The sequence below is a fragment of the Lytechinus variegatus genome, chromosome 19, assembly GCF_018143015.1.
Source record: "Lytechinus variegatus isolate NC3 chromosome 19, Lvar_3.0, whole genome shotgun sequence".
In the NCBI taxonomy this organism is placed as follows: Eukaryota; Metazoa; Echinodermata; class Echinoidea; order Temnopleuroida; family Toxopneustidae; genus Lytechinus; species Lytechinus variegatus.
This window is the reverse complement of record NC_054758.1, coordinates 16,167,992-16,240,080: the sequence shown is the minus strand read 5'-3', so window position 1 is coordinate 16,240,080 and position 72,089 is coordinate 16,167,992. Positions and strand designations below refer to the sequence as shown.

Genomic DNA, 72,089 nt, shown 5'->3' with positions numbered 1-72,089 from the left:
ATCGGAAAAATTTGGCTCACGTTTCTCGCTCGCATCAAGTATTGTTTATTGAGGAACTCATTCTATTCCTGGTTACAAAAAAGAAGTATGAAATGTCCAGTTTTCAGGTTGGAATATCACAAATTTTAAGCTTGCGGTTCGCGCTCTCATTATTTAGTTCGTAAGATATATATTCTATTCATTAGTCACTAAATGCAGTCCTTAAAAGATTACTTTCTGAAGCCTGTTGCATAAAACTTTTTACCTGAGAAAACTCTGGTAAAAAATGAAAACTAAGGTTAGTCTGATTTCCGCCACTGACTTTAGCACAGGGCAAAAACTCCTGTAAAAACAACCTGAGTTTTCTCAGGTAAAAAGTTTCATGCAACGGGCCCCAGGTCAGTATATAAACAAATTACAGCTCGCCCTCGCATTAATTCTTTAGAAAGATACACATCTTTCTCACGATTACAAAAAATGCTCCGAATGCTCACTTCACGTCTTGTTACATGAAATGTCTACTAGTTTGAGCTTGCGATTCGCTTTCAACATCTCACAAGGATTATTATTAGTATTATTTTTATTACCAGCAGAAGCTGTTATTAAAAATGACATCCCCTCCAATACAAATCCTATTATCTAGAGGTTGCTCGCACGCTTCCAACACACTTGATCCCCTGCATCTTTAATTAAACCATTTGCTTATAGGCAGCAATTGCTCAGATAAAATCGAAATTAGCCTGTGCTTGATCAGGGCGCCTATATTAATGAAATACATGCTTTGACCCCAACACACGCATGTATCATCGATCGTTATTACTATCATTGCATAATATCGTGTAATCTTGTAATGACAACATCGTTTTTGTTACCAAAATGAATTATTTTCATTTTCGGAAATACGAACCTTATTTAATTTTCGGATTAACGAACCTTATTTCGTTTTCGGATTAACGAACCTTATTTCGTTTTCGGATTAACGAACCTTCGGAATTACGAACCTTATTTCGTTTTCGGATTAACGAACCTTCGGAATTACGAACCTTATTTTGTTTTCGGATTAACGAACCTTCGGAATTACGAACCTTATTTCGTTTTCGGATTAACGAACCTTCGGAATTACGAACCTTATTTCATTTTCGGATTGACGAACCTTCGGAATTACGAACCTTCGGAAATACGAACCTTCGGAATAACCGAACCTTCGAAATTACGAAGCTTCGGAAATACGAACCTTCGGAATAACCGAACCTTCGAAATTACGAAGCTTCGGAAATACGAACCTTCGGAATAACCGAACCTTCGGAATAACGAAGCTTCGAAATTACGAATGTATGCGCACTATACACTGTATATATTAAGAGCTAAATTAGCACTTCATTTTTTAGAGTGTATCTCTTAGCTTTGATCAACTATAAACAAAAATAATAAGGGGGGGTTAAGATATGGCTTATGCGGAAATATTTTATAAAGTTGCAATTTTCATTTTTTTTTTTAATTTGGGGTAGATTTTTACGTAAATCCAGAACAAGATATTTAAACTTTTCGTTTCCGTTTGCTTCATTTCTCCCTCTTTACCTTTTTTAGGGGGGGGGGGGTGGGCGTGTCCATCCCCCTATCTGTACGCGAGCTTCTCCGATCAATTTCACAATCTCTTTGTTTTTGTCACTCCTTCATATTCATAACCATTCTAGTATCTTTTATCACCGTTTTCTCTCTTTTTCGCGAATTAGGATATCCCTCGCTTTGCTCGGGAAGCAGCAGCCAGGGCCTCGGCAAGAGGCTAAATTACGGGTGCTGATTGATGTGACAACTTTCCTTGATTCTTATTGAGAGAATACTCTAACTGTCGGATAAAATATGTTGTACAACGCCTACTTAGCTTGTTGTACGCGATCAAATGGGAGGCTGAATGTCACACATTCGTACCGTTGCACACAAGACGTACCATCCAAAATGTACCGTCCAAAATGTACCATTGCACGGCTTAAGAGGAGACGTCACAATGCGACTTCATTAAATAAGGTGACAATGCGCGTACAGCCCGCTAGCTAAATGCGCAATGTTGTCCAAGAGCATGTGCGCTTGTGGGATTTTGCTTTTCGCTTTCAATATTTTTGCTCCCTTTTCATAGATTACTGGACCTCATGCGAAATCTCGAACCATCGCACTCATGCCTATTCGCTATTTGTATAATGATGATGCTGATGCTGCTGAATATTAACAATAATAATAACAATATTAATAACAATGATAATGATGATGATGATGATAATAATAATAATAACTCACTTCCCTTTTGTGTCTGCCTACACCTTTTCTTTCATCCCCTTCATTAACCTGTTTGGTCATCTCTTCTCACTAATGCCCCTTTTGTCTGTTGCTGTTGAATGTCTGTGGTCTGTATCATGGTTGTTCCATTTTATATGTTTGTCATTTTGCCTCCGAAGAAGATTCTGCTAGAATCGAAAGCTGAGGCCCCTTTTGACTCTCTCTTTTTTAGATAAGCAGTTTTCAGCAGCTTCTTTTTGCCAATAATAATAAGAAGAAGAAGAAAGAAGAAGAAGAGGAGGAGGAGGAAGAAGAATGATAATAACAATAATAATAGTAACAATAATAGTTATACAAACACAGAGTTATTATTTTTATTGCAGTAATAAAAATGATAACTCGGTGTTTGTATAACTAATATCATTGCCAGTAGACGTCTCTAAGCCCTGAGGAAAAATATTAGACAAAGAAAGAAGATTGGATTTAAGCTGTTCTGTAGACGGGCTCCATGCAAAAAAAAACACACTTAACATATAAGTTTTTAGGCGACTTTTGAACGGAGAGCATGGGGGTGACTATACAGTGCGTCCCAGAAAAAACGAAACCGAGATTTAGCGATCATTTATCATTACTTAATCATAAATAATATAGCCAAATGACCTACCAATTTAAAGCTTAGAATCTCCTCTTTCATCTGATATTACTTAGATTATTTCTCATTCACGCATGAGTGAGCAAATGCAATTTGAAGAAAGGATATCAAAAACTCATTTGGCGGGGGGTATCTGCGTTTCAAAAAGAAACCCACATTTTTGAAAAGTTCAATATCTCTTCTTTAATTTGATACCTAAATTACAGAAAATGGTCAAGAAATAACAAAGTTCTGGTCATTTGAAATAATGCTTGAATTTTAATAATTTCATAAAATGAAGAGGTTCTCCAGGATGGCTTTCAAACTCTCTCGACACTCTGTTTTGTTGACGATCAGCCATGCATTAAATCTTTTGTTCACCATCGAAAGCTTCTGTTGGAAACCGGTGAAAACATGTTTATCTCATGAAATTATGGAAATGCAAGCCTTATTTCAAATGAACAGAACTTTTTTATTTCTTGACCATTGTTTGTAATTTTGGTACCAAATTAAAGAGCAGATATTGAACTTTTCAGAAATGTGGTTTTCTTTTTGAAACCCAGATAAAGCCCCCCAAATGAGTTTTCGGTATCCTTTCTTCAAATTGATTTTGCTCACTCATGCGTGAATAAGAAATAACCTAAGTAATATCAGATGAAAGAGGAGATTCTAAGCTTTAAATTGGTAGGTCATTTGTCTATTCTATTTATGATTAAGTTATGATAAATGATCGCTAAATCTCGGTTTCGTTTATTCTGGGACGCACTGTACAATGGAAGATGAGACAAGTTCTTTTATGAAGCACTCCCCAAAGCGGTTCAAATTAATTTGTGGTAATGACTGACCTAATATTCAACTTATAACGAAAAAAGCAAGAAGCAAGTTTATTTTAGTAGACCGAGTAATCAGACTAACGCAGGGGCGGGTCCAGAATTTTCCTAAAGGAGGGGGGGCAAATTTTTTGGAGGAAAATTTTGACAAGCCCCATAAAAGGTTTTTGTGGTTTTTAACCACACATTAAGGATATTTCGTACCCGAAAAGGGTTTCAATTTAAAAAGGAGGGGGCACACCTCGGTTTTTCTTCCCAAAGGGAGGGGGGCACATGCCCCTTGTGCCCCCCCTGGATCCGCGCCGGAACTAACGTAACACTGCCACGTTCGTTAAACATTCATTTGTTTGGACGTCAGTTAATTTTTGACAGTAATTAGTGCGATTCACAGTAGTAACAAGCCTTTTGGTGATAGTTTTGTTTAGAGTTCAATCTCGACAGACATTTTTAAGATATAGCCCCCTCTATCGAGGAACTAAGACATTCATTTTATTTTATTCTCTCTCTCTGATCTGTTAACATGACGTCCCGCATGACGCACTTTTAGATCGAGATAAATGATAATCTAACTCAATAGACATAATTATTGCGTAAACTTTAAAAAGAAAAACGGGAACGGTCACAACCAATCAGTCGATGTTTTTTAAAGTTTATCAACATTATCAAATTTTGCTGAATAGATCGTTGTGAATATATCACCTTCTGTAGGCTTACACCACTGTTTTCATTGTTACATTATTGGTTAATTAATTACACCGGTTACGGATTCAATCACTGGCGGATCCAGGGGGGGGGGGGTACTTCCGACTCGTGCCCCCTCCTTTGAGAATCATAATCAAAATTTTAATCTAAACTTATGCCATTTGTACCCAAGTGTGCCCCCCTTGAAAGCGGGGACTTTTTTTTCTTTTTTGGGGGGCTGCCATTTTTTGCAGACGAAATTACTTTATATCTTAGGTAAAACCTTCTCTTTTTTTCGGAAAATGTGCCCCCCCCCCCTATCCTTGAGAAATCTTGGATTCAATTATTAGGTTCCTTGAAACTAGTCTGCGTCACTGTTAGTTTTCTTTTGCTCTCTTTTTCATCTATTTTGTTTGTACATTATTATCATGTGTATAGTGCAAGGTTTAGCTTTGTAATTTATTGTGTATATTGACAGTTTTTTATCTGTATAGATAGGGCTCCTTGCCAGAACAATATTCGATATTGAAAGGGCTACCCTGTATAAAGAAGACCAAATGAAATAAACAGCGCTGAGGGTCTTGCTTGATCAGTATAATTCTATTCATGTATTCATAAATAGCACATTTTTTTCATAGCAAATAAGGGACTGATTCCAACCATCAGTAGACTTTCCGGTTAATAGATTTTTTTTAAATCTAGCTGAAAATTTGCACTGGTATCTTTTTGTTTTATTGTGTACAGCAGCAATCATTACATAATTAGTGTTCGACATGAAAAGGGAGGAGAATATTAATGTGATGCAGAATTGGCGGTGGGGGAGGGGAGGGGGCGGGGCACGATACCAACAAAATGTGATAATTTTTTGGGGGGAGGGGGTCTCCCCAGCACCACATCTTGAAAATTCAATATTAAGCTTGATCGAGAGAGGCGTTGGAATGACGGGAAAAAAGGCCTGTATACATTTCTGTTTTCTTTTCAGCGGGCTCCCTGGACATGCTGGATGTACTTTTATTAATTATTACTTACTTTTGATTTTGAATAAAAGCATCATGCTGAGTGCATGGCTCGGTGAATTTTGGCACAAAAGACCTGTACTGAGCGCACTGAAACGTAATTAGCACTATCAAAGGCACTAACAAACAACCGGTAATGTGGCAGCGAGGCATATGTTACAACAATGGCATGTAAGCATTGCGTTGTTACAATGCAATGCTTATGCATGCACAGTGAAATAAATGTTTTGACTTCACAGTCCGAAAGATGTGACTATGCCCCTGGGCTAACTGTTGACAACGTTTCTGTGCAGGCGCGCGGTACTCGCTGATGACCCAATACCATTCAAAAACTGTTCATTCTGCGTCCTATTATTGGGTGCGATATCATTTATGTCGATCATGGATGCATAGGCCTACTCATCATCAGACCACATAGGGTTTGATACCGAGGTGGACGATTAACCGATGGACGACGTAGTTCAGTGCCTCAACATGCCAACGACTCCCGATGTAGGCCTACTTATACATAAATTTATATTACCAAGGAGATTATATCTCTACAGCAAATTCCAGACCATTGTTGTCAGTGACCTGTATACGCGGCACCGCACAATACGCCACGGATAAGCAATTAAATCTCACGGCCTGCAAACATTTTTGTCAAGGATGACAGCTTGCCGCACGTTTGTCTATTTGGCGACACTCACATGCCTCCCTTCATGATAAACGATGACATCGTCACCATCCTACCACAGAGATCCGCCGATGTCGTCATCAACGAGGCACTCGCCATCGCTACGACAACGGGTGAGGCGGCGATGGGGACTGGTGGTGGTCGTAGCGACGTTCGCCCTCTATTTCATGCTGTATGGGATCCTGTTCAGCTACAATGTTCTCTTCGTCGCCTTTCAACAGGAATTCAATAGCAGTGCAACCATGACAGGTGGGCCTATATGCAGTTATTTCTATCAACAAATTTATATTGCGCTGAATATATTCATCTATATATAAAATCATCTATTCTTTTCTATTTAGCCAAGCTCGAATGAAGAAACGAGCGCGAAAATGCTATCCTTCAATCTTTTTAAGTGATATCTTTTCAAATAAGATAATATATAAACGTGTGAGTTAAAATCTTGATACCTCATAATTAAATCCCAAATTTAAGGAAAAGAATATGTAATGAACACATAATTATCGTAATATAATAAAAATTATATGCTCATTATTATATTTAGCCCCGTTTGGAATCAAGCTCTATTATATTGCCTTAAAGAGTATATAGGCCTATGCGTGGGCCTATGTTCTGCAAAATAATTTGATACCATATTTATGTGGTATGTGATAACGCTTGGATGTTCAAGAGGTATTCTTTGCAGAGAAAAACAGTTGGAAAGATGGGGCTAGAATAGATCCGAGGGCTGGCATCGTTTTTCACCTTAAAAAAATGTCAGCCCTCGGATCTGGCCCTTCTAACGGGGTGCACATGATTTTTTTTTCCAATTTTACGTCTGGTAATTTAAAAAATATCTTTCAAAGATAAAGGTGTGTATTATGATTTACCTTCTACGTATTTGCCAACTATTTTGATACGAGACCAATAATATGTGCCTAGATAGGTTTTGTCAGGAAAGAAATTTAATGCAATTTTAGAATGTTTCAGTTAAAGTTTAAACATGTGTTAAACATTTTTACTTGGTCCAGGTTATGGTAGGCCTATAGACAATTGTATATGTACATATGTTTTGAATGTTTCAAAAGCAAGCGTTAGAAACGTTTGATACCCCCCCCCCCCTTATAGAGTACAAGATCTGGTGGATGCCATATTTTGTTCAAGTGTTAGAAATATTTCGTACTAGCTAAGCATCTTCATACAGGTGTCATAAATAGTTAATACAGTTATCTAGCATTGATGAGTATAGATGTACAGATACACAGGAAGTATCTTTTTATTAATAAGAATGCATGTGTTGCTTTATGCACTCCATCGGCGGATCCAGGGGGGTGCGCAGGGTGCGCGCGCCCCCCCCCTAATATTTGAGCGGCGCCGAAGGCGCCGCTCAAAATAAAAAAAAAAGTAAAAGAAAGAAAAGGCGCCGCTTGAAAAATTAAAAATAAAGGAAAGAAAGGGAAAAGGCGCTGCTTAAAAAAAAATATACACTGATATAACATTAGCAACAGTAAAGGAAAGACTATCCCCAGCAAAGCGTAATCATATCATCTTCCTTATTTTTTCTTTTAACTACCCTTTTCCCAACAACTTCGCCGGTAGCAGTGCGCTGCCTGCATATAACTGGCGCCAATCAAGAATAATCAGCGCCACCTTAATCTAAATCGGCGCCGGACAAGAATAATCAGCGCTATTTAGTTATAAATCGGCGCCAGTCAAGAAAAATCGGCACTGCCAGAGTCTTAACCGGCGCCGATCAAGGATAATTAGCGCCACCTAAATCTAAATCGACGCTGGACAAGAACAATCGGCGTCATCTGGTTATAAATCGGCGCCAGTCAAGAATAATCGGCGCCTCCTGGTTCTAGATCGGCGCCAGTCGATTATGGATTGCCGCTGCCTGAATCTTACGTAACGTCGGTAAAAATAATCAGTACTACTTGTTTAAATCGGCGCCGGTCAAGACAAATCGGCGCTGCCTTTGTCTTAACCGGCGCCACCTAAATTTAAATCGGCGCCGGTCAAGAATGATCAGCGTCCCCTGATTTCAATAAATAAGCGCCGGTAGAATAATGAAGAAGGGCCTATTGCTAACCAAATCTAGATCGGCGCCGCGGTCAAGAATGATCGTTTTGCCCTCCCCCAATAATTCCGCATGTGCAAAAACAATAAGATGGTAATGTTACACAGAAATCAGCAAACGAGACTGAGCTACACAACTCGTTCTTTATTAAAAATCGTGCTCAAATTATCCGCTTTTCAGATTGGAACATAAAAATTTTCAGCTCGCGCTTCGCGCTCGCATCATTTCTGTAGCAAAACCCCATACTTTTCATGATTAAATAGGTGAATAGAATGTCCCGTTTTTAGTTCTGAACCTCAAAAGAACTCCCGCTTCGATTTGCAATAATCTTTTGTTGGATATAATCTTGTTCTTTATTAAAACGTACATTAAACTGTAATGTTTTCAGATCGAAATATCAAAATTTTAAGCTCGCGCTTCGCGCTCGCATTTTTTTAGATACCCATCTTAATCATTGGTACCAAGAATGCTTAGAATATCAAGCTTTCTGGTCAGAATATAAGTAAATTTCAGCTCGCCCTCGGCACTCGCATTATCTGTGTAGTGAGATATGTATCCTCCTCATGAGTTACTACAAACAGTCCTAAACAGGCACCTTTTTCCTGTTTTCAGGTCAGTATACTTTAAAAATTTCAGCTCGCGCTTCGCGCTCGCATTAATTTGTCGGTGAAATATGTGTCTCTATCTCATGAGTCATATATATCTATATGATATTAGTCATATATATATATATATATATATATATATATATATATATATGCATGTGTGTGTGTGCGTGTTTTGACAGGGTCAGGCATTACCCCTTTTTCTTTTTCAACATTTTCTTTTATGGCGCCGGTGAAGTGCAAAAATATGTGCGCCGCTCGGCAGTGCGCCCCCCCTTTCGCCAAAAGCTGGATCCGCCTATGCACTCATCTGTTATTGAAATTCTTTGAATTACTTTATAGACATTTTACAGTTAGTCCTAGTAACGGTAGGGTATATTAGGAGGTTAATTTCGGTAATTCAGGGAGAACCACCTAAGCTAGAATAGACTACAGATGTTCGTATAGGCAGTCTAAGTTAAAACTGAAGGACTACGTCGGTGACGAGATAACGACCCCAGCTGCCGCCGGTTCTCCACCGACATGACTGGTCAAAATTCATGTCATTATTGGGTGCTCGATCTCGTCCACTAATTCGTTGAAGCCACATCTCTCTTATCTGGGGGCTACTCATCGAGGGGTAACACAGTCTGCGGAGGCCGAGTGGAAGAGACATCGCAAGCTGTGGAGGCCAGGAACTGGACTGACCACCAGGGCCGAGTGGGGCATGTCAGACCAGATAGGATGATTACAAGATTTGATTAAATCTTTTAATAAGTGTATTTACCAGTTTACGTATTCCTCATTTGGTGTCAAGCAGCAGTAGATAAATAATTAAAAAAAGTCACTTCCCACGTGACAGTTTTAAAGATTGAAAAATAAATGATAATGGAGTAAATGTAAATAATATATATATTTCTAAAAAGTTTTAGCAAATTGTGTATCCGGGATATAGGCCTACTCATAGTTTCAATGAGGTTTTTTTGTATGATAGATCGTTTTCTCAATTCACCCTTGCCATTTCACTAAATTGATAAGTTTATAATTATAAAAACGTAGTAACCTATAATGAAAATGCATACCTACCAATTTTTTCATCTGACATTACTTTGGTAAAAGTGCTATTAGACGATTTGTCGTTTTTGCCCATATTAAACGGATTTTACTATTATCCAAGAGTAATTTCTACTTGTTGCATTTAATAATTTGTCACAATAATATTTACGTTTAGATGTTCGGATGACAAAAGTTTTATCCAAATCCATAAAGTTTTGGCCTTTCTTTTAGCTTTATCTCTTTCTGTCATATTTCTCTCTAATCGTATTGCAGTGTAGCAATGTCGATTTCATATGTGTTGTATATAATGTTCTTTGGATTGTTTTACGTATATGATGTAAAGTGCATGGCCCTGGTTGACAACAGTGTCTAAACCACTGAACAGGCTACCCTGGGTAAAGAAGACAAATAAAATAAAATAAAATGAACCTGTGAACTATATACATTACAACCCTCAACCGTGGATTATAATCATGATAATTGTGACCCACTTTCTCCCTACCTTTCTCTGTTTGCTCTGAGCCATGATAAAGGAGACATAAATTGTCTACCCTTACAAAATCGGGACTAGACTAAAAAATATAAAAGAATTAAACAATTCACACTTTGGGTAAACAGACTCATATATTTTGCCAGAAGTTCAGTTGAAAAAATAAGCAATGTATCCATTGTAAAAGGGAAATTTGTAGGCTTAATATTCCAATTGTAATTTGCTTAATGATGTTGTCATTTCAGAAATGGGAAAATCATAAAAAAGTTAAAATTGTTTTGGGTTAATGTGTGGGAGGTGCTCCGGAAGCTATTGGCACATGACTGGAGTCAAGAACAATATAGATATATTCAAGACAATCGATATCACCACCCCCCCCCCCCCCGCTGAAAGAAAGATTGAGGGGTTGCAATTGAGTAAAGACCTTGTATTTTGTACACTGCAAAAACTCCGGTGTTTATTTAACACCAGCACGGAATCTTTATATATTTCCACACCCGAGAAGTATTGAAACAACACCAGTTTGGAATCAAACCGATGCTGTTTTAATACTAATTGGTGTTGTATAAACATCTATCTGGTGTTAGACCAAAACGAAACTGGTGTTGTTTAACACTTCTCTGGTGTGGACATATATAGATTCCGGTTGGTGTTAAATCAACACCAGAGTTTTTGCAATGTACACGGGTGGTGAAAGGGAGTTTCGGTAGTTGGAGGGAGGGGGAGGGGGGGGGGACCTCTATGTGACGTTATTTTCTCAGTTGAATAAGCAGGAAATATATGTTTACAGTAGAAACGCTGTTAAAGATTTGTTTCGGCACAAAAAATATTAAGGGGCCGGAAGTGTGAGACTATAGGCATGGAGATAACACATTGCTGTTTGACCTATGCATTACCATGATTACGATAGTATAAAGTTCAGAACCCTGTGCAGATTTATAAATTCTTTTGTTGCATGCGTCTGACGGCTACTCCCCGCACCAAAAATGTCTGGCATTATTTTTTGAATGACCCTGATAATAATCAAGACAATATCCCGACGATTTCACGAGGTTTCTTTTTCAGCTAGGCTTGCCCCCGGGCTAGCCTAATTTTGGGGATCCTCTTCAAGGCCCTCCTGACCACACCCACCACTGACGACCAGTCAGACGCGAGTTTCTTTACTAGGGGACATCCGCATAGTGCTATGAGGATGAAAATTGGTAAACTTTTCAGCTAGGCAGATGCAGCTGGTTCCCAGACTATAGTAGTTCAAGTGAAGTACTAGTAGGAGGAGGAGTAAGTAGTATAGGAGGAAGAGGGAATTAGTAGGAGTAGAGGTATGAGTAGTAGTATATTAGTAGTAGTAGTAGTAGTAGTAGTAGAAGTAGTAGTAGAAGTAGTAGTAGTAGTAGTAGTAGTAGTAGTAGTAGTAGTAGTAGTAGTAGTAGAAGTAGTAGTAGTAGTAGTAGTAGTAGTAGTTATATTAGTAGTATAGTAATAATGATAATAATAATAGTAATAATGATAATAATGATTATAATATTAGGCATTTATATAGCGCCATCTATATAGAAATATTCTATCCCGAGGCTCATTGTTATTATTATTATTACCCCGGTTTTAGCAGGAGCTGTCTCGCAGCGCTCATGCATTCCGGGAATTAATCCTGCCGGGTACCCATTCACCTCACCTGGGTCGAGTGCAGCACAATGTGGATAAATTTCTTGCTGAAGGAAATTACGCCATGGCTGGGATTCGAACCCACGACCCTCTGTTTCAAAGTCAGAAGACTTATCCACTGGGCCACAATGTTCCACTAGTAGTAGAAGAAGTAGTAGTAGTAGTAGTAGAAGAAGAAGTAGTAGTAGTGGTAGTAGTGGTAGTAGTAGTAGCAGCAGCAGCAGTAGTAGTAGTAGTAGTAGTAGCAGTAGTAGTAGTGGTAGAAGTCTTACAAGGGCGCCGAAAGCGGGGGGGGGGGGGCAGGGGGGACACTTGCCCCCCCAAACAAATTTTTTTGGGGGGCAAAACGAGATTTTGCCCCCCCCCCAATGTGCCCCCTGAAAGTAGAAAAATGATAAATTATTTAAGGACAAAAGTAAACGATGAAGGCACTTTTCTGCCTAAAAATTGTCATTTCCATTGTCAAAAATGAAAAAATTTTGCCCCTGACGGGGCAATTACATTATCACAGTAAGCCTCGCGTCTTTTCTACGAACAGTTCCTCTGTGAAACATACCTTTGATAAGCCCCTTTTCCATCTTATTACAGTGTGATAACGTTTAACCTTTTAATGAATACATTTCAGACTAAAACCGAATGGCAAGCTAATTTTTTTAAATATCTAAACCTACAAATTATGAAAAAGATGGATATCTTCTTAGATAAATTATTTGATTTTATATATTTCGATCTAAAAAGTGAAAAAAAATCAAGCACGTTTTGAAATAAAGAGATGGCTGTGTATTTATGCAAAGCGCGAGCGATTTTTTTATTTTTATACTATGACCCGAAAGTTTTCTTTTTTTCCCCCAATTATTCCCCTCCCTTCCATCATTCAACTTTCTTCCCGGTCCTATCTTTCTTCTTATTTTTCGCCTCACCTTCCGCCGCTTCGCCCCCTTGATGGCAGGAATTTTGTGTAAAAATGGAATATAAGTCTCGTTAATAGAGTGTCTAAAAACAAACTTTGGGGGATTAAACATAGTTAAAGTTCACTGTGAAGGATTAATCATAACTCATGAAAACTATTTTTTATACTGAGTACGCGAACAATTAAAATATTCTTATATTCCAAGTAAATTTGGAATAAAGGGAAAGTGAATTGGCTTAACAAAGGTATGATTTTACTGGGTATGGAACATTCTCGTCTAACCGTCTATGCACTAAATTTACTTATAAGTATCCAGAGGCGATTTTCTTTTTTCGTCATTTTTATTAGTTATGAAATTGACAATGGCCATCGATGTCATAAATGTCATCACTCTTTGGTTGGCATATAGGGCTAGATGCGAGTTCGAGAATAGTTGGGCCGGTATGCCTTTTCTTTTCCTAACCAAGTTCTTAACAAAAACTATCTGTTTATATATATATATTTCGAAATTCGAGGATACATGTGTATAATTTCGATTTTAAATTATGTATTTTTTCCATAATAAAAGAGCACAAATAGTAGGTTGACATTTGATATTATGTACCCCCTTTCCAAAATGGTAGGGGGGACGCGTCCCCCTGGGATTTCCGCCCATGGTGATGGGGGAGCTTTTGCATTTTCTAGAATAACATTGAAAAATTTCGTGCACACTTTTGGTGAATTTTGCCCTCTCGATCGGCGGCCCCCGGCTGCGTACGGTCATGTTTGTCATCTTAAAGTCTTTAAAAGGCCTATATTACATTGGTTTGAAACAATTGAGTTTGCAATAAGGCTCGTAATTTGCTGGAACTGCGACCCTGATCATGAAGAAACACCAGTCTGGGTCAGAAGGGAGGAAACAGAAGGAGCAAAAGAACTCCAAATTTATTTTTGAATGCTCTTAGAAACGCAACTTTTACACTCAATTTTTACACAAAGTTCTTACCGTGGGGGGGGGGGGGGTCCCACACCCTCTCCTGCTCGATCGCTTCCGTATCTCACGCTTTCAAAAATATTGTGCGCCATTATTAAGAGACATCTAACAGATGGACAACCAGTCACAATGGTATAATGTTTAAGCATTTATTCAACATACTCACGCAACGCAAGCTGCCGGCCGGAAGGGGCGAATACCCCGATTAACAATAACAGCAAACTGTAAAACCTAGGCCACAAATGGGCGGCATACAACATAACGCCATGGCGCAACCACTTTTTCTACCTTCCTTCCCTTTTCATATAACAAGAAGACCCTAAGCAACAAAAACTAATTCAATACATGTTTATAAAAAGGGTTGCAAAACAATCCAATCTGCTACGTTATTATCCTAAACCATGTAAGTACACTGGTGTATGGAAGTTGTAACTAACAGTAAATAATATGTTAGTCAACAACAAATATGCTCAATAAATGTTTTTCAAAAAGGGAAGGCACCTTTGTAACAACTGTACCTCACAGTAACCCATAATACATGTATATGATCTAGGCTAATTAAAGTGAGTTATCACTAAAATCAAATACATCGAAAATATATCACGAAAAAATAGACATAAAATCTTAAACTAAAACACCTATCTCAAACTACAAAATCATCTATCTAAGATACCTGTGTATACATATCAAACTCACAGTCTGTCTTATCTGTTTCCACCAAAAAAAAAAACATTGTACAAGCAAACGCGAGGGTGTAAGGACAAACTGCATAAGCATCACGTACATAATACAGCATTCTACAGTGTAGTGATCGCACTAAATATACACCTGTGCGACAAGTGGGCATTACATGTTTTGCATAAGCACTATGACTAATAGTCATCCTAAGCAAAATAATGTAAAGAGCAATACAATCAAACCATCAGAATAAATCAATATGCACAAAATATGCTACATACCAAAACCTAGCTATATACGCAAAATTCAATGTAGGGCTTTAGCTGTATGTGCAATAATGCAAACAATAAGTGACGGAAAGTAACATACAATGAACAAACATTTATATAAATGAAAGTAAAATCAACAAAACACAATATAATAATACACATACTGCATAAAGAACTAAAATCATCAGTTCTAATTTTTCAACAACAAAAAAAAATACACCCCATTCATATGTAAAAATAAAATTTGATACATGGACATTGCATATAATGAGATCAAAACAAATGAGTAAGTTTGGCACTATCCATCTCCTACCCCGTACAGCCTGCATCACAAAATACATGCATACAAAGCAGCAAAAAGAAGGATTTTTATAACACCCATCCTCTGTTCTGTACAAGCCTGCAACATATAAAACAAAATACTTTTAGCAACCTGATAATAAAACAGCACATGGGTGAAGACACAATTGAGTTTGATTCATTTATACATATAACACACAAAAAGTAAATAAAAAGTATGACAAAAAGGCAAATCAACACATCCGGTATAGGGCACTAAAGCCGCAAATGTAATAAAAAAAACTAACGCTCCAAAGAGATATTACAAAATACATTAAATAACATCTCATCCTGCAAAAAGTAATATAAATAAAACAAAATGAATTACATAAAGTATTTAGTAAGGCATTCTGCTGCATGGAGGATTGTACGTGCACTCATCTAGAACAAAATGCACAAAGATGCACATAAACACAAAGCATACAAAAATAACAAGCATGATTCCCGATATCACTCTCCTTGCCTTGTGTTCGAAATGACAGATTTAGGGACGCAATCACCATATACATGAAAGTCAGACCATACACAACACTCACCAAACCAGCAGTAAATCAACGCACAACCTGAAGGGAAAAAAATAAATGGCAAACGTACAATTGACCTTCCCTAGCCTCATAAGCATATGTGCACAAACTTTAATAATGAAAATGTATAAACTTAGTACATAATAACATCAACTAACAAAGGCAAAATAAGGTAATGCAATCGATGTCCATTTGATGTCAACATCTGCAATAAAAATGTCAAGCCAGTAATGCAGTTCTTTATAAGTTCACACTATCGTCGTCAAGGAAAGCAGTTAGGGCCAAACGTGAAGGTAGGACTCACAAGCTCAGAGGCATAAAGTTAATGTCCGGTGGGCGGCCCGAATGGAGTCCCAAGAACAAGCTAGTGAAGTTGTCCTGACGAAGCGTTGAGATAGGCGGCTTTTCAGAGATGGGTGACGCCAAGAAATGTAAATGACGACAAGATGTACCAGACTTGACAGAAAAGAAGTAAAAAACGTCCCTAATGGAGAAAGCATCAAATCCACTGGGAGCACCTGGCGGGGGGCCAGGAGGATCACTTGGGGAGATAGTACACACTCTGTTTCGTCTACCGGGAGCACCTGGCAGGGGGCCAGGAGGATCCTCAACCTGCACTGTATGTGGGACGTCATCAGGGCCACTCAGTAGGAAGTAAAATGAGGCCCCAACATCAGCTCTGAAATTCTCTTTGTCCACAACTAATCTGGTAGCTGGATAATTCTCATCAAGACACCGGCCAACATCAGACGAAGGAAGATGGGCAAGTGGGTCAGACAGCCGGAGAGGGATGGACAAAGCTCTACTGGCAGAATCTGGAGGGCGACCAGGAGGGTCCTCAACCTTGATGGTGTAGGGATGAGAGGAGGGCCCACCAATTTGGAGGGGAGTGGCAAAGCTACCGACGTGGAGTTTAGGCGAGTTGTCTGCGAGCTGGTAAGTAGTGTCTATGGTAGGCTGGCAACTGTCTGGTGAATGCTCGTTAGCAAGATGAGCAGGACTATTGCAATCGGCATTGACATCAATAAGAATGGTGCCGGATACATGTGGGTTAGAAGTAGAGGCTAGTCCCAGCTGCCTGGGCTGACATGTAGCATCAGGGTCAAGATGTCGGATGGGCTGGTCCACGGACAAGCTGTCTGCACCAAGGGATTGAGTTGGTGCAGATCTTTCGCTGTCAAACGAGCAAGATGAGATATTTGCGCGGACGCTGAGCGGCACCGGAGGCGATCTGTCTAACTTAGCGGAGACGAGTGGAACACAGTTCTGACTGTCTGTGCATGCGGTACGCTCGGGACCATAGGTATACGAGGGTCCATCACCGAGTACGATACAGTGTCTTGCAGGACGGATAGTGATATCGTGACGTACAATGAACGGAATGCCAGCGTGTATTGTTACATCTGAGGAGTCTACAACAAAGCCTTCAAAGAAAAAGACCTGGTCTTCTCTCGTAAAAGTGAGTGATGTGTTCCCAACAATGTTACCAGGAAAGGACAGATTTTGTGTAACGGAACAAGATGTGTCTATAACACCTCCAAGCTTTCTGACAAGTGAGGAACAGATTAGATTCATTGAAGAACCACTAACAAGGTATATTCGGACACACTTTGAGCCATGAAAAACATCAACATGTGGAGATGTAGCCTTACTAGGTAACTCAGAGACTCTGGCCACTGGAGACTGTGGCGAAAGATCACAAACCCTGTTGTGGACATCATCTGACCCTGATGAGCCACTCGCATTACTGCAGAAATCTTCTCCTTGAATCTGTGGTGACCTGCTCAACTCATGTAGGTCCTCGAAGCAACCAAAAGTACCAGGCAGGGGTTCCAAAGAAACCCTAGCAGTTAAGTTTACACTTGAATCTAAAGGACTATCAAGATCGTAACAATCTTCAATAGTGTCATCATCCGATAAGGCACTGTCAGAGACAAACTCAGAATACATGAGATCATGATCAAGACTATCATGACAAGTACTCAAGCTACGTGATTGGTCTGAACAATAGCGTTTCGACATTACCCGGCGAGCACATGTGATAATGTTCTGTTCATGCTCCGGCAGAAACGGACAATTGCTAATATGATGTTGGAAATCAGAACGACGAGCAGAAAAGCACAAGGGGCAACACATATGGCTAATTCTATCATCACCTTCACAATGACAATCAGGTTTACTAGAGCAAAAAGTATTCGCGCTACTAGAAGATCTATGACTATGTGAACTAACACAACTAGATATGGTAGTGTGCATTGCCCTTATTGTTTGGGGGTGAGGTTGGTATATACCCCCGATTGGATTATCACAATCGTCGTACAAATCATCATCATTATTACCGATACTTGGATCACTCTCGGTCACATAATCATGCATCTCATTTCCGTTGATTTGAATTGACTCAAACTCTACATCAGAAATATCAGGGCTGCAAGCTCTAGATCTACTTGACCTGGAATGATTAGATATGGTTGCATGCATTACCCTTACCTTCTGGGGAAGAGGTTGATATGGAGACCCCATTAGACTATCATCAAAATCATCATACAAATCCTCATCCAGCCTGACACTCAAATCACTCTCAGTCACATATTCATTTCTCTCACTTCCATTGATTTGAATTGACTCTGACTCTTGATTACAATAAGTAACATCAATATAAGAATGATCAAAATATAACTGTTGATTGAAATGCCCTTTATCTTGGGCATGCTGGAGACGAGGTTGTGACCTCCGCCTCGGAAAGGGACGGGGATAAGCCATCGAAACGGGCTATAAATGGGACTACAGCAGTACGAGCAAACATTAACCACCTATCACGACATTGGCATTATCGACCGACTGACTGCAAGAAAACGCATTAAGTCCATCGCAAAATGAATCAATGGTGAGTACGAAATTCCGTAGCTGCCACCACGCCATTATTAAGAGACATCTAACAGATGGACAACCAGTCACAATGGTATAATGTTTAAGCATTTATTCAACATACGCAACGCAAGCTGCCGGCCGGAAGGGGCGAATACCCCGATTAACAATAACAGCAAACTGTAAAACCTAGGCCACAAGTGGGCGGCATACAACATAACGCCATGGCGGTGCCCCATTCGGGATTTTGCCCCCCCCCCAAAAAAAACTGAAAGTGTTCCGGCGCGCCTGGTAGAAGAAGAAGTAGGAGTAGTAGTGCAATTCGTTGTTCTTGTTGCTGCTTTTTTTTATAATTGTTGTAGATAGTGTTGTTTAAATCATAGAGAATCGACGTACTTTATGCATTGCGATCTGAGTTCTGTAGATAATAGCTCACTCGTCCACTGCAATGGTACGATATTGAATAATGGGTTCCATGTTAATGTAAGAAACACGCACAGTGCAATTAATCACCATTCATGAAAAAGAAAGGGTCTAATTAGACTTATCGAATTGTGTGTTGCATTCAATGTGAATCCAAAAGTACACCGTATGATAATGGCTTGACAGATATTCAAATTAGCTACTCTCATTAACCCTACGAATGGGGACCGTTTGATAATATAGTAAAATAAACATGAAAATAAAATAACGAAACACAATGTTGATGTGGGTATTCCAATGTACTTTACAACATCTGAGTAAACCTTATTGTAATACTCAACCTGGTAAAATTCTTTGATTTCTTATTCTATTTGTGGAATATAATGTTCATTGCCTATTGTCATAGAATCAACTGAATTAATTATATTCCTTTGCTATTTTCTGTATCTCTTAAAAAGGATTGGTCAAAATGACCAATCTGTTGGTTAATATGTGTCCGACCGATAAAATTGGTCAAAAGCAACCAAATTATTGGTTCAAATCGACCAAAATTTTGGTTGATATTGACCAATTTTATTGGTCGGACACATAATACCAACAGATTGGTCATTTTGACCAGTCCTTTTTAAGAGTGTATATATATATTGTATATATATATATTTATACATATTGTAGTATATAGAAGTGTATATATATATATTGTAGTATACAGAAGTGTATATATATATATATATATATATATATAGATGTATATATATATATAATGTGTCAATTGTAGGAATATTTATAGTATAACATACATTTATGTCTAGGTATTAGGAAGTATGTACATATACCATGTTTATTTATTGTTTGTCTGAAAAATTGTAAATGTTTATACAGTGTAACTATGCTTTTTAAAAAATAAAGAACCCTGTGGAAGGGAAAAAATAAAAAAGAGAAACGTGGATGAGCCAAAATACCTGCGATTATAAACATTACCCTTAATCTATATATTTCCATTCGATAACACGTTATACCCGTCAAAAATCTTGACTCCCTTTACCACTGAGTTATACATACATACATACATATATAAGGACCTGTCATTCTGGCTTACGCACGCTGATTTCCATACACATCATCGATCTTTTATCGATCCAATTAATGTGACCAGTCTATGCCTACATTGTGAAACGATTGAATAAAAGTATTTGTTAAATTAAAAAGTCAAATGAATTGAATTGTGTGAGATTCAGACACGGGAGTCATAGAGCTATGCTTTGGTGTCTTCCCAAAGGTTGTTTACTCGGGTCAGCCTTATTCTTATGTAATTGAGGTAAATGATTTCATTTACTCTGATTAAATATATACATATATGAATGTTATTCATAAGCTTGTAGGCAAATCAAGATTAAAAACTGTGGATATTGTTGTATAGTTTGCATTAGAAATTCTTTATTACGGATATCCAATCGAGAAAATGCAGCTGTCACAATAGTATTTCAATAGGATCTGTGAGTTTATGAATAAGGCGTACAGACCAAGAAATATACAATAACCATTCCTGTTGGTTCTCTTTTTCAGGTTGGGTTGGAAGTATTCCTCTGAGTATCTCGCTCATGTTTGCCCCTCTCATCAAGATGGCTTCGGAAAGATTCGGCTATCGCTCGGTATCTGTCTTCGGCATCTTGATGGTTTCGGCTGGGATCTTCGTGACATCATTCCTACCGAGTCTCCTTCCCATGTTCGGTACATACGGCTTGATGTCTGGAATAGGTGCTGGTGTTGTAACCGTCTGTGCTTTTGACCTGATCGTGCTATACTTTCCAGAAAAGAATACGATGCGAGCAGTGGCCATCGCTGTTACAGGGTCAACAGCAGGTAAGATATCTTTAATTTACTTAATGTCCTTCAAGGATTTCTTAATCTGTTTCAGGAACACAAAACAGAAGTGTAAGCCGTTCTAGACATAAATCTTCTGAATCGCTGAATAATGGAGCAAGCATTAAGCGTTTTGTGCCCAAAATGTTGAAATGAATATTGTAATCTTAATTCATGCTTTTGGACGAGAAGGGTCAGAACGGTTGATAAATTTGGAAATTGACAATTTTTCGTATTCTTTCTTTCGTTTCCAGGTATGTTGTCACTAACACAAGTCATGGATCTTACTATAAGAGAATTCGGCTGGAGGATCACGCTAAGAATTATGGGAGCCTTCCTCTTTGCTGTTGGCCTTCCATGCGTCCTAACCTACACACTTCCCGTAGATCAACAAGAAAACAATAGGAAAAATAAATACTGCAAAGTAATATTTAAACCTGACGATACTACATTATCCGAAGCGGTAGCTGATCTGGAAAAGTGCCCATTGAATTTTCCATATCATTCTAAGATGGAAGTAGAATCAAACAAAATATTTATATCTGGTAGTCCGCCAGCTTACAGAGTTGTTGACGGATTGGGTGAAGATACCCCGAGTTGGCCCCTTGGAGAGCAACATGTAGACGCCATTACTGAAGGGTCGGTTTCCGATCGTAGTGTGAACGTTTGTTCTGATAGTGAACCGGAAGTCGAAGAGTCAGAGAGCCCGGAGAATCGCTATCATCAATTGACTACGAACTGTAACGTGTCATCTCAAACACCTTGGAGTGGAAACGAGAGCGGTGATGGTGAGAACGATACGGTCGACGCGATCAGGGTAATCAACACGTCGAACGGCATCTGGCAAAGCGATGACGACTCCCCAGCGACCATCGCAAGACGTTATCCGATCAGTAACCATCAAAGACCAACCCTTTCGGTTGTTGTCCATGATGGAAGTGCCTTCCATCCAGAAAAGCCTCTTGAGAATTTGCCAAGGCGTGGGATGCTTCGGAAGATCTGTACAACACTAACCTTCCCTGAGATCTGGATGATTTCTGTTGCTACGATACTCAATGGAATCGGTGACTGTTTCTATTATGTAAACGCGGTGAGAAAGCAAATAAATATTATCAATATAATTTTCATTTTTCAAAGGAACGCGAAATTAGTTTTGACTTAAAGGTATTGTTTAACTTTGTGAGCAGCCAATTAAAAAAAATTCTCAAACCAAGATGAAACATGTGTACAAGTACATGTATTAGAACTAATAAACCCTGAAAACAAACATTATTGAGAATGAAAAGCTAAAACTACAAGGCAAATCCCGATTTTGTAAATAGGCGTCTTATAGACACCTAAATACTACACATAAGTGTATGGGATGAAATTATGATGGTGTTTCCGGTCACTTTATAATTCAATTTTTGAAGCACTAAATAATTATTTTTGAACGCAATTTTTTCTGGGCTTCATTTTTGTAACATTTCACAGGTACAGGTGACAAGTGTGACCTTCTAGCTCAGATTTTTTTAAAGTCAAACCAATGTTAACCAATCACTTTAAGTGCATAATTTTTAGTTATCCGTTGCTGCAATAGAATTTGGACAGAGGGGTGTTCTATCCGACCGAGCACTTAGACATCTTGTATGATTCGATTCTCTACATCGAATTATTTTGATATGTCAATATAATACTAACCGTTTAACATAAGTACTTTTATTGCAAAACAATATCCGTGTTCTTGTTCATTCTGTAAGTCCACTGCGGATGTGTCTTTGGTATGCCTACATTGTTACGTAATTCATAAACACGCCAAGAACGATTTTTTTTAAAATAAACCCATCCAAATAAGAATAATAGTTTACGTTAAATTTTCTTGTGTAAGAATAATAATCAAATGCTGATTTCGCTTTTGGCCAATGCAATTTCGATCGACTGAGAATAAAATTCAAATATGCTTTACAATATTTAAGCCAAATAGTACGTTCATTCTGTCATAACTTTATGATCTGCAAGTTCACGTAACACGCCCTCAACGTTTGTTCCTTTGCAGATAAGCTATCTTGTATCCATTGGCTTTGAGGAGCAGATTGGTGTCCAATTTGTGTCTTTCACTGCGGTGTCAAATTTCGTTTTTAAAGTGGCCTTAGTTTTTATTGGAGAGTATCTTCCATTTCCGAGAATCTTCATTCAAGTGATATCCAACGTTATCAGTATCATTGTGTGGATCTTGCTAATGGTTCTTAGAAGCGTTATACCCATCTACTGCACGGCTGTTGGTAAGTTGATTGTTGATTGTCGAATATAGTGGCGGATCTGGGGGAGGGGTTAGGGGGTTTAAACCACCACCTCGGGCTCCCTAAATGATTTTTAGAAAGGAATGTGGGACCAACACCCATTTCCTATATACTAGAGTTGCGCGAGCAGATCACTACGGGGTAGGGGGTAGCACTCATCTACGTCGCAGCTTGTCGTTATTGGGTCAAACTAACTTGTCAAATCCCTCTCTCAATAGCAAAAAAAACATACAGAATAATTTTGGGAAAGCCATTATGGTATACCATCTGTCAGAAGAGAACTTTTCCACGCATAACGCCCAAACAGAACAAGTATAATAGTAGTACGATAGTTAATAGTCAGTACTTGTAATAATCAGATAATAGTCGTAAAAACGGAGTAGCAGCAACAACAGTTCCCATTATTGTAGTCAAGTGTCCAAATGAATATTTTACAAAATGATAATTCGACATTCCGAATCCTTTTACAGTTGCTGGTATTACATTGGCCATAACCAATGTCGTCACGTTTAGTCTTGCTCCTGATTTCTTTGGCCAAGAGAGGGCGATGGAGACATCATCCGTCATCTTCTTCTCCTATGGAACTGGGTATCTTCTTGGCTCTCTCGTGGGTAAGTAATCTCATTGTGCTCATCCGGTATGTTTATGCTTGTGCGCTGCACAAGGCCACCAGACAAAGGCCAGGGTCATAGTATCAGAGTCCCTCATTGGGACTGTGTTGGGTCAAATCGATTTAACTCTGATTAAGTCGCTGTATTCTGGCCCTTTATACGGGATACGTGGCACTTTACCTTTGATATAATTGTAGTTACAATCTGTTAAGGATAATGCTATGCAACTTGATCTTGGGCCATTTGACCACCTGAAACTATGAGCACGTTTTACATATGATCAGGGTCCCGTAAGACAAAGGTTGATTGATTGATCAATTGATCGTACGTACGCTTGATTTTCACGATTGGTTGTACATTGTAGTCAATGGAATCAATCGTAGAAAAAATGTTCTACGATCATTGCTAAGCTTTGTTTGGAGCTCGGGTCCTATACCGACGCTGTCGACTAAATTAATGATTTTCCTAATCTTGTCGGTTGCAATGTGTGCCCTTCAGGGAAGGCCTTTCAGCAAATTAATCTTGTGACCTTGAAATCGGCATCGGATGGCTAGCCCTTGGCCTTCGCCTCGGAGGCCTGGGCCTCGCTTACAAAGGGTTACAATTGATCCAATCAATCAAAACTTTATGGAAATCCATCAGTGTCATAATTTTTTTCAACAGGAAATTTGCACACTGTCTTTTGAAACAAAGAGAAGCACTGCGAATTTTCAAGAAAACAATGAATGCATAAATATACATCATAGAAAATATTTTGAACAAACATGCATAATAGATGTTGACGTTGCTGGCCGTCCATAGTTGTGATTGATCGGATTAATCCCAAGTCTTTGTAAGACGGGGCCCTGAAGTCCTTTGTCTCGGGAAATCAGTCCTTGGCCTTGTATTGTTCTCTGACACTAAAGCTTTAAGCATATCCAGGGTATGGTTTTCTGGCTTTCCGCTCAAACTGTGTGCTATGTTAGGCAAGGCATTCAAAGAAATACAATCTCATTCTCCTTCCAACTACTAGGTCAGAGTATTGACAACACAGGTTCTTACAAGGGCGCCATTTGGGCTTTCATCGGTATGTACGTCACATCCGGGATCTTACTGCTCTTGGCGCCTCTGTACCAACGCATCTTTGCACCCGAACGGTTCGTGACCTTTGACCTACACCGGAAAAAACGGGATGAGAGGAGGGAGAGGAACCGCCTGAGAAAGAGGGACAGACATCGCTGTAAGGTTTCAAATGGAGATATCATCGTGTGTGAACAAGTGTCAACTGTTTAACAATTCTTCTCATTCACCATCTGACCATTGAGGTGATGAACGCCCGGGGGGGGGGGCACTTACATTGACGAGTGGATACCATGCGCGACCCCCCCCCCCCCCAAACAAAAAAAAACATGGAAAAAGGATGTCTTTTTTTAAGATAGGGCACGTTACGTAGGTAACGTAATAAGGGTGTCAAAAACACTAATGAAAAAAGGGTATCTATTCGCTAGGAAAGCTATGTGTTTAGGGTCAGATTTGAAGTGTGGGAGGTGGGGCAGTAATATTAGTACTGCTAAACCCAATGATGTAGGAAAAGCTAAAACCGACGATCAACGTCCGTGACATAACAATTACTTGTTTAGGGGTTCAATTCAGGAAATTCTTGCCAAGAGTATCGTTTTGTTTCTAATACTTGTTAAGATAAGGGTTTCACACGCCAATACTTGTTAAGGGTGCATTTTCAGAATATAGAAAATACGTGTTTAGGGTGCTTTTTGAGACCCCATGGTAGCGCATGGTATCCACTCGTCAATGGAAGTCCCCCCCCCCCGGAATAAACGCCATTCTCTGGTTAAAAGACTAAGAGAGAATTCTACAAAACCCGACCTATGAATGATTTAAATATCTACGATGTGAAAATCAATGCGAATATCACAAGAACATACGCCGAAAATCCACATGCCCGAATTTGCATGGGTGAATAAAAAAAAATAAAATGTCCAACAATGTATCCTTGAGGAACGCCATAGTATTACACCTGGGGAGCATTTTATATAGCGTTTTGTCTGTGGTTTTAACCAAATAATCTGCTCCCAGCCTCTCAGCCAATCAGAAGCAAGTATTTTCAGTAGCTTGTGCACTCTGTCGGGTGAAAAACACTCGCAAAACTCTATAACGCTATCACAACTGCTTTCCTGTGATCAACTACAGTCCAAGACGTTTTCAAGGTGGTGTTGGGTGACTTAAAGGTGGCCTGATTGAAAAGCAACGCATACATTCGTAATTTCGAAGCTTCGTTATTCCGAAGGTTTGGTTATTCCGAATGTTCGTATTTCCGAAGGTTTGTAATTCCGAAGGTTCGTAATTCCGAAGGTTCGTTAATCCGAAAACGAAATAAGGTTCGTAATTCCGAAGGTTCGTTAATTCGAAAACGAAATGAGGTTCGTAATTCCGAAGGTTCGTTAGTCCGAAAACTAAATGATTAACGAACCTTATTTCGTTTTCGGATCATCGAACCCTCGGAATAACGAACCTTCGGAATAACGCCACAAATGTTCGGATTAACGAACCCCTTTACGTTTTCGGATTAACGAACGTCGAGGTATAGGCAATTTACGTGTTTCGGAATTACGAATCTTCGGAATAAAGACCCTTCGGAATTACGAACCTTCGGAATTACGAAGTGTAACCGAAAAGCAACTTAGGAAAAGATTTATTGATGAATGTTTTATATTTCATTTTCCCTTCAACTACAGTTGGTTTGGTTCAAAGAAGAGCTTAATAGGGTTATCTTCAAAATAATATAAAAACTATCGTAAATAATGATAATAATAATGATGATGATAAGAGGCATTTGTATAGCGCCATTTATCTAGAAAGTAGAAACAATTTATTCCCAGACGCTTTGCGCATCACAATAAGAAGCGTCATGGTCTCCATGCAGGCGCGATAGTTCAGTCGGTAGCGCGGGGGTTTCGGATACCGATGGCCCGGGTTCGATTCCCACTTGGTGCGCTAATAGTGCCCGGAATTTATACGGAATAGGTACGGAATTTATCTTCATTACCAGGTCCCTCGGAGAGGATCTTGAGCCGTCGGTCCTCTGATTGCTTGCTTGCTTGCTTACAAGCATTCCTGCTTTCTTGGGTAAAACAAATCACCACCATGTCTTATGTCATGGCCATACACAGCGATGTGTGCACGAAATCGGGTTCAATTTTACTTTGGAATATGCCAGGGCACCCCATGACTAGCTGCAGTCGCTTCGGTCCCTCGCTTTTGTGTTTTTTCGAAGAATATTTTGCACCACCCGTAATCTGCTTATACATGTATAACACCTTTATGTCAAATGCGAATATTATTTTAAAATGGTGGAAAATGGAACAAACAAATATAAGATGAAAATTTCGCTAAATTTGGCATTTGTTGAAAAAGTTGCAGTTTAATGATTACATTACTGTCGATAAAAATGTCACAAAGAGATAGAATCTATGTATTTTTAAATTATTTATCTATGATTTGTGCAATTTTATTCAAAAGATTTTATACATATAAAGTAAAGTAACAAAGTTATATGATCTACAGTGTATGTAGTATCAAAAGTCGTTTATAAATATATGATTTATGCAAGTTTGTTCCAAAGATTTTGTATACATACATGAATACTGAGATGAAATTGTATTTGTCTACTGATTTTATTGATTAGTGATTGGTCTATTGTCTGCAGAATCTATGGAAGGTCTTGTGTATTGTAGTAATGATGATAATATAATGGCTGAATTTATCATAACTATATCCGATTTTATCAGTTTTTTTGTTTTTGTTGTCGTCTTCATTAACGTTAATAATGGATAAGTTCACCGCTCATGAAAAAATAATCGAAATGAAAAAATATATATTTCTTTTTATTGGTTTTTCTGTCAAAATAAAAACTAAGGTGCGTTTTCACACGTGAATCGTAAATTGAAATTCGTCTTTAAAATTATCGTACTCCTACTTAATACCTGCAATTCACATTCGGAGTAGAATTTGAATTCGTGATTTAGATAAGCGTTCGTGATTATATATATATATATATATATATATCAATGTGTGTGAGGCTATACATGTACAACAGCTTTGGCAACTCTTTATTTTAAATATTGTGTAAAGAAATGGATGAAGAGAACAATGGTAGGCGTAGCTTCAATCAAGGTTCCCCAGAGCTATCTACCCTTTGTAAAAATTGGTGATGCCGAAAAAATGTCTCTGCCGGGAATCGAACCCGGGCCCCCAGCTTTGAACGCCGGTGCCCTAACCACAAGACCACAGAGACGGGTTAGTGGTTAGGGCGAGCCTGATCCAATTGACCGTCAGATAGAAAGATTTTCGACACCATGGCGGCTTGTCATTGTTGAAAACCCAACTTCACCCGACAAAGGAAATTATAATTGGTATGGTGTCGAAAATCTGTCTATCTGACGGTCAATTGGATCAGGCTCGCCCTCACCACTAACCCGTCTCTGTGGTCTAGTGGTAAGGGCACCGGCGTTCAAAGCTGGGGGCTCGGGTTCGATTCCCGGCAGAGACATTTTCGGCATCACCGATTTTTCCAAAGGGTAGATAGCTCTGGGGAACCTTGATTGAAGCTACGCCTACCATTGTTCTCTTCATCCATTTCTTTACACAATATTTAAAATAAAAGAGTTGCCAAAGCTGTTGTACATGTATAGCCTCACACACATTTGTATGCTTTCTCCCGTACGTGTACTGTATCAAAGCACTAGCTTTGTATCAAAGCAATAGCATTGATCCAGCTGAGGCATGGCGGCTTGTCATTGTTCAAAACCCAACTTCACCCGAAAAAGGAAATTATAATTGGTATGGTGTCGAAAATCTGTCTATCTGACGGTCAATTGGATCAGGCTCGTCCTAACCACTAACCCGTCTCTGTGCATGGTCTAGTGTTAGGGCACCGCGGCGTTCAAAGCTGGGGGCCCGGGTTCGATTCCCGGCAGAGACATTTTTTCGGCATCACCAGTTTTTCCAAAGGGTAGATAGCTCTGGGGAACCTTGATTTAAGCTATACGTCTACCATTGTTCTCTTCATCCATTTCTTTACACAATATATATATACATATACATAAACCCTCAAAAAAGTTTTGCAACTCAGTTTTGGGGATGATATCTTTTTGGTTACTGAAGTATAAAAGATGAAACTGGTATCATTGGAAAGCTGAATTATTCTTCTTTACAATGCCATTTGCTGTGATTATGTAGTCATGGAATATGCAGTAACCCTGAACACTGAGAAAAGTCTCCATTTCTATAGAATATCCACCATGCAGGTGACAGTGAATGCACTCGGTCCATCCTCGAAACAATTGGAAATTCGCTATTGGAAACGACGCATTTTGCAACGTTTCATTTCTAACATTGCTGCATATTATCATGTCTGTGTATTTCATGATAACACTAGCATTACAAATGACACATGATTGTAAAGAAGAATAATCATGCTTTCTAATATCATTTTTACACATGACGATGGCACATTAAGAAATTTATTAGCACTCAAACTTGCAGTTTGAGTTGCAGAACTCAAACATGACGTGGCAACGAATTTTTCCACATTTCATTTTTTACATTGCTGCATATCTATCATGTCTGTGTATTTCATGATAACACTGGCATTACAAATGACACATGATCGTAAAGAGGAATAATCATACTTTCTAATGATACCACTTTTACATATGATGATGGCACACTAAGAAATGTATTAGCACTCAAACTTGAGTAGCAGAACTTTTTTTGAGGGGTTTATATATAATATAATTTATATTTGCATTTGGATGAGGAAGGGAGAGTGTGAAGATTTTAAAACGAGGACGACCTAAAGTAGAAGTGAATAAGATTAATCAAACCTATATATTAAAAATAAAGACAAGTGATCACAGTCCAGGGAGTTAGCGGAGATTGGGGGAGAGGCCCGGGGGAGAGGAGACAAATAGAGGGAAGGAAGGAGGAGAGGGTGTGTGTGTGTGTGTGTGTGTGGGAGAGAGAGGGGGCGGTATGAAAGGACATTTGAAGCAGGAATAAATCGAATGTGTTAAACAGAGGTTCCCAAATCAATTTCATCCAATAATTTGACAAGGACAGATTAAGATCGTTGTTGCAAACGAATCAATATTTGCAATCTAAATCATTTCGCAGAGTGGCCTATTATAGGGGACCTTGTTTCGTTATTGGTAAAAAATGTGAATTGATATTCGTTATCATTTCATGATACATTTTTTTTAATGCGACTATGAATAGGATTATGTACGCAGTCCCTGAAGGTAACATGAAAATGTTGCTTTTCTTATAACTCTTCCCCACGAGTTACTAACTCGATCAATCGACTAATCCCGCGACTTATCTGCCGCAATTTTTATTTTTATTGAATTGCTTCAAATAAAAATCAAGGATCAGAGAGACCAGGAAGGAGAAGTAGTTAGGGCACGGATTTACATTATATTTTTTATAAAAAAAAACGAAAAAAGGGAATCTCTCTATCCTTGGGTCCACATCGTCGCTCGCCACTTTTCTTCTAATAAGAATAGCGCCCTCTTCGGCTAAAGCTGAGGGGGCAGTTCTCCTTAAGTCTGCTGGGCAAACTCTTCACTCGAGTTAAGGGTCTGAATGTGCAGCCTATTCATGCCTTGTGTACTGAAGGCCTGTAATGGAACAGCAAGTTTTGTATGTGCTAGTCTGTGTGGAGGCATACTTGTTGATCAAAGTTCGAATTAGGGTCTGCGCCTGCAGACTAGTTCCCTTCTATCCCCCCCCCCCTCCCTAGCCCGAACCGCAGAACTTCCCGATTACTTAACAAAATCTTCACTTTTTTTTAACTCCCTAATATCTGTTAGTATTCATTCAGTAAATCAATGCATCTGTTTATATATTTGTCTCCCGCTGTTTTTTAGCATAGTTACCTCTAACCTTTGTGTTTCATATTGATGCAATTATTATACAAAATAATGATAAATATCCAGTTCTTATAAGTTTTATAATAAGAATTCTAAAAGATGGACCCGTTTGCCTTTCTAAAACAGAATATCAATTAAGAATCATTATAAGTAATGATAACTATAATTTCTATTCACGTTCTTCTTATCTATAGTTAAAACTTACCAATTCATCTCATATTACTCATATTAAAGGGGAAGGGAAAATTTTATTGTAAAAATAGCAACAAAAAATAATAAAAAATATTGCCGAAGGGTTGAGGAAAATTCATCAAAAAAATAATTAAACAGTTATTAGAATTTCAATTATTTGATTTGTGACGTCATATGCGAGCAGCATATGAAATGTAATTTTGTCAGAAAATTGAAAATGGTTTTCACTGTAACTTTTGTATGTCAATAGACAAATCATTTCACACCCGATCATGAATAGCAAACAAAATGCATACTGTAAGTCATCAGGAACCATACAAAATTTGAAATTCATACATTTTATATTACATAACACATGGGGCAGCTGCTCGTTTATGACGTCGCAAATCCAAAACTTTGTACTCTGATAACTTTCTTACTCTTTAACAGATTTTCCTCAGATCCTCACTAATATTTTTTTACTATTTTTTCTGCTATCTTCCCAACAGAGTTTTCTTCAGGGTGAACTTCCCCTTTAATACATTAAAAAACAGGTGGCGGGGGCTTGAGGTAAGCTAATACTCCACCAGTTGGGGGAAAAATGGAAAATTCAAAAAATAAATGACAATACAAACAAATACTGATGTGATATTATTTTTTTAATATTTCCTTATATTAATATACATAATGTATCCTTCACACATCAAAAAAGATGATTAGCTGACATGTACAAGGAAGGGCACTGCACAAATCATACAACTTAAAAGTGCAAAGAATATATGGCACTCTAATGTGCAATACAATATAGCAATCCTCTTTGTGAGAAAGTGTGTACACTTTGGGGCGACATAAAAATATCAAAGATTACAAAATGAACAACAAATAATATATAACATGAAGGAAAAAAATGTAATGAATGTCTAAATATATGGATATTTTCAACGCCTATGTTCTTAAGTCCTGTTTAACTTAGCTAACTCGGTGAAAAAATGATGAGAAGCCAATAAAATCCATACCTCTGTTAATATCATACATTTATGTTTATTGTCGTGATTCCCCTTGTCTTCATGATGACGAAAAATACTTCAATTATCATCCCAGACAGTTATAAATGATGCGAATGTCAAATGAGTTGATAAATAGAACATTTACTAAAATTTTGATATTATCAGTAAGATTTGTGCCACTATTGGCTTTTAGTCAAACCGCAACTTTCAGAACATGGGCCTAATACTGTAGCCTGAATCAATTACTTAAAAATACCGGTATTCATGCGTATAAACTAAGATACCGACCTCTGGTTCATATTTACACTTCATATCTGTGCTTCAAAATTCATCAATATCATTTATAAATACCACACAAAATGAATGGATTACCGATTACAATAAATAACAAAACTATTTACTGTTATGTAATATTCACAAAAATGTCATGCATGTGAACTATCTTTATAATTAAAAAAATCACGAGAACATGATTTGTAAAAATAATTGCAAATCAATGATTATCTTTGATTGAAACATGGGAAGGATAAAAAAAATTAAAATAAACCTAAATTGAATCTGTTGTATTTCTATCAAAGTGGAAGCCTATTAATGGAAAATCTTAGATATAAATTCTAAATGTTAAAAAATATGCATGTATTTGCATACATTATAGCTGCAATGCATACAGGTTCAGAGCTGCAGCCATTTTGATAGTCAGCAAGCCCATACTCAAATTTGGCCCCTACTTTGCATGCATGAGAGAAACTAGTCTCATCACTTCAGACCCCGCATTATACACTATGCCAAACCAAGGGGTCTGTGCATGCAGACTAGTACACTGTATCTTACTTAATGCAATAAATGATTAGAATGAGATTGTCACAAAGGAACATCTGATGAAATGTTTTTTCATAATTAAGTAAAAACAACACTCTAAAATGGAGGTAAATACATGATTGTAAAAATTATTACACTTTTTGAGCATTACATGTATTCAAAGGGGAGGCTCATCCATGCAAAAAGTTTGTTGTAAAAATAGCAGAAAAATAATTCTAAAATTTGGTGAAAGTTTGAGGAAAATCTATTGAATACAAAGAGTCACTGGAACTTCAAGTTTTTGATAAATTTGTGAAATCATAAAGGAGCAGCTGCCAAATATGTTACGTAGTATAAATGCAATAAACTTTCATTTGTAAACGTTTTGTGATGACCTATTTTTCATTTCATTTTTAGGAACAGTGATTTATATATTGATATACAGAGAAGGTACAATAAAAACTTTCTAAATTTTCTGAGAAAAAGGCATTTCACTGATTTTTTTTTACCACATGATATGTAGAAAAGCTGCTTGCATATGACGTCACAAATTAAATAATCAAAATTCTAATAAATTTTTTATTCTTTGATAGATTTTCCTCAAACCTTTGCTAATATTTTTTATGATTTTTCTGCTATTTTCAGAATAAACTTTTTGTCAGGGTGAACTTCCCCTTTAAATCACTTTTTCGAATTTAATGTGACACTAGGCAGGAGCACTATACAATATCAAAGCTTTATATTTACAGACATATTTGTATGGTATACAGATCACACACATTCATAGATTTCATATTCTACCAGTCAGATTGTATATCACAAACAAAAAAGTAACGCTTTTAAAAGTTGATACAAAAAACGATTTTGAAAAATATATATGCATACACACATTGTCTACATGTAATTGGGATTAAAAAAAATGAAGAAAAAAATAGTACCAAAGGGAAATAGTAAAAACTATCAATCAAGGGAATTAAGAAAGTTTCCGGTTCATTGGGACTACATTACTACTCGAGGGAAATGGTATGAAATATTGACTGAGGGAGTATAAATATGTGCTCTATTAGTACTAACCCCCAAATGGAAATGGTAAAATATATCTACTGGAAAATATGAAATATGGGGAAAAAAAATGTGTTGAATTTGAAGAGCACTGTTACTGTACATGATGGAGTACCTTTGTATAAAGTTAATTACTTATAAATATCAGAACATCAAAATGATATACCATGAGTTACATTGTACTTTGATACATCAAAATCTTTTACTGTGTTAAGAGTTTACAGTTCGTGCTTTCATAGATATTGTCCATTGTACAGAAATTATTTAGAACATCAAATTTCAATATCCTACTGTGCTTAGAATCACAAAATTGTCCATTGTATAATTCATTTGTTCAATAGAATAACTAAATGAACATATTAGTTATTTTGAATAACAACAAACATCAAAAATGCCTTTAAGAGTATCACAGCTAGTAATTTATTGATATTGTCAATTGTATAGCATATTTAGAATAATATCAACTATCAAAATCCTTTTACAGTGTTTAGAATTACAGTTTGTGTTATAGGTTTCAATCTGGGAATAAATTTCCTGGTATCGCATCGCAATTTTGCCCTACAAAACATCAAAATGCCTTTAAGAGTATCACAGCTTGCAATTTATGGATATTGTCAATTGCATAGCTTATTTAGAATAATATCAAATATCAAATCCTTTTACAGTGTTTAAAATTAGTTTGTGCTTTTATAGTTGTTAATCTGGGAATAAATTTCCTGGTATCGCATCGCAATTTTGCCCTACATTTTTTAAGGGTGCAATGCATGAAGTCTTTTGTCTAGCATGTTTTTCACATAGGACTGTACATGACTTACTGTAGTTGAGAGCTTTTCTCTTATGACCAAAACAAAAGCACTATTCAAATTTGTAAAGCAAACTCATTCCATGTAAATTATTCAATAGAGCCACAAATATCAAATTACATTATGCGGAGGGTTACAGTTTGTGCTTTCTTTGACCCCTCCACATGTAACATATTTCTTAATGTCAATGATTTCTATATATGTATATTTTTAATAAAATTAAATTCGAAATTTATAGAAATTGTCCAATTAGATTATCCATTTATTTAGAATAAGAGCGGCATCAAAATGTTTATCCAGTTGAAATTTATGCTTTTATTATGAATGGATACAGTACATTGTACAGATTATTCACACTGCAAAAACTCTTGTGTTAATTTAACACCAGCCCCGAATCTACATATGTCCACATAAGACAAATGTGTTAAACAACACCAGTTTCGTTTTGTTCTAACACCAGAAAGGTGTCTATACAACACCAAATAGTATCAAAACAGCATCGGTTTGATTCCAAACTGGTGTTGTTTCAATACTTCTCTGGTGTGGACATTTATAGATTCCGGGCTGGTGTTAAATCAACACTGGAGATTTTGCAGTGTAGAATAATGTCAAACATAAGAATTCTTTACTGTGTTACGACTTACAGCTCGTGCTGACACAGAAATTGCCCAATAAACAGGCACATATATAAGAAAAATATAAGTTGCCTATGTTTAGTTTTACAGTTTGTTATTATTGTCCAATGTACAGGTAGATTCTTCACCCTTTAATGTTTCATACAAAACATAATTTCAAGAGCAAAGAGATAAGTTTTCAATGCCTAGCACACTCCTAATACTTTTGACTAGTAAACAACTCTCTACCTAACAGCCTAATGAAAAATTAAGTACCTTATTATCTGCCATGAATATTTCATAGAATGTCCATTATTGGCTTTACAAAATAAATAAACAAGATAAAATTAAAGGAAATATATATTACAGGGCATATAAAACAAATTAGAAGAGTTATAAACGAGAAGAAGGAAAGATACATTAGTTGATATTAAGAAATTATCAAAATAAAAACTAAAAAGAAATTAGTAAATTGTGACTCTTTACATCCCATACGGTAATAACATAATGATTGCACTCATTTTGGAGAATAATACTGTAAAGTGTCCATATATCTGGCATTGTGTCCATCTTTCCCTATTACACATTTCATGATTGTAAATTTCTGCTACAAAATTGTTATTAATCATTAAAAAAAGAGAAAGAAAGAAAAAGAGGGAATTACAGAAAACTCCATAAGATCATCATTACCCCGGAATCATAATTTAAATTGCACTGTATAAAGGATTAATACTTGGCCATGCTCAAAGTAGGTGATTGTCAACTATTTATCGCCATTTTGTAAATTTAAGAAAAACTTTTTTTCAACAGTTCCACTTTCAAAGGTAACTATTGAAAATGCATGTTGCTGAACAATCAATAAAATACTTTAAACTTGCATAAAAGAACCTCAAGCAGTCAAATTATCGCCTATTAAAAGTCATATAATTATTTCAAACCAGGGGTGTTTAACAATATACAAATAATGCACGTAAACGCGTGCATGCAGGGCCAAATAATGAACGACGTGCGAGAAGAGCCAATGGCAATGGCTATACTGCACCGACGTCCGCAGGACCGAGTGCAGTATATGCATTTCGCGAGTCGAGCACAGATTTCATTATTTAGGTCCTCTATACAACCCACCATGTTACTGTGTTGCCCTAAATGCTATTTTTATCTAAATTCTAGATAATTCCAGACCTCGCACTATCATGCACTCTGACGTCAGAGTGCAGGATAGTACTTTTGGTATGACGTCAGAGTGAAGGATAGTTCGTTTTGGATGCAATAGTGCAATTCGCTGAATATCATGTGATCGGATCTGGACCAATCAGATTACAGAACATTCTTGGGAGTTGTATAAAGTGTATATCTGAAGGAACATGATGACAAATATTAAGAGTTTTTGTACAGAGAGGAATATTGCTGAGGATGTCTATAAAACACCATTACAAATATTCAGTTATCTATATGGACATGATTTGCAATATGTACATTTTGGTAAAAAGCTATAATAGATATTCAAAAGAGGTTCGACATGACAGGAAGAGGGGGGGGGGGGGATTCGTGGGCACAATTTTAAGAGTGCCCACTGATCTCCTCACCCCAAATCATGTAACGATTTTCTAAACCATTAATAGGGATTTTGTTGAGATTGATAACACCAATAATCACATGCAATTAATCGTACACATCAATTGTAAGATATACATAAGGTATTGTGTCTCAGGACTCAATAACTATAATGCAGCTCTTCACCATGACTAAAGGCGACCATACACCTTACGATTGGTCTGTGACCGGATTTCAAAATATAATGTAGTAGAATTTTGATGGTAAGATTGAGACTTGGAATATCTTACTGTGCAGGTTTCTTTTTACACTAGCGTCCTTAACCCCGGACTATCACTCTTAGCACTACAAATGCTCGGCTAATCTACTATTTTGCAGGGCCAAATAATCCCGTACTGGAGGTGGGGTTAGCCCACTTTGCAGCAACGCTGTGTAAACAGAAAGTGGGCTAAACTATAACTTACTATATATAGATGGGACTAAATGTCAATTTAAACCCACCTATGGTACACAGTTAAGGAAATTTTTGCCAGTGTGAAAACCATATCAGAAAACAATGGGTTAACCTGTTGACTACTGGATTCTGTAATTCCCATAGGCTTTGTACAGGGGACACCCGCTTCCAGTAAGCAATGGGTTAACCTGTTGACTACTGGATTCTGTAATTCCCATAGGCTTTGTACAGGGGTCACCCACTTCCAGAAGGCAACGGGTTAACCTGTTGACTACTGGATTCTGTAATTCCCATAGGCTTTGCACAGGGATCACCCGCTTCCAGTAGGCTATGAGTTAACCAGTTGACTACTGGATTCTGTAATTCCCATAGACTTTGTGCATGGAACACCTGCTTCCACTAGGCAAGTCAGGAAGATCATTGATATTACAGAGCTTTGAGAGCTGGATTAGGTCAATGCACATGCTTTTTGGTGTACAAGTCACCCAAGAGGGGTGCAGGTGATAAAGGTAAGGCAATTCAAGAATATAAATAAAGCACACAAACATGTACGTACATATTCCAAATTTAAACCAGGGCCCCGTAACAAAAAGCTTAGCAATCGATTGTGAGCCTGAGCTATACAACTGATCAAACACAATAATCTGATGCAATCAATCGTGGAAAGCATCCCTATGATCAATCGCTATTAAAGCTTTTTGCTACGGGTCCTGTATCATAAGGATACAATCAGTTGTAAAATCAAGCGTAACTGTAAAGTCTATAGCACACCATGTAAAAATGTTACAATTACATGTTACAATCAATTGTAAATATCACGTGTATCTCTTTATGTCACACCCCCCTGATCCGTCTTACAAAGAATTGCGATATATTCAACTCAATTGCGATTGATCTATATTTCGTCGGTGGTCGTGCGAACCGTCGTATCACACATACGACAGTGCAAACCCATTTCTGAGATAATTGACTACACTTTGTTCCCTAATCGTACAACATGTTTTCTGCTAGAAAAATGCATGATTGGAAAGACAAAGACGATTGCTTGACACTGGTATCTTCAATTTTACACAAAGCCAAGAATCAGAGAAAATATTGCGAAAAAGCTGCACGCTTGTAATTTCAGTTTGAGCTGTTTAGATTTTCCTTGTACAAAAATGCCATACGGGATACAACAGCCGATTTCAATGCGCCCGATCAAGCACAACATTGTATTACTCTTTAAAAAGCGTTGCTGATATCAAAAGAGAGTTTGACTGACTGCACATTTGCACATTAAGTGTGCGCAGCTGTTTTTTATTTTTGCTACAGTACACGTTTGCAATGGGATTTGCGCAATTTATCAATAAATTGTATAGCATCGCCGTGAAAATCTTCACATATCTCAGAAACTGAATTAAATTGCTGCTTCAAAATTTAACTACGTATGGAATAGGACTTGTACTTTTATTTTCTGCAAAAATCTCAAATTGATTTTTTGACCACAATTGACTGATAAAATGGTTCAGATGAACGCCAACGACATGTGTCGTTAAGAGATAGAAATCTTAGATCAATCACACAAGTTTTTATTTGAATCAATCACAATGTTACGATAGAAAGAGCAAAGGGGTACAATGGAAAATGAACAACATTTTTCTTTTTACTTTACAAGTTGTGACAGAGCAGTTGCAGTCGATAACTTTCATTTATCTACAAGAATGACAAGATCTTGCAGAGCACAATGTCGAACACTTAAAGACATCAAAGTGCAGAACATTTAATGTAAACAGCAGACACTGAGTACTGTATAAATATCACAATACAAAATGGCGCATAGGACGAAGTAGCAAAACTAGAGACTGTTCATCTATTGACACTGTACAAGAGGCAATGATATCTACGTGGACAGAACGGGTGTCAGTGAATACTACCTGAGCGCTCTATGGCTATTCAGGGACATTTGCTTCTGCCTTAGGATTCCAATATATGTGAGTTCAGGTCTTGTCATCTGTTCGCACAGCTGGTCCCCCTGAGCGTTTCTATTGAGAATAAAACTATTAACATTTACACCGGGTGGATAGTAGACGCGACTATCACCCGCCTGCTTGGTAGAACCGATGCAGCGTTGCGAGAGTTCTTCGATCTTCCTGTCCAACTCGGCGACTTCCCGTGCCATGCGATCGTACCCAAAGGCCTCGATCTTCTGCCAGAGGGTTCTATTGAAATACTGATAGAGGGTGCTGTCTCCCCAATTCCACGCTCTGATGCGCGCCTTCATGGCATCAGTCGGCGGTCGCACAGAGGTCTTACTCCTCGCGTTTTGGTTGAAGAAGACAATATCATCCATACTCCAGCATAGGATGTCTTTGAGGAGTATCAGGGATTCCTTGAAGTATTCGGCGATGAGAACGATGTCGAACCTCTGGTCGAGCTGCTGGATGTAACTGGTAATCCTTGGATCGTCCCGCTCCATATAACGAGAATCAAGTCCAATGTCAAAGAGCATTGGGTTGCGACCGACATGTTTGGTGACCTTTGGCTCACTCTCGAAGTAAAGCCGAGGCCTCTTGAGAAACTGCTCCAGTCTAACCCGGTACCTCCCATCGAAGCGGTAGTAGTTGTACATGCTTTCGTACTGCGTGTCTGGGTTTCGAAGGAGTGCTATGTAGACCGTGTCGGAAGGCATCAGTTCTTCCGTGGCTGTGTACATGAAAAGTTACAAATCAAAAAAAGCATGGGTTCAATCTTTTATAAAGGAATTTTCATCTTGGATCTATTACAGTTGCAATTAAAAGTCTTTAAACAATAGGGCCATTCCTCAAGAAGTTCAGTTCAGTTCAATTCAATCGATCAATGGTCAATCACTCAATGGCTTTCCTACTAAGAGAGTGACCCTTGGGAATAGTTTCACAAAACACATTGCCAACGAAGTAAGTAGCAAAAACAGGTGAATCAATTGTCAATATACATACCTTTTTGGTTATAGACCATGTGGTTGGCGATGATGTTGTACTGGCCGTTGTTGGATTCCATGACGTACATCTTGCTGAATGGGCTCGGACTGCCAAGGTACACACCGGTCTTGGGCAACGCGAAGGACAGGTTGCGGTTCTCACCCCAACGGAAGAGGATGTTCTGCATAGTGGAACTGGAGCACTTGTGTGTCTTCACCATCACAATGTTGTTCTTGGGAGGACAATCTTTCTTTCGCCCTGTGGATATAGTGAAACATTGAACTTGGACTACTATGAACTGTTCGCAAGAAAGAAATATTCTGTGGTTTGAGCCAAATGAATGATGACACAGTGCCCTAAAAATGTAATAAAAATATATGAATATTTTTTTCATAATCAACCTATTGAATTCTGTCCCATCAATTACATTAAAGCTATATAATGGAAAATAATTTTGAGAATTCTTTAATTTAAAACTTAAAAATCAAAGCTTTTCTTACTGCAAATTGCCAAATATCCACTTTGCACAAATTTTATAGGAGTACATAAAGTCAGACACATTAATTCTAAAAGGAATATGCATGAGTGAAAGAATTTAATTTGTGTCTCCAATCTGAGTAAGACAAGAGAACCATTATGCACATACCTATGCTAGTATGCTGCTCTGGATGTCGTAAAAGGTCCTGCACACCGCCATCATATTTCTTAAATTTACTTGCACTGCCAGAGATTCTCATGTTCACCATATTGTTCCCACCTCCGCCTTTCTTGCTGGCGTCCATCGGCTCAAGTTCTCCATCGTCCGTTATCCTGAAGGCTTTCACTTGAGGCTGGACGAGGTCGACGTTGCCACCTTCACCAATCCTGTCAGCAGCCATGATATGCATAGCACTCTGATTCAGCCTTACCTCACCATCACTGGGGAAATCACCATGAGCTACAGGGATATCACCCCGTGCCACAAGGATATCACCCCGTGCCACAGGGATATCGCCCCTAGGCACACCAGTATCATCAATCCCACCGTATCTCAGGTTGTCTCCAACAATACGGATATTACCAGTTCTCGACTTGTCCTGTGTTTCGGACTTCTGCAAGGCAGCATCCTCTTCACCTACCAACCTCATGGAAGCTTGTTTCTCAGTTTTCTCCTGGAGTTTTCTTTCCTGATCTAGCCAAGCATCTTCATCAACTGAACTAGAACTAGAGCTGCTCTCACTCCATTCATCCTGATCGTCGTCATGATCGCCATCATCACTGTAGTCTTCCATCTGGTTGAGCTGTTTGTCTATAACATCCCCTGTCAATTTGTTGATATTTGCACCCTTGATTCTTCTTAGTGAGTTCCTGCATGAAAAAGAGAATAAAATGTAGTACAATTTGAAGACTATTAAAGAGAAATGCCAGTAGTTGCAGTAAACACTGATTTCATGAGAAAGTCTGTAAAACCAGGCTTAATTGTCAGTATATCATCGAGGATCTAGATCTGGTACAGTCACATAAACTGACCTTTGTGAAATCTTGAAATCTACCCTGAAAAATATTCCCACTGAAGATCACCAACAGATAAGCGCACGTGGGACAGTGTATTGTTATTGCTTTGAATGTCGTGCCCGACGCTTGACCCGAGTCCTGTGCTTACTTGATAATTTCTCAGCAATTTCTTCCAGAATCCTTTGGCACATATTCTTTATTTATACAAACAGACACTTTGGTGGTCATTTCATTGGATTCTGTACAAACTCATTTTGATATCGTTACCAAAACTGGCAGTGAGTATAGTTGATAGAGGATAGCAGACCTGTAGTGCAATGATAATGAATATATCATGAGGTAAAAGATTGATCTATTCAACAAGAAAAAATTAGGCTGAATAACATGAGACATAGGATATTTGTTGTAAAACACATGTAGATGTCTGCTACTAGTTTGGATAATACATGAACATGCATAATTACAGATGCTGCACAGTTTAGCTGCAGAAATAGCTAGGAAAATACCAGAATGACTGCTTGTTTTGGTTATTGAACAATATCTGTGGAATACCTGTAAATGAAATGAACATGCCAACATACCTTGAAGCGGCACACTTCTATCTTAACATATATTAGTAGCAGGGTTGGGGGATTTGTAGCCCATTAATAACCCAAAGGAAATGAAAGATCTTATTCCAACCAAAATCATTTTGGGACTTATGGGGGCAATATTAAAGACATTCAGTATATGTACATGTAAAGGTCTACCAAAAGAATTCACACCGAGTCATTTTATTGAATTATAAAATACCTTATGTGATCACAGCTGGTGTTTAATATATTAATGCTCTACTTGATATCAACAAGTATGTCAATATTGTAATAATCTCTGACTTGTTCAATATTGGCCCGAACCTCATGAAATACATCTGGCTGGCTGCTATTCCATTCTGACTGAGCAATCAATTTTTGTGGTGTGAATTTGTTTCTAACATGTATCATTATTGCCTTGGAAAAATCTATTCAGGTAGGTTACATGTAGATTCTATTCTGAACCATCCAATAATGGACGATTTGAACGGGGTTCTAATGTAATGTAATACTGGATAAAGTGAATAAGGTTTCTAATAAAGGGTGGTTTAAATACCGCACTGATATAGTGTAAATGAGGTTCAAATATAATTAGTGTGAATGAGGTTCTGATAAGTAGTGTGAAAGAGTTTTAGCATTGGGTAGTGCGAATGATGTTCTAGTATTAGGTAGAGTGAATGAGGTTCTTACATTGGGTAGTGTAAATGAGGGTCTAATATTGGGCAGTATGAATGGGATTATTACATTGGGCAGTATGAATGAGATTATTATATTGGGTAGTGTGAATAAGGTTCTAATATCTGGTAGTGTGAATATGGTTCTAATACCGGGTAGTGTGAATGAGATTCTAATATTGGGTAGTGAGAATGGGTTCTGATATTTGGTAGTGTGAATGGGTTCTAATATTGGGTAGTGTGAATGGGGTTTTAATAATGGGTAGCATGAAGGGGTTCTGATAATGGGAAATGTGAATGGGGTTCAAATATTGGGTAGTGTGAAAAGGGTTTTATTATCTAGTGCAAATGGGGTTCCAATACTGAGCATGAGAGAGTCTACCCCAACACATGGTACATAATTTATGAAACCCGCCGCAGTATCAATATAGGCTCTAGACCATAAATGTCAGAGGATTCCCTATAGAGAATCTCAACCTCTGCCACAGAGTCTATTGAATCAAACTGTCTGGTCCCTTTCTTAAAATGGAAATCCAAGTATCCAACCTTGGCAATAAACTTGAAAATTAAATTTCAGTCTGTTTTCACCCTGGTATATCTAATGACCCTGGTAATTAGTTTTCTGATTTTTTTCAGTAGAATTTTTAGGAAAACTTGAAAGGAGAAAACTTAAAATATCATGTGCACAGACATGAAATAAAGTGTCTTCTGGTAGGCCTATACAGGATCGAGGCGTAAAAAGGCCACTGAACCGAGCTCCAATACCGAGCTGGGTTCAGAGGAACGATTCCAATTGTGTTATCGATAGCACATGACATCATGCATCTACGCTGTGCTGCTAAATCATCTCAACTTTACGCGAGAAGTCTCAACTTCGGAGAGAAATGCATTAAATTCTCATCGTACAGATTACCAATGCTTTAATTAATTCAAGCATTAAAATTTTTTTTTTTTGTTTGATGTGTTATTCTTCTAGTATTGTGTGTACAGTAAGATCATCCCCATACATTTACATGGATGAAGATTAAATTTCACAATTCAAATGCCAAATTTCAGCTCTGACCAAAATTAATGGTACAGATATTTGCAGAAACTACATGTAGGTACATGTACCATGTCAAAGTCTGTGCCATGTCTTTAAAGCTAAATGAGAGTGTTGCAGTAAAACACTAATTTCATGAGAAAGTCTGTAAAACCAAGGTTATCAGCGTGGATCTCGATCTGGTACAGAACATAAATCATAAAATCTATTAAAGCTGAAATACGATCACACTGAAGATCGCCAACACAGATAGGCACACGTGGGACAGTGTATTATTATTGCTGGAATAAAGACCTGATGAAAGTGACCGAATCCGCGCTTATTTTGCTTATTTCTCAGCAATTACACAATTTCTTCCAGAATCCTTTGGCACATATTTTTTATTCATACAAACAGATACTTGGGTGGTCATTATATTAGATTCCGTAAAAAGTCAGTTTGAGATCGTTACCAGAACGGGAATTTATCTTTAAAATAGCATCTTTCCCACAATCTCCATTGTTTGTCTATAATGAAATGAGAAATGGCAACAAAAGGCTGTTTGCTGGATTACCATGCAAAAGACCAGCCTATGACTTTTGACAAGGTACAGTTGAGGCCAGAAGTTTAATGATGATTTTGATGTTGATGATGATGACGTTAATGATGATGATGATGTTGGTGATGATGATGGGGTTGATGATGATGATGATCCCGGTGATGATTATGATGATGATGACTATAATGACGATGATGATGCTGATCAAGGTGATGATGATGATAATGATGATGATGATGATAATGATAACGATGATAATGATAATGATGCTGGTGATGACGATGGTGGTGGTGGTGGTGATGATGATAATGATGGTGGTGGTGATGATGATGATGATAATAATGGTGGTGGTGATGATGATGGTGGTGTTGATGAAGATGATGGTGGTGATGATGGTGGTGATGATGATAGTGATGATGATGATGATGCTGGTGATGATGATGATGATAATGATGATGCTGGTGATGATGATGGTGGTGGTGGTGATGATGATGATAATGATGATGTTGGTGATGTTGGTGATGATGATGATATTGACGATGATGGTTATAAAACTGATGATGGCTATATTGATGACGATGATGATGCTCATCAAGGTGATGATTAAGATAGATAATGGTAATGATGATGCTAATGATGAATGTGATTGATTATTTGTGGTTTTGATAATACTGCTGCTGCTGCTGAGAATGATGAATGTAGAGGTAAACTGAATGGCAATTTAGATGATATTGATACTTTGATTTGATAAAAATGTTGACAGCTTGACATTCATGACAATTAACTTACATGTATGTACAGTTGAGGCCAGAAGTTTACATACACCCAGGAAATTCAACAAAAAATGTACACAATTTACCAAACATCATAAAATTTACTGTATCTTATAAAATGTTTGTGCTATCATGACAAATTTGATACCAAACAAATGAGTATGTCATGCCCCTTCATCACATTGCTTTGTTATCAGGAGCTGTGAAATATTTAGGTGTCATTTTCCCCCAAAATCTTCATACTGTAGACAAATTGAAAATAAAAACAGGAGCTGAAAATATTTAGGTGTCATTTTTCCTAAAAAATCTTCATATTTTAGACAAATCAAAAATAAAAACTTGACTAAAACGTTTCATATTATTTTGTGCTAGTTGCTTCTCAACACAAACATTTCAGATAACACTTTCAGTGGTGACATTGTCATGATAGAAAATGTAATATAAATCATAGATTTGACATTTATACATTTCTATGAAACAATGTCTGAAAATATGATTCATTCGGCACGAATATTACTTTTTTTTCTTGAAAAAAAAAATCCACCTGAAATATACTTCAATCCCAATGGCATTCCAATCATGTGAAAGAGATTGATATGTTCTTCCACTTGATACCAAATTCATCATGGTACATGTAGATTTGAAGACAGTAAATTTTACCATGTTTGGCAAGCGAACAAAGGGTGTGTTTATATGCTTCCATTGCGAGGACAGAATCAGCGATTTCAAACGTCAATTCAAAACGCTGATCGTAAACATGGTTCTGGGAGTGCTGTTTATGCTTAACTTTTCAGAGCAAATCATGGTCTCCAGCTGGCTTCGCATCGTAAAGCGAGGTCAAATTGGGCGCGCCTTTTTTCAAAAGTTTTTTTTCCGATTGTTGTTATTACGTGGAGATAACATGGAGCTACATGTATACGACTGTATTTGCCCGGGGATTTTCATCTCACCGGAAGTATGTACCAAATGACGTCATTTAGACACGTTTACGAACATGGTTCTGTTTATACTTCCCCAGAAAGCCTGATTCTGGTCAAACGACGTTAACAAACGCACCTTTTTGTGAGTTTACGATCGGCGTTTTGAAACAGCGTTTAAATGAAAGTAAGCATGGACGCAACCGTGTTTTGGACTAATCACGTTTGGAAACGCTGATTCTGACCTGAAAAGTGGAAGCATAAAACATGGCCAAATTTCACTGAATTCCATGGGTGTATGTAAACTTTTGGATTCAACTATACCTTATACAACTGATTAAAAAATTGCTTGAACGAAAACATGGTTTAAATAGAAATGTTTTAAAAACAATGAACTCACGGTGGAACATCATCAGACGTAGAATCGACCTTGACAACGTCTTTGACATCGGCGCCATCATCCCGATACATGACCATCAGGATGCAGACAGTCACAAGCAGACCTGCTATGCATAGCATCATGTATGTTCTTACCATAGAAGACATGTTTCTCTGTATATGGAGGGGGGGGGGGGAGATGAACAAGAATGAAAGTGTAAAATAATGTGTAGAGTGGACATGTTCATGAACTATTAGACCCTGTTCTCATTTAAATTCTAAAACAAGCTTAGTGAAAACCAGTTTTAGTGGAGATTGACTAAAATTTGAGGAACGGATGTACAACATTGATAAACTGGAGGTACAACATGTGTGTAAAAAACATTTTCATTTCTTTGAGAATAGGACATTTCATTGACTTTTTACTAGAAGACTTTATACATACCAGGAAACTGCTTAAATATGACATCATACATGTACATGTATCTAGAATACTCCCCAGGGAGTGGGGATGTGCACACATTGCCTGCGGGAATGACTGATTGAATCCGATGACCGGGGTAATAATATATCTGTAATTCTGTAAAGCACTTTTCTGATGCACATGTATTAAGTGCTACATGTATCAAGCAATTATCATTATTATAATTATTACTACTATCATTATCATCATTTTTTTATTATCATTACAAAAATATAAATAACCTTTTTCAATCTTTGATGGAATTTTCCTCAAACCTTCACCAACACTCTTTTCCTGCTATTATTACAACAGAATTTTGTGAACTTCCCCTTTGAATATTAATAGTAGGGTTACACAGAGTATGATACTGAAGCACTATGATCACAAGCTGTTGTGCAAAGTACAATACAAAATGTCAACCAGTACCAAAACCGATACTATAATTCCATTCTGCTCTGGAAAAAACAACAACTGTTGATTGACAATCCAATTATCACCAAGTACCTGCCTCATCCAGTAATAGGATACTAACAAAAACACTAGATTGCAATCAATTAGGCCCGTTTTGAAAGTCCATTTTTGATGCACGTGTACACGGCGTGTTTTTCGGTCGTGTACACGTTGTAAACACTGTGAGAGCGAGTTCTGTTTTCATGTCGACACGGACCCGCATCAACATGTCATAAAAAAGGGGTCTATATAGCCTAAGTCACGGTTTTAAAGCTTACCTGATAAGTTTGAAGTTACAATCCACAAAAATTGGTGCAAATTAAAAGTTTACTCGGCTTAGCAGCGCATTAAATTAATAAAGAATGCAAAAAAAAATCAGTGCAGGGCCCTAGCTAGCGCCGACGCTCGTTGGATGCGCATTTTGTATACTGTACCGTACATGCATGCACAGATCGCTGCAGAATAAGTGTAACTGAAGTTATCGATTGATTTTCATTATTATGTTGCCAATTTGAAGAGCGTTTGTTTGTAGGCTTGTAGCACATGTGTGCGAGCGTATAACACAAAGACCTTATAATATATTACTAGACCGAAAGCTGCGCGCGCGTTCAGCACAAAACAAATGAGATTAGGCTCCGCCTACCGCGATCATTTGAAGACAAAAATAAGCCCCATTGACATTCATGAGCGTAAATATATTCATAATCCGACCTTTTCATTGGTTAAGAGCGTCATTAATACGCGATTTCCCCGATTCTTTGTCATCGATATTAGTGGTATCGTGTTACAGAATTAATTATTCATTTGACCTCATTACGTCATCTAATTTATTCATTCTGAAACTTTTCTTTCCACACAAATAATGGACCTACGAACACTCCGGTGAGTACGTATAAATTGATATAACCACATAAATTCAGTGGACTATTTACAAATTTCACACTGTATTTTCTGATCTTAAGTTATTTCTCTGCCAAATTAGAAAGTTTGTTATCATTCTTCTGTTAAAGGAAAGCAGAATTTGGTCTTTGAAATTGAAGTTAAATTGTCATCGTCGCCCTGTGCAGCCTGTACGGTACCGGTATGTTGTTTGCAGTGTTGTTGTTATGCCGCTGTGTTAACTACATGTATTTTGTACGGGCTCCTAGGCTAGACCTAGCCGGTTGGGCATCGAGAGAAATTCGGCCGGTTTGGTTCACCTCCAATTAACAAGGACTAACCCACGATTGGTTAAAACAGGAAGAATGAAGCTTTTTTGTACACTGTAACGTTAGATCTAGTAGAGGGAGATGGAGGGAGATCTGCATCTATCTTCAGTAGATCGAGACTCAGGAATATAAACTGTGAAGTGGAGTGTGGATGAAGATACTGTCATTGATTAGGATCTAGGCCCTATATGGCATGCCATGGCTATGTCAATCCTCACTTGGGATATCAAATTTATTTTGCATAACTTCAGGCTTCTGCATTTAGCCCCCATCCATTTTAACTTAGGCCCTTCTGTTATTTATAAATGTAGTTAGACTCTGTCTTAGAAATAACTAACAGACCAAAAGCTTCAGTCTCTGTTTTTTGGTTGTTCCGCTGAACTGCATTGGCTCACTCACATAGTAAAATGTCTGAAATTGTTGAATAAATCCCCAGAAACAATGGTTATTCCTGTCTAGGAAATTAACAGGCTGCTCTGCATGTTTGTCTTATTATCATTAGATCTAAATAGGCCTAATGTTAGATCTAATTTCTAACTTGGTTAACAGAGGATCTAGTGTGGCTTCCTATGTCTTTAGACTTAGGCCTACTTTACTTTTATTCATGGATGCTTTCTAGGCCGACCTAATTAAAATCTAGTCATCTAACTTATATTTTCCCAACCCTCGACGCTTACCCCCAGGGTTTATGATCTAACGTTAGGCCTAGGTCTAGGTCTAAACGACTCCATTTAGTGATTTACATGTACGAGTATGACTGTCAGTGTCAGTGGACCAAGGACTAGATCTAGATCTACTCTTGGTCAATAATGGCAATGAAGTTTAAACTTTTAGCCAGGAATAAAAGTCAGACATCAAATCGATCTCGGTTTAGAACCAAAGCATTACTTTCTAGGTCTAGATAGATCGAGAGTCCATCGTTACTATCTAGATCTAGACCTACGAGTAATTTAGATACGCGAATGCTGTTGCACAGCTCTGAGTCTCGGACTAGATCTATACTTTCTTACAAATAGATCTAGACCTAGTGCATGAGATGTGATTATGTTAAAGTCAAATGAAATAAGATTCGGAAATAAAAAGATGCAGATTCTTTTTTTTTTGGGGGGGGGCAGACACATGAAAAATTTTAGAGAATCCTAAAATTCAGAATGCGAGGGCCAGAAGTGACCAATATTACCTCGGGCAGTTATGTGCATTTTCTAAAGTAAAATTGAAGGATGTCATGCAATTCTTTTTTTGATGAAGGTTTTCACATTTCAGCACTTACCCAAATCCCTCCCCTATACATGCAGCCATGAAAAAGATCACTTCTTACTATTGTAATCTCTTTTCTTTCACAAACAGGTTGAGTTTAAAGAACAAGAAAAACAGTATAGAGGTCTACCTATATGGTTCAAGATGATGATCATAAGTGCATGCATCATTTTGCAGATTCTCATCCAGGTATAAAAGTTAAACTTACCCATTCAAAATTACAGATACATTACATGCATTGAATGTTAACCATGTTTACATCAAATAAAAATAACCTGAGCCACAAAGAGGAAGGATCTGTAATGAATATACACTTCTTAAATATACAGGCTCTCGAGTCTAAAGTTGAACCAATGTCAAAAGTTATGTACCTTGGGAAAATTTATAAAATAAGGTCATGTCCTTTATCTACTAGTAATTAAATGGCCTTTTTATTTCCTATTTGTTTATAAATATTCATATTTCATGTTTCGTATTTTATAAAATTCATTTTATTCATTCTTTAGTGTGATATTCATATTTGTAGATGTACGATTTTTTAAAAAATCTTGTTTTACATTTTGTCTAATAGGATGATGCAGTTTGACAATTTCCATGGAGGTGATTGATGATGATAAATAATTGGTGAAGTAGGCCTAATAAAACAGCGACTGGACCACAAAGAGAAATACAAACTACAGCAGTTATATGAGTGAGTGAGTGAGTTAGTTAGTGATTATTTTTTATAATGGAGGTTGTTCACATTTTTTTGGCAACAAATAGACCTGCCTTTAAAAAACCCATTTCAATTTTGTTTTTAGATTATAGTTAGTGTCGTTTTTAATTACAGATCAAAATATTCTGTGCAACAAACCATATCAAAAAATTCCAGTATTTGCAGTAAACACTGATTTCATGAGAAAGTCTGTAAAACAAGGCTTAATTGTCAGTATATCATCGAGGATCTAGATCTGGTACAGTTACATTAACTGAACTTTGTGAAATCTTGAAATCTACGCTGAAAAATGTTCACACCGAAGATCCCCAACACAGATAAGCGCACGTGGGACAAGGTATAATTATTGCTTAGGGCGTCGGGCCCGACGCCCTACCCGATTCCTGTGCTTATTTGCTGATTTCTCAGCAATTACACAATTTCTTCCAGAATTCTTTGGCACATGCGTTTTATTTATACAAACAGACACTTTGGTGGTCATTTCATTGGATTCTGTACGAACTCATTTTGATATCGTTACCAAAACTAGCATTTACCTTTAATTCTGACTATTTATATAATTTACATATGTTAATTCATATATTCATATTTAAGAGAAGTCTCTGACATTTTTTCATAGAGTACATGTAGTTATAATGGAGAGTAGTATGTACACTGCATAGAACAGGTTTAAGTGATATGCTTTATAGAAGTACAAGTTTTTAATTAGTAGAAGTAAAATTTCCTATGTTATGTGTTGAAGAAACATATATGCATAGTCTCACTTTTCTTAAAACATTTATGTTTTATAAATCATGACAATTTTAATTTAAATTAATTTATTTTCTTTCTGTATTTTCTCAATCTGCAGGACTAGTGTAACAGATGTTTTCATTCAAGAAATCCAACAGTTCAACATTGAAGACTTAGGAACCACATGATGAAGATGGAAAAGATTTTTTTTCCAATTCCAATTCATTAAATTTCTTGTTCATTTTCATTAAAACTGGTTGCAAAAAGAGAAGCTATAAACATACAAATAGGAGCGGCGGATTGAAGTTGAAAGTGGGGGGGGGGGGCACAGGGAAAATGCTGTTTTATGTGACAAGTTTTAAGTTGCGAGCGAGCTAAATTTTGACATTTAAAAAAAAAAAAATTTGTGATTGATTTTGCCTTTGACAAAATATTCAGAATGATGTATTTCACCCTTTGCTTTGCTTTTCTTTTTTTTTCTTGGTCGTGATTTTTTTGGAGGGGGGGGGGGCAAGAGCATCGGCGGCGGAAGGCAAAACATTTAGGGGGTCCACCTGAATTTATCCACCTAAATCTTAGAAGGGACCACAAAGATTTCCAGCAAAGAAAAAAGGTTGTCAACCACAATTTTAGGGGGCACAACAATTTTAACGGGGGGTCCACCTGAATTTAGGGGGGACGCAGGAAAAAAATTGACTAGCAAAAAAAAAAGATTCTCAACAAAAATTTAGGGGGGGGGGACTGTCCCCCACCTCAAATTTAGGGGGGACAGGTCTGCCCATGCTGCCTATGGGCAAGAGTCCTTCAAGCCCCCCCCCCCTCCATCTGTATGAAATGCTTATATACCCCCACTCATGAATTATTAAATTTAATGCACAAAGGATTTTCTTCATAAGTATATTATAGAAATGAAAATATTGTTTTGATGTTTCAAAGGGCACCTTCTCAGGTGAAACGGGCACAGAACAAGTTCTTTAGGAGCACTTTTCTTGGGTAAAATGGGCAGTGATTCAAGAAAGGGCACTTACAAGAAGGCGAGGGGGCATTTTGTAACACATGAAACGGGTCCTCAAATGGAAGGGCACAGAACACGATTGGAGGGCATTTTGGGGTAAAAAAATTGCATATAAGGGAGAGCACTAATTGGTAACACCTAAAACAGGTTCTCATCTGATGAAAGGGACACAGTACACGTTCGTGAGGGGGGATTTTACTTGCATAAAAAGGCACTTTTCAGTGCTTCAAAAATTAGGGGGAACTGTGCCCCCCCCCCCCCCCCCAGCATACAAAAAAAAACTTTTTATTTTGGTTCAAAGTATTGACACTCCCTTAAGAAAAAGGTAAAGATTAATCCTCTGATAATATATTTTTTCTGGATAATTAATAAAATTCACCACTAACCAGAGAATGCCTACATGTCTTTCATTTGTGTTCATATAGTATTTGTACAAAGCTAAAATGAAAGGGATTTGGAATTGGCAAATTTCAAACTGGGATGGAGATCGAGAGAGGGAAATAGTGATGAGAAGTGGGTTGAAAAGAGATGAGAAAGAAATGGAGGGGCACATGTGAAGAGATAATTTAGAGGGGGTGGTAAGGGAGCTGATGTTGGAAGTAGAAACAAAAGGGGTGGAAGAGAAATAAGACGAGATTTATGGAAACCAGGAGACAGATAACAAGTGGGAAAAGAAGAAGGAAATATATGAAGAGTTAAGTGGCAAAAGGGGCTAGGGCCACTCCAAGAAAATCATTTTTTTTATTCTCCAATATTGCAATATTCTTATGCAAAAATAAATTTTCATGGTACCCTACCATGAGAAATTTAAAATTGGGTATAAAAGAAATCTACTTATCTTCATATTTTTTAAGATATAATTTTCCAGAAAAAATTATGTATGGACCTCACCCCTTTTGCAACTAAACTGAAATTGACTTAACCCCTTTTGAAAAAAAGGTGAATTTTCTTTTTTTAGTTCACTTTTTTTTTATAGGAATTTCAACTTTTCTATGGTATCATCTTATAGAGCTACTAAAAATCAATTAAGACATAAAAATCAAACTTGATGAAAAATGGACCTAACCCATTTTAAAAATGAGCTCTTCATGTGTAGGAGAAAGGCGGCACAAAAGAACTTGAGTGGGAAAATGATTAAATGGGGGAAAATGAGTAAGAAATGCTGGAGAATAAAGGGGACAGGAAACATATTGAACATGATAAACTGGGGCCCGTTTCATCATGAGTTACAAGTATGGTAACTATACGAATACCAATCATAATCAAGATTCCCACGGTTATCACAATAATAGCGATGTTTAAATAGCTGGATTTTAATGAAACGGACGCCAGATGAAGAAAGCAGGCACGGGAATCCATTAAGATTTTTTTCTTTTATTTGTTTGCTTCTCGAAATTTGTTTGTAACAAGAAATGACTCTTAGTGGTGAAAGTTATTTTTTTCAGTATTCATACTCAACCAGTGAAAATGAATACCATCATTGTAATAACCATGTTTTGCCCCCCCCCTCCTAATAAAAAAAAGAAAACAAAACAGTACAGTGCAGTACAACAGCCTCCTTTGATCTTTCCGCGGCCTCTGCCGGCTATTTAGAGTCAGTTTATTTACATTTGTTAAAAACTAAGATTGCTGCATATCTTAACATGTGAAAATTTGAGGATGGCAAGAGCACTAGAGACCTTTTTACCTTATCACGACTTGATCTACTCGTTTCATCTTCCCTTTTAGAATTAGCATAGGCCTATAAGACGCAATACAAACATTGTTTTGTTTTTAAGTGATATCGCGCTTGTGATATCGATACTTTATAAAGCGCAACGTATCGTCTCAGATTTGCGCTTGCTTGATTCGCTGAATCCTTCGCGTCACGAGCGCGTAACAAAATGAATACATTAATAAATTTGCCAAGTTGACCTTTGTCATTGCGCTGGTGTACGTATTGTCTAATACACGTACAAAACCACAGTTGACGAGGGAGCATCTTACGAAATTAATATTAATGGGGGCTTATTTTAGCTTCTAATGGATTAAACAAAATGGCGGTAGCTTCAGGGGCCTGGTATAACACGTAAGTTGAAGCGATGATCTCTATCGCAATTGGTGATTCTCAAATTGACTCTGAGTGTGATTGAGCAACGCTTTCGAGCTTTCGAGACCGGAGCAGACCCATTTCGTGGTACAAAAACGTGAGTCTCCAGAAAGAATGTGGATTAAATTGTCGATTTTGGAAGTGAACTCACTCTGGATTAATTGAAATATATTGACATATTAGTATTTAAAACATGTGCAGTGTCTGAGAACTAAGATTTAATGTGAGGCTGTGAGCTTGTTCACTGACTTTGTAGCCCCATGCAAGCTTTATGCAGACGCTACCGTGTACACGTTGATGGAATTTAGTACACGTGCACTGACTTGACCGTGCGTGTACAAGTGTACAATCAATAAGCCAACCCTACCATCTACATGTAATAACAAAAAGAAGCAACTCCGTGGAATGAGTTTTTGTCAATAGGAATTGGGGAAAGTGCTCATTGTTTATGTGGAAATATAATGAAAGTTCATTGTTTCTGAAGCGTCTATATTTCAGAAATTGAAGGCTATCAATGCAACTCCAATTCAATTAATAATGAGCCAAGCCTGCTCTCTAATAGCAAAAGGAAGCAACTCCGTGGAATGAGTTTTTGTCAATAGGAAATGAGGAAAGAGCGTCAATATGTGGAAATATAATGAGAGTTCATTGCTTCTGAAACATCTATATCAGAAATTGAATGCAATCAATGCAACTCCAAGTTAATTAATGCAGTGATACATGCACTGTATAGAGAATACAGAAAATATCCCACACAAAGAGAGAAGTCAATTTTGAAAAAAAAGAGAATTGCTACCGTTTGCCATTGCATGGCAGAATAGCGTCAGTTATCAGGACCCATGTCTCATGAAAGATTCATTTGATTAAAAGTACATTCACACCTCCCACAATGACTTTTAACTGCATATTAAAAATGACTGTTGTGTACCACTCAAAGCACTATGCAGGCCTCCATGTTAAGTTCTCAACTGCAAATACACATACAGTAGGCCCGAATTTACAAAGGTGGTTTTCATAACCCACAGTTGAATCCATGCTTTATGTAGATTTCCTGTAAAAATTACGCTTAATTTATCGCGTATCGGGCGCGTGTATAGAGAATGTCCAATGCTGATGCGCGCGTATGTCAAAATGCGCCAAATTGACACCTGTTGCCATGGTTATCCACACTTTTTTATTAATGAGTCAAAACTGTTCTTATTCAGGAGTCTACTCTTCTAACGGTGGACTCATGAATATAGCTTATCTATATGGTGAGATTTGACCATCTTTCAGCTTACATTGTACAATAATCCTAGTTATATTAAAGGGATTGTTTAACTTTGTGAGCAGCCGATTTAAAAAATTCTCAAACCAAGATGAAACATGTGTACAAGTGCATGTATTAGAACTAATAAACCCTGAAAACAACCATTATTGAGAATGAAAAGCTAAAACTACAAGGCAAACCCCGATTTTGTAAATAGGCGTCTTATAGACGCCTAAATAGTACACATAAGTGTATGGGATGAAATTAAGATGGTGTTTCTGGTCACTTTATATTTCAATTTTCGAAGCACTAAATAATTATTTTCGAACGCAATTTTTTCTGGGCTTCATTTTTGTAACATATCACAGACACAGGTGACAAGTGTGACCTTCTAGCTCAGATTTTTTAAAAGTCAAACCAATGTTAACCAATCACTTTAACAAAATGAGAAATTATTGTGGGGTTGAAAATAATACAAGTCTATTAAAGGGGAATTAAGTGTCTAACCATGGAGCTATTAACATAGCTCTATGGTCTAACTGAAGAAGGAACAAAAGCTCAATCAAACAACAGAAGCAAACGGAGGAAAGAAGATGGAACTTAACTATGAAGACACGGGAACAAAATTGAACTTTAACTCGACGATGTCTGGTAGTGCACTGTTTTTTTTTTGTTGGGATTCCTTGCCTCAGTAAAACTCAGAATTGCATTACAAAATTAGCATATATTCAGATTACACAAAATCAACCAATGAGACTAAAGAGAATGGAGAAGCCAACTGAAAGTGGAAAAGTCTAGTTCACAAAAATAACCAATAAGAGATAGAGGATGGAAATGAATTAGATGTTGGGATGGTTACATACAAAGTTTGAACAAAAGAATAAGATGTGGGAATGTAATAAATGAACACATCTGAATAGGAAAGGAATGACAGGAGAAATAGGTTGAAAGTGAAAAATGGATGACAACAGAAGCATCAAGAATGTAAAGAAAGCTGAACTAAATATAACAAAGCTTGAACTACATGTACATTAAAGGAACCCAAATGTCCAAATAACAGTCCTACATTAAATATCAATAATTTTTTAATGGTGCACCATTTGTTCCTTTGTTTCTCGGCATTTGTATATTGAATTAGATAAAAAATATGGTAAATTTTGGACTTTTGCACCGCTGGTAATTTTTTAATTTTAGAGAAATCTGCTCCCAAGATTTATAATCTTTACTGGCTTTGGGGGAGATACCATTTCCAAAAGTGGTCTCATATGGGTCTACTGAAGCAAATATGTGATATATGATCATATATCCCCAAAATTAAAAGCCAGATATTATTACCTACAGACCTACATGTACATGTACAGCTGTACGATGTGTAATTCAAGCTATTATCTATATACTACATGTATTTCCGGTTGCCTATTGGTACTTCCCAATTCGGTAACATGAAGAACATGTATTAAATTTAGTCTGCAGGCACAGACCCTGATTGGAACTTTGATCAACAAGTGTGCCTCCATGCAGAGACTAGTATATAAAACTTTCTGTTCCAATACAGGAGCCTTCAGTACACAAGGCATGAGTAGGCTGCACATTCAGACCCTTAACACGAGTGAAGGGTTTACCCAGCAGTCTACATTTAATCCTGGATACAGTATACTATATGGTGACGTAAAGTGCTCTATACAGCACAGGCGCGCATCATTTACATGTACATGTACACCGTAGATGGCGTGCACATACACTACGCGTCCACATGCTTATACATGTACATCCCGGGGGGGGGGGGTACTCAAATTATCTTTTATGGGGGGTGTGCCTCGCGAAACACTGAAATAGGGGTCTAAGGAACTGACTATAAGGGTTAAATACAGGGTCTTGGGAACTAAAAATGTACCTGGCCGTGTGAAAAACAGGGTCTACGGAACTAAAATCAAATCAAACAGGGCGGGGAAAATGAGGTTATGGGAACGGCACATTGTCCCGGAATGACTGCGATCGCGCGTGCCCTACATGTATAGCTGGCTCTGTATTGTAGCTGAGGACTTTTGGCTTGACGGAGCCGTGCGTGTAGCTTGCTCTCCGATCCGGGGTACGGTAGATTTTCACTGCTCACGGTGGACAATTTTGGCAGGGCTTGGGAACGGAGGTGTTTCGTAACAGGGGTCTTGGGAGCTGGTTGGGGAGGCTTATGAACGGAACTTTTGTAAAATGCAGATGCTAGAGAACTGAAATTTAGGTCTGAAAAGGGGGGGGGTCTTCAAAGCGGCACGTCACCGTACCACCAATATATGTGAGTGCCCCCCCCCCCCCCCCCCCCCCGGTGTACACCAGACTAGTGCTTGGGTTTGATAAAATGGTTTTATACAGATACAGTATAATTGACCGGTAATTTTATACATACTGCAGGCACAATAGGAAAATGACAAATTTCTGGAGGGGTGTATCATGAATATTATGGTCTCTAGATATATCAGCTGAACCCTGGCTGGACCATTGTGACATATTTTCTGTTAAGAGTTAATCAATCAGACAAGCAAAAAAATATTTTCTCCAAAATTCCACATTCAGGTAATACGTCCTACATGTATATACATTTACATGTAGATTTCAACCCCCTATTGTGATGCAAAACACAAAAGAACACACAATGTATGCTTAAGTTTAGTATTACAGTGTACATATGGATAGGTTGATTTGTTTGAAGAATTTCTTAACGATCCCAACACCAGATGATAAACTTCACAGACCAAACTGAACTGCTACAAGAGGTGGTTTTAAACCGCCTCGATCACAAGAATCCCCGTTAAATTACGAGAACTTTTTAGGCTGAAAAATACCCATTAATTATATTTGCATTCACACCGCCCTGAAACATACCCTTCGGGATAAATTCCTGAAGTTACGAGCATGCGCAGTATGGTCTGATAAGCAGGCAAGGCGCGAGACTCAAAATCACTAGCCCAGCAGCCACCCACGGCGCCGCGCCCAACGACACGCTGGGCTAAAAGTTCTTGTAATTTGCTTTCACATTGCCAAAATACCTGCGACCTTGGAAAAATCCCCGCGAAAGTTCTCGTTATTTCGCCAAGTACCTACTATTTAGCGGGTATTTTCTTTCGGGGAAATTACGCGTAGTTTGCTTTCACATTACCAAAATACCTGGTATTTTCTGATCGGGGTAAATTTCCCGATCAGAGAATACCTGGAACTGACGAACTTCGAGGCGGTCTGAAACCACCTAAGGAGAGTCATAAAGGGCAGGACCACAAATAAACAAAGGTTGTTTACAATTCAGTCTACAGTTCCTTAATCCTGGACTATCGTTAAACCACGGATCCTACTATAGTTAAACATATTGCTATATCTTTCTTTGTTCTCATAAAACTGGTCTTTCTTTAGCCCCATAATAAAGAAATAGCTGTGATTGAGAAATTTATTACAAGATTGATTTTGCACAACACAGCATGCGCTTTCTCATGAACTTCAACTTCTGTTTCTGATAACATTTGGCAAAAAGTTCAACCATAGTAGGATCCATGGTTCAACTCATGGTGACCAAATTTTGACAGTCGAAAATCGAAATACGCGACACTTCGAGATCAGGGGCCCGTAGCAGAAAGAAATCAAACGCAGCTCTAAAATTCATGCGCTACTTGATTTTCAACCAATCAACAGCGCGCATACATATGGGACTTGCGGTTGATTTTTTTTTTAAAGCAACGCTTTCTGCAACGGACCCCTGATATCAGTTGTGCAATATTATTGAGCTAAACATTTTCATGAAGCCTAACATGCTAGATTTTATTGAAAAAAAAAATTTTGAGCCAGCGCAGCAAAAGTGAATAAATTTGTGATAAATTTTGACATACTATTATATCAAACACAATACCAATTTTTTCCCATTTTGTTACCGTGCATAAAAATCAAATGCTTGAATATTCTCTCATAAATGTGTTAGAAATCATGAAATATAGGATAAAACGCATACACTAAAATGCATAGTGGGTATGTGCCGCGGAGGGGACCCCCATTTTTACACTCAAATTTCCGTTCCAACGCATAGCATTTTTGTCTTAAAAAGCACAAAGAAAGCCGCTCCAAGGCATACCATTTTCTTCTTACTGAGAAAAAAAAAGACAGAAAACCGCTCCAAAGCTTCGCATATTTTTTGTTACGCCATTCCGGTCGCTTTGATCTGCTGCAGTGAGCTGCAATTTTGGTGAAAAGCGGCCGCAGAGCGCTATCCGACCATCGCCTCTGCGCGAGCGCACCCGGCGGAGGCTGCGCTAGTTGCATCATGCACGCATGCCCGTTCCATGGGGATGCATACGGACTCGGCGATCCGTTCCAAGGACCCCCGTTTTCACAAACATTTGTAGTTCCGAAGCCCGTTCCGAGGACCCTTTTTTTTTACAATAAGCCCGCTCCGAGGCCCCCTTTTTTCGTCTCGCCCGCAACACACCCCTACCACTTTTTGGGTCGAGTCCCCCCCCCCCGGATATAAAACACTACATTGGTAGTATATAGACCTCCAGTAATGAATAATAGTATATATATATATAAAGGCCAATAAACAAAAATATAACTATAGCAAGTGCAAGTAACAATTTAAATGATGTACATGTACATACCGGTAGGCAAGCAAACCAAGTAACTTTCACTGAATCAAACTGAAGCAATCGATGCCATTGAATGAAGCCCATGTTGCTAACAATCAGCTACAATATTAGACTGTCTGTGATGTCACAATGTGAATTGTACTACCAGCAAGAGCAGCAGTGGCATTCTTTACAACTGAACCTTGGCACCATAAATATGATGGCACTAGCAAAAGCATCAAAGAAACAAATTTTTCATGAGAGATGAACACAGAGCTGCGATATTTTCCTTCGCTGTCCGGATTTATAATTTCATGGAGTTTTACAACACCCCTCCTTTTTATCTCTGTGTTTACTGTTGTATTTTTGTAGGCTTTGCATTATATACTAGTACTGCACTACAGGCCTGCACTGTATACATCTGTTAACCATAGTATCTGATGAACATACATGTACATCAGTATCTGGCATCATAATAGTCTTCACAATTCAGACCCTACTAATGTATTTTATTTCATTTCGTTTTATTTATTTACCCATTCTAATCATAAGCAAAGTATATCATTTTCAACATAAAGTGAATGACATGATGATTAACAAACATAACGTTATTCTAATCAAAATATTAATTACAGGCCTATGGGGCAATAGCTTAGTCGGTAGAGCGGGGGTTTCGGATTCTGGTGACTCGGTTCAATTCCCAAGTGGTGTGCCGGTAAGGCATTTATCCTCATTACCAGGTCCCTTCAAGAGGCCTTAAACTGTTGGTTCCCCGGTTGCTTGCTCACAGGCATTCGTGCTTTCTTAGCAGTCAGGTACATGTAAAAAACCTCGGTATAACATAACATGTGTAAATGTTCTATTTTTTCACTTTATCCTTCAAAGTTTTACTGTACACGTAGGGCCTACATGTACTTGACTTTGGAGTACAAATGCAGGCAGCCTATTAATAGTATCATATAGTACATGTACATGTACATATGTAGGTCCTTTATAGTGAGTGATTATATTACCGACCGGCCTTGTATTTCCAAATACAAATACATCATATACGTAAAAAAAACTTTGCAACATCCTTCCATAGGGAACAATAGATCGATGATGAAAAATGGTCAAAAAGACATTTTCAAAGTCTTTATATTCTCAAAATAATGAAATATGGTCAAAATAGCTCATCAGTGATTTTTTTCCCCGCATTTTTTCCCATAGAAACATATATATAATACCTTTTTCAAGTGACCAAAATATTTCGCATACGAAGAGTGGGCCGATTGGAAGCTGATAACGTAAAAAAAAATTATTTTGTAGGCCTTTGTGTATTTATGATGAAAGTTTGGTGAATTGAATGAGAATAATGTTTGATTCAATGATTGAATTCATGAATAGTGTTAGGTATACATGATGACTACCACATTATGTGCTCCAACAAGCGGCTGTGTTGTAGACTACATAGCAACAGTCCAGGAAACACTATTTGACCCAACATCTGCTTTATCCATCCTTCAGGTTTTCATTAAAGGACAAGTCTACCCCAACAAAAAGTTGATTTGAATAAAAAGAGAAAAATCAAACTAGTATAACACTGAAAATTTCATCAAATTCGGATGTAAAATAAAAAAGTTATGGCATTTTAAAGTTTCGCTTAATTTCAAAATACAGTGATAAGCATAACTCAGTGACATGCAAATGAGACAGTCAATGATGTCCCTCATTTACTATTTTTGTTTTTTATTGTTTGAATTATACAATATTTAATTTTTTACAGATTTCACAATAAGGACCAACTTGATTGAACCATATAGTATTAAACGATGCTAATTGCACATTTTCAGGGAGGAATTAAAGAGAAATGCCAGTAGTTGCAGTAAACACTGATTTCATGAGAGAGTCTGTAAAACCAGGCGTAATTGTCAGTATATCATCGAGAATCTATATCTGGTACAGTTACATAAACTGAACTTTGTGAAATCTTGAAATCTATGCTGAAAAATGTTCACACTGAAGATCACCAACACAGATAGGCTCACATGGGACAGTGTATGATTATTGCTGGAATAAAGACCTGACGGAAGTGACCGAATCCGCGCTTATTTTGCTGATTTCTCAGCAATTACAGAATTTCTTCCAGAATCCTTTGGCACATATTTCTTATTCATACAAACAGATATTTGGGTGGTCATTATATTAGATTCTGTAAAAAGTCATTTTGAGATCGTTACAAAAACTGGAATTTATCTTTAATCATTATTTCACATGACAACATGGAGTAAATTGAAATATATATTTCACATAATGAAATACAAAAGAAATAGTGAGTGATGTCATCAGCCTCCTCATTTGCATACCGACAAGGATGTGAATATAACTGTTAATTGTGAAATTAAGCAAAACTTTAAAATGTAATAGCTTTCATTAATATTTGACATCTGATTTTGATGAAATTTTCAGTGTTAGGCTTTTTGGATTTTTTTTTCTTTTTATTCGACTCAACTTTTTGTTGGGGTGGACTTTTCCTTTAAGAATCATACCATCACTAGAGACCTTCAAATCTATTAAGGGCAAGTCCAAGAATTCGCGCACATTAACGTATGGGACATTTCAGAGGCTTTAATGACCTGAAAAATAGTGTTAAATTACTTTGATTAGAATGAATACCCTCATGATGGTAGACATCTAGGAGAATAATCATGCAAAAAAAGGTGACATATGACCTTGACCTTTTAGAGAGAAGATGTGCCCTAGCGTATGGGACGCAGAAAAAAGACAATTTTTAAAACATTTTTTTTAAGTTGAGAATTCTCTGAAAGTATTTCATTTGACAACTTGTTACTTTAATAGAAGTCACCATACTCTAGTATGTCTAAGGCAAGTTTCATTTCATAAGCCAAATCCCTCTAATTACAGACTCTAATTAAACAGATTAATGACATGATACGTATGGGACAGTTACGTATGGGACATTTTGTCCCCATAGAGAATGTACACAATTTTCCCCAAAGTAAAAAAATTGAAATAATTTAAAATATGGAAATAACAAGAGTTTTTTTCTTTTAAAATGTTCTCTACATTTTGATATGACTGAATGCAAAATTAGCCATTTCAACATTTTTTTCTTGTTTTTCATGGTTTCATGAATTTTTTATGTATTCTAATGTTTATTATTTTTTTCACATTTTTCCATTTCACATTTTTTTGCTTTGTTTTCATTTATCAGTATTCATAACAAATCAGTCTTTAAAAAAGGCAAATAATCACTTTTTAGAGCACTCTTGAAATTTATTTTTCTCCATTCACTTTGTACACAAATCTCCCCATTGACATTGTGTGTAAATGTTCCATACGTAACAATTTTTTAATTAACTTTCATTTATAATTAAAAAGTTAACTCTATTTTTGAAACTTTTTGTACCATTTCATACTTAATAAATTAGAAGTTACCATAGATGAAACAATACATGTACAAGTAATGTATTATGAGAAATAACTTAAAAAAAACATCCTCAAAATGTTACATATGGGACACATTCCATCCTTGGATAAGACCTCATTTTCATAATTAATTAGATGACACCATTTTTCCCAAAAAAAGTAATAAGATGTTTATGGGGAGTCCATGTCCCACATATGAAATCTAAGAAGTTTTGCTTTCATTTTCTATGAGTTTTTATAATTTTCCCATACGTAACGCCCATTTTACCAAGTATGCAAATGAGGTGCCCCAAATTAGCATTTAATATGCATATTATCAAAATTTTCTTCATGAAATTTTTAAAATTTAAGATTTGGGCTTTCTTACCCCACCAAAGATAACTTCTTGAATTAAAGATGAAATTTTGCCTTCTGACCTTTTCTTGGACTTTCCCTAAAACTGAAGTTTATATAGTATTACCGGTGGTTATTGGCACTTTGACACTCGTCCATACTTTCTCATTCTTTCATTTCTTGTGTGCCTTGGAATAGAATATTTCTAGAAAGATGGCGCTATATAATTGCCTGGAACTATCATATTCTTATTCAGGCTTCTTTTTTTATTTTGTTTTTAAATAGAGGCTTGCTTTTCAAAAATATTTCCAGCTTTCATACTGTAGGTCTTTTTTCTTGCTTGCACATTTCCAGACCAATTCAAAAAAGAAGAAAAGAAGTTCACTCTTTACCATTGCCTTTACCCGACAGTGCCCTCTCCTCTCCTTTTATAATAAACTTCCCCTAAAAGAGAAAAATCTGTTTTTGCAACAGATGCATGCAAGATAAGAAAAAATTCAAAAAAGTATTCTGGTACTTTATCAGTTTTGGAAGAACTCTCCCACGGGTAAGCTTTTGTCTCAATGTACTTCCCATCTAAAGAGAAATTTTAATTTTGCTACAGATGCAAGTACATGTATAAGAAAAAAAAAAAATTATTTTGGTGTCAGTTCTACCATTGCCTTTACCCGACAGTGCCCTCTCCTTTTATAATGAACTTCCCCTAAAAGAGAAAAATCTGTTTTGCAACAGATGCATGCAAGATAAGAAAAAAAATTTAAAAAGTATTCTGGTATGTACAACTTTATTAGTTTTGGAAGCACTCTCCCATGGGTAAGCATTTGTCTCAATGTAATTCCCCTCTAAAGGAGAAATTTTGATTTTGCTACAGATACAAGTACATGTAAGATAAGAAGAAAAAAAATCCAAATAATTATTTTGGTAAACACCAGTTTTGGAAGATATCTCCTTAAACTAACTTTTGTCACAATGAACTACCCCTTCAAAGAGAGAATCTGATTTTGCGACAGACAATAAAGAATTCAAAAAATTATTTTGGTATCAGTTTTGGAAGAACTCTCCCTTAAACTAACTTTTGTCACAATGAGCTACCCCTTTAATGAGAGAATCTAATTTTGCAACAGATATTAATGAATATGGAATAAAAAATATTATTCTGGTATCAGTTTTGGAAAAAAAATGTGCATTCATTTAATTCTTGTACATGTACATCAGCATTATCCATTGCTATGTACAGTGCGTCTAAAAAAAAAATTTTTTTTAATATAAAAATACGTCACTTTGGGGGGAAAAGACCTACATGTACATGTATGGAAAGCCAATAAAGTCAACTTTCAAATGACACCCAAAAAAGTTGAAACTCTTCTTGCTTGAGTGAGCAGTACAAAGGGTATCAAAATTACGCTGGGCAGCATTTCTTTCAGTCTTTGAGAGGCGAGTCCTTTGGAACTTGTAAAGTTGAGGGTGTTGAGATAAATTAATGATCAATCATGATAAATTTAGGTTGTTTGAACAAATTTCATGAATTATCAAATTGAAATTTAATGCATGAGTGAATGCGAATTGGATAAATACCAACTACCTTTTATAGCAGGAAAGCAGGCATTCTCAATTATTTGAGTACAGATCTAGAATTGCGTTTTATTACCATGAAAAAGATATTGCAGTGCATGTATGTAAATTTGGCTATTATTCCCAATTTCATGTTTTACATAATACAAAATTAATGCAAAAATGCAATTGTTGTATTCTGTGGTGCCATGTACATGTACAGAACATGTAATGATCAAAGCATAATTTAGGTTGGTAAACATGGTTAGAGACATTAAGTTTCCAATATATACACACTACAAGGCTTGCCAAAACACTGCAAACCAGCACTATAAACCCCTTTGATGAGCAGATTTTCTACTGATTTGGCAAAATATGATTTTTTTTTTTTCAGGGGCTACATTTCACAACAAACTGCCTAAATCTAAATCTAAAGTAGTGCATACCTTTACGAAAAGCTTTATGAAACACCCTCTAGTCCAACTCTTTTCTAGTTTCCAGGGGACTGTTTTATAAAGTTGTTCGTAAGTTAAGCACAACTTTAAGAGCAACTGGTCACTAGTGATCCTTTCTTACGTGCTATTAACCATCGCCAATGGCTGCACCATTTACCACAAGAAAGGATCACCAGTCGTTCTCTTAACTTTATACGAACAACTTTATGAAACACCCACCAGGACTCTTTTGAGCATTTCAGGGGGCTACATGCAAATCGCCCCCAGCCCCCATTTTTTCTCTGCTACTCATAACATATAATTTCCGTTTTCAAATTTTGCTTAAGAAATTTTCAAAGACTGCTGAAATTGAGTGAAAAAAAACCTTTATTGGATTAATTTTGATATTCCTGCTGATTTCAAAACATTGCATGCACGAATGTCTGAGCTCATGCAATGTTTTGAAATATGCAGATGGCGCGTGTTGCCTGTATGTCATTATAAGTTACGACAGGTTCGGAAGTGTCATAAATATTTAGTGAGGTTGTTGGACCCGATCTAGGTAAAGAGGGCTTTTTGAAACGGTAATAGCTGACAAGTATAGTGAGTGGTTGTATTACCGACCGGCCTTGTATTACCGAACGTGCGCATCGTACGCGTCAGAAAATAATTTCATACGCTCCACTCTTTGCAACATAAAAAAAAATCCTTCCAAAGAGAACTTGAATAGAAAGATGATGAAAAATGGTCAAAACACATTTTCAAAGTCTTAATATTCTAAAAATAATAAAATATGGTCAAAATAGCTCATCAGTGATTTTGTTGATTTCTCAACTTTTCCCATTGAAAACACACGTTCGGTAATACGACACCTTTTTCAGGTGACCAAAATATTCACATCCGAAGAGGGGTCTGATTGGAAGCTAATATCATCAAAAGAAAAAACGATTTCGGCAAATTTTTTACATATTTATATTTTGTAGGTAATTGTGTATTTATGGTGAAAGTTTGGTGAATTTTATGAGAATATTTTTGAAATGATTGAATTCATGAAAAGTGTTCGGTAATACGATCCACTACCATACATGCAGCTCACTATCTCTGATTTAGTCAAGAAGTTAGACTTGAGACGGTGTTGTCTGTTGAGAAACAGGCCAGCCCCAGCCCAGGTGAGTCACAGGTCGGACGTCGGTAGGCCCTACATGTATGTTCGCTTGATTTTGGGATTTGCATTTGGTTGCCCACAAACAAGTTAACAATCACAGTCACAAATTCATTCCATTTCTCTTATAATGATAAATCTCTGTTCTTGTTTTTTAAAAACAATTTCATGTCAGAGCACACAAGAGCGGCCTCACAGTAACAGTAATGACAGTGTTATCGACTCGAACCCTTTCTTTGTTGAGCATGCAAGTGGATACACGATATCACGGATACATGATTTCTTGCATTTGTTGTGCGTGCAAAAGAAATTGCACGCGCCAGTATTATTAGTAAACGTCTCCAGCTCCCTACTGCAATTAAAGAGCTACGCGGCCAACTTGGTCTTAGTCTTGGAACTAACCTTAGAAAACATCCCCTCGGTCTCAGTACAAAACACTGCCAGGCAGGATAGCTAGGATCCACTGGTGAAAGAAAATTCAGGAAGATTTTATTAGCTGATGATTTTCCCTCCCTTTTCCCTTCACCTTCAGTCAGGAAGACTCATCAAACATCATTTGACGGCGCGCATCAATTCTTGATTCGATATCGCGAACGGGGTTTATCGGATGCAGCTAGCTCTATTCGAATTCTTCCGCATCCCATATCGATAATTGTCTAGATCTAACTTCCAGGGGCGTCGATCCATTTTTCAGATGGGGGGGGGGGCAAAATCATGAATCAGAGTTCCAAAGGCGCTCGATCACACGAAAGGAACAATCTCACCCCACACCAAAGTTTCACGTATTGGCTTCTGTAAAGTAACAAAAATAATGAAGATAATGCTTTCATTGCCAATAAAGTCTTCAGTACCGTATTCGACTTTTCGACGGTCACGCTTCTTCAGGCAGGCACGTAGCCAAGGGGGGGACAGTGGGGGCGGTCGCCCCCCCCCCCAAAAAAAAACCTCCCCAAAAAGAAAACAAAAGAAGGGAAAAAAGAGAGGAGAAAAGGAAAAGGGAAGGGAGGAAAGGGAAGAAAGGTAGCTTTGTGTTTTTCCCCCCTTTTTATTCTTTTTTTTATCAAAAGAGAAACTCCTTCACTCTTGCTCCAAATTTGTACATGAATTTGCTTCCGCGCTGCGCGCGGTTAAATGACATTCTTGAAGTTCTCCATTGCTTCCCCCACCCTTTCTCTAACCCTGTTTTTCCACCACATCTATATGTGTTACTCGCCAGTTAAAGTTCAAATGTATACATTATAGGGCGTGGAATTAGATTAAGGTTAGGCCGAAGTATATGAAGCTATTTTTTTTAATTGATTGCGCAACTTCTGGTAGGGTCGGCTCCGGGCGGGTAAAATCTTTTTATCAATTTCCGCCGTCACCTCCATAAAGTCAACTTCTCCCGCTTTTCAGCTCATTACTAAACAACCATAATTTGGGGGCAAACAGGTTCCTGATTTAAAAAGAGGAAGGTATAAAATTCGTGTCGTATCAAATAAAAAGTACAATATTTTTTTATCGAATTCTATTAAACTTCATGTCATTTCCTTGCACATTCATCTCCTGTCCTGATTTGCGCCCTCAGTTTTAAATTTTGAATGACACTTCAGTTTCTTTATAATTCAAAATGAAGCGCTTCAGGATAAGTCAAAGAAATTCGGCATCCTTTCTTATATAATTTCAATAAATCACAGAATTTTCAACTTTTTGCGCACTATTTTCCTTGTAATGAAGTTCAGTAATCATAAAAAATCAATTGAATTAAGAGCCGTTGGGGGTATTAAAGATATCTGCATTTGATGAAACGTCCGCCCTTTGAAATTTCAGAGTTTCATTGCTCTGCGCGGGGAGGAATATCTTCCTCCCGGCATATACACTTCTTTTCCTCTGTTTTGTGAGTTGAAGATATGCACTGTCGCTAAATATTGTTTGTAATAAAATCTGATCTTTCCAAGGGAAGTATTCAAAGAACCTTTGAGAATACCCTTTTCTCGGGACCCTTTTCATGGCAAAGAAAATTGATAAAACGCTTGAGTCCTACTATTTTAATTTCCTCCATTGTATTCCTTTTTTGTGCGTTCACAATGACTTTTGAAAACAAGGTACAAAAGCGTAACATAAGTCAACTGAATTGGAGCTGATATTGGTACTAGAGACAAGAGAGATGGCTCCTTTTCATTTGAATTTATGAAACACCAAAAGCTTCGCGCTTCGCGCGGGAGGGGGAAAATCAGGGGAAAATGTACCAGCAAGTGCTGCACGCTCGCATTTTGATTGGCGAGTTGTTTGTGTCAATATTGATTACACAACAATCTACTCAAAATCCCCTTTTCATGAAAGTTTATCAAAGATTTCGGCTTGCAATTTGCACTCGCATCAATTCCGCGCCCTCATTATGCATTAATAAAAAAGGTATTAATTTAATAATTAAATTGTCCCTTTTTTCATCTCGCGCTTAATTAGCAAGAGGAATAGAAAGAAAGTAATCATTTTCAATTGATGGCATGTCCTCAGGATGTCCCGCTCCTATGTCAAAACTCAAAGTACACTCTAAAAAATGAAGTGCTAATTCAGCTCTTAAAGAGCGTGTATAGTGACTGCACTTCGGAGTGCTGTTTTGTCTAGTTCAAATTTGAACGAGGAAAATCAGCACTCCGAAGTGCAGTCACTATACACGCTCTTTAAGAGCTGAATTAGCACTTCATTTTTTAGAGTGTAATAATATTGAAAATATCAGCTCTTTATTAAGTGCGATCCATATCCACCTCACAATTCCTACAAAGTGCTTGAAATATAGAGCTGAAATTCATCCTTTTAGATCGAAATATCACATATTTTAAGCTCGCGCTTCGCGCTCGCATTATTTGATATTTGAAATATTCACGTCTTCGTGGCTAAGTGCAAACAGTAATCAACATTCTTTTATATAAAATGCTAGTATGTCATCTGAAACAGAAAATAAATCGCCAAACCAATCACCCCACTCCCACAACTAAATACATAAAGCAAATCACAAAGTTTAGGGACGTAAGTTTTTTCTCAAGTTTTGTCTTAAAGTTATTTAAAGTTGATGCACTTCTGACGTCTATAGGTATTGTTCCACTTTTTTTACCTATAAAACGAATATTATGTTGATAAAAACAGGTCCTGTATCTTGGCAAATGAATTAAAGAAGAGGAGTGTGTTATTGTATTTATATAAATTCTGAATTGTATCAAACAATTCAGAAAAATCAACAAAACATTAATAAGCCAATATGGGATTCATACACTGATAAATAAAAATACATTGCTGGTATAGGTTGTAATTTCTTCTAAAGTACGCAGTTTAAACTCAGAGTGTGCTAACTTTAGATCTTGGGCTTGCTCCAGCTATGATTCTAACTATTTTATTTTGTTTCGTACAAGCTTCTTTAGGTTTGACGGAAAAGTACTACCCCAAACTAAGTTACAATGAGACGAGTGTGGAATACAATATTCGCAATATATAGGCTGGCAAAAAGTAACTTAATCTGGATATATACCAATATTCTTTGATATTTTCTTCTTTGTATTTTTTATGTGAAATTTCCAAGTTAATTTTAAATCATGGTTACTTCAAGAATATTTTTTTCCCAACCCTTTGAATCTCAATGCTATTCAATTGTAATTTAAGACAATCAGTGTCATATTGCTTGTTACGATTACTGAAAACAATGAAGTTACAGTTACCATGGTTACGGGGGTTAACAAAGCCTATTTGCCTGAAACCACATGCACAGTTTAGAGAGATAATCATTTACTTGTTCTTGCAAGGAAGTTAGATCTTTACCACTAAACAGTATTTGTATCATCAACATATAGTATGAATGATGGGATATTTGACACATTTGCATTATCATTTATGTACCATATAAATAATAAATGCCTTTACAAGGACCCTTGCGGAACTCCGCAAACTATTTTCTAAGGTTCTGACAAGCAGGTTTTATATTTAGTACAATGAAATCGATTGGAAAGAAAGCTACTAAACCAGCTATGTGCTATTCCTCGAATCCCGTAGTGCTTTAATTTAGCTAACATGATCTCATGATTTATAGTGTCAAAAGCCTTTGCCAAATCAACAAAAAACATCAACAAGAAAAGAATTACGTTAAAACGCATCTACAATCCTGTTTACGATATCAGTAAGAGCCATACTTATTGAATATTTGTTTCGGAAGCCATACTGATAGCTACCTAAAATAATACATTTTATCTAGGAACTTGACAGTGCGTTTATAAACAATCTTTTCCAAAACCTTTGAAAAAAAGATAGAATAGATATAGGACGGTAGTTAGATAATTCACATTTATCACCACTCTTAAATACATAAGTTACCCTAAAATCATCAATTCCAGAAAGAGATGAATTAGATATGTGTCACAGAGGTTCATTTTTCTTTTATTATACACTTTATGACAATAAAATCATCATTTCCAGAAAGAGATAAATTAGATATGTGTCACAGAGGTTCTTTTTTCTTTTATTATACACTTTATGACAATAAAATCATCAATTCCAGAAGCTGTATTATTCCGAAAGGACTTCAGCTTCAAATGTCGCATTAAAAAAATGGTATTCATACAAGGTTTCGCTGAATAGTCCACATAAAGTTGGTCTTATTTCGTAGAATCAACGTATCAAGATTTGGACCAACCGGCTGCGTAAAATATGAACTAAGAGCATTGGAAATTACAGTTGAGTCGATAGTTAATTCGCCACTACATTTCATTTTAATATCAGAAAAAACCTTTACCCCTTTATTTAGGAGTAAGTTTACAAGATTCCACGTTGCTTTAATGTTACTTTTTAAATACAGTAAATATCTTCTCAAAATATTGTTTCTTTACATTCCTTATTGTAGTATTTAAAAGGCCCGGTCCCAGTGAAATTTAGGATGGATTGCGCATAAATTGCGGATAAAATTTGATTACAGACGCTAAACATCCGCAATATTCGTAAAGTATGCTGTTTTAAGACGGTTATTTTCCGCACATGTCCGTAATCATCCGCAAA

The 72,089-nt window shown here is 37.2% G+C and overlaps 2 protein-coding genes across 3 annotated transcripts; one reads left to right on the top strand and one right to left on the bottom strand.

The window, feature by feature from the left end:
• The first annotated feature begins 5,516 nt into the window (after nucleotides 1-5,516).
• On the top strand, nucleotides 5,517-25,041 carry LOC121405899. Its single transcript, XM_041596892.1, has 6 exons — nucleotides 5,517-6,333; nucleotides 20,486-20,782; nucleotides 21,037-21,872; nucleotides 22,818-23,043; nucleotides 23,532-23,672; nucleotides 24,685-25,041. Exons 1-6 carry the CDS (start codon nucleotides 6,120-6,122, stop codon nucleotides 24,942-24,944), a joined length of 1,974 nt encoding a protein of 657 aa, XP_041452826.1. The 5' UTR covers nucleotides 5,517-6,119; the 3' UTR covers nucleotides 24,945-25,041.
• Nucleotides 25,042-38,372: 13,331 nt separating this feature from the next.
• LOC121405813 (galactosylceramide sulfotransferase-like) lies at nucleotides 38,373-67,618 on the bottom strand. 2 transcript variants are annotated; one of them, XM_041596771.1, is made up of 5 exons: nucleotides 67,473-67,618; nucleotides 46,408-46,559; nucleotides 40,644-41,344; nucleotides 40,016-40,255; nucleotides 38,373-39,743 (listed from the first exon to the last, which is right to left on the bottom strand). In XM_041596771.1, the coding sequence occupies exons 1-5, from the start codon at nucleotides 67,482-67,484 to the stop codon at nucleotides 38,971-38,973; spliced, it is 1,878 nt and encodes a 625-aa protein (XP_041452705.1). In that variant the 5' UTR covers nucleotides 67,485-67,618; the 3' UTR covers nucleotides 38,373-38,970. The 2 variants fall into 2 exon arrangements, with proteins under 2 accessions (XP_041452705.1, XP_041452704.1); XM_041596770.1 differs by lacking the exon at nucleotides 67,473-67,618 and adding an exon at nucleotides 60,195-60,553.
• Nucleotides 67,619-72,089: the final 4,471 nt, after the last annotated feature.

Excerpts from the sequence above, each read along its gene's own strand:
- LOC121405899 (XM_041596892.1), top strand. The coding sequence starts at position 6,120 with ATGACATCGTCACCATCCTACCACAGAGATCCGCCGATGTCGTCATCA. Across the intron at positions 6,334-20,485 it reads TAGCAGTGCAACCATGACAG|GTTGGGTTGGAAGTATTCCT; the intron begins GTGGGCCTATAT and ends TCTCTTTTTCAG. Across the intron at positions 23,044-23,531 it reads CATCTACTGCACGGCTGTTG|TTGCTGGTATTACATTGGCC; the intron begins GTAAGTTGATTG and ends ATCCTTTTACAG.
- LOC121405813 (XM_041596770.1), bottom strand. The coding sequence starts at position 60,266 with ATGGGCTTCATTCAATGGCATCGATTGCTTCAGTTTGATTCAGTGAAA. Across the intron at positions 41,345-46,407 it reads ACGTCTGATGATGTTCCACC|GAACTCACTAAGAAGAATCA; the intron begins GTGAGTTCATTG and ends TTTTTCATGCAG. Across the intron at positions 40,256-40,643 it reads AGAGCAGCATACTAGCATAG|GGCGAAAGAAAGATTGTCCT; the intron begins GTATGTGCATAA and ends CTATATCCACAG.